The 72089-nt window shown below is 42.4% G+C and overlaps 2 protein-coding genes and 2 pseudogenes across 6 annotated transcripts in view; 1 reads left to right on the top strand and 3 right to left on the bottom strand.

Annotated features, from left to right (window-relative positions):
- LOC112081208 (zinc finger protein Xfin-like) overlaps positions 1-11906 on the bottom strand; it is a 76637-nt pseudogene extending 64731 nt beyond the window's left edge.
- A 6437-nt stretch (positions 11907-18343) lies between these two features.
- Positions 18344-22300, bottom strand: LOC111971730 (uncharacterized; annotated as a pseudogene).
- A 5119-nt stretch (positions 22301-27419) lies between these two features.
- Positions 27420-45610, bottom strand: LOC139028585 (uncharacterized). The gene is made up of 6 exons (XM_070446403.1): positions 45112-45610; positions 33284-33414; positions 32910-33083; positions 29317-29469; positions 28827-28938; positions 27420-28624 (listed from the first exon to the last, which is right to left on the bottom strand). The coding sequence occupies exons 1-6, from the start codon at positions 45392-45394 to the stop codon at positions 27669-27671; spliced, it is 1809 nt and encodes a 602-aa protein (XP_070302504.1). The 5' UTR covers positions 45395-45610; the 3' UTR covers positions 27420-27668.
- Positions 45611-67464: 21854 nt separating this feature from the next.
- Positions 67465-72089, top strand: part of LOC111971606 (phospholipid-transporting ATPase ABCA1) — a 39571-nt gene continuing 34946 nt past the window's right edge. For 3 of the 5 annotated variants that reach the window (XM_070446367.1, XM_070446365.1, XM_070446364.1), the window contains exons 1-2: positions 69388-69637; positions 70926-71019. In XM_070446367.1, the coding sequence (XP_070302468.1) occupies positions 69572-69637; positions 70926-71019 (160 nt within the window). In that variant the 5' untranslated portion in view covers positions 69388-69571. Of the gene's footprint in view, positions 67603-69387; positions 69638-70925; positions 71020-72089 lie in introns of those variants that run through there. The other 2 variants (XM_070446363.1, XM_070446362.1) reach the window with 2 other exon arrangements.

The following is a 72089-nucleotide window of genomic DNA, read 5'->3' as shown; positions in this document are numbered from 1 at the left end:
TGTACAAAACATTCAGAACTTTRTCAATGACATAGACTGACGAAATGAACCCAGGTGAAAGCTATGATCCTTTATTTTTGTCACTTGATAAATCCACATTATCCAGTGTAGATGAAGGAGAGGAGGCAGGTTAAAGAAGTCTTGAGACAACTGAGACATGGATTGTGTATGTGTGCCATTCAGAGGGTGAATGGGCAAGACAAAAGATTTAAGTGCCTTTGAACTGGGTCGTAGGTGCCAGGTGCACCGCTGCTGGGTTTTTCATGCTCAACAGTTTCCRGTGTACATCAGGAATGGTCCACCACTCAAAGGTACACCAGGCAACTTGACACAACTGTGGGAAGGTGTTCGTACTGTTTGGTATACTCAGTGTATATCACAATGTCTGGAGGCAATATTCTACTCAGGAATATTCAACAATGAAATATYTTACTCTCGTTATTCCAAATGCATCCGTGGATCTTTTCTGTTGACAATGTTTTTTTGTTTCTGTTCATTGTTTTTCTTTAACCCTTTACACTCRTACCCGGGTTGAAAATGGCAGATTTTGACACTGATAAGCACTTAAATTGGAACAAAGTGGCTGTACAGTAACATGCTATACATGACGTCAGAGCTCAGGGTCTCAGCGCTGGATGGGTTTTGACTGACAGACGTTCTGAACTTGAGCATCACATGACAAGAAGATGCCTCTGTCCCTCCTGCTAATTGGGCAACTTTTGCTAATGTTTTTATTGTCTGAGTGAGGGGAATGTAAATTGAGGGAAATGCTGAAAACTAAGAGGGCTGTGGTCATGAAATGTTGGCAGCCGGTTATTGTCATGCAAAAGACTTTAGGTCTCACCGTAACTGACCGTTAATGAACATAAACACGTTTAGCATGTCCAGGCCTCCGCCCATACAAGCTGCTGATGCGGGACTTTGGAACATCTACATAATAAAAAATAAAAAGTATAATAAATCAATTGAATATACAACTTCACAATAAATCTATTTATATTAACCAGGTCTAAATAAACATGATATGAATAACATTTATTTCAGGCCTACGCTATCTGGCTATGCTCCATGACATTGGCTGTATTCTTGTTCATTTGGCTGACAGTATATGTCCCGTGACATTTTATTTCATAGTAAGAATAATATAATTGAACTCAGCTGAATAAAATAGAAAGGATATTTTTCCCATTACTGAGCGACCGCGCAGATGAAGTGGCTATGTTGAGCGTAAAAGTTAGCATTTGAAACAGGTCCTATATGCTAGTTTGAGTTACTTGGCAACAAATACCTTATAAAGCAAAACATATATATGGGCTGCATGGTGGGACTATAGGATAGATGATTTGAGAAAGTAGCAACAACAAAAAAAGATTGTGCTCCTGTTGCCTCAGGCTGCACAGCTGTTATCTCATCAAGTGATCATATTTTCACTCATTAGACTATTCGGAAATTAATCTCATCTTTACTAATATGTAGAATGTCGATTTAGAATGGCCCATTATCAAACGGGCAGGAACAGCGGCAGAGAAAAAAATAATTCATCTTTAGGCACTCGAATAGCAAATGGAGGCCGCGCGCTTTCCCACGGGTCCGTTTTGTAGGCTACTTCGGGTCCGCTCCAACCGTGTTCCTGCAGCTAKCCAGCGCTTAATTTGGTAAACCAACTGAAATCCGTTCGGGATCAGCGATAGTAACATGTTTTCGCAATGCAACATATTTCACTAAACTGTTGACAGCCCGTCTGCGCGCTCGAAAAAARGAATAAAGGAGAGCGAGGACGAGATGGAAACGCGTGGCGGCGAGATATTCTGTATAGCTAAAAGATCATGTGTGACGCAATTATTTATAAAAAATAAATAAAAAATGTCCCTATTACTAGGCTATGCAAAATCAAATACACTATAAATGTAAGCTAACTTGTAAGCCTCACTGCACAATGAACCAACAGCATCGCCTAGGACTAAAACATTCTCTCCTCGACTCATGGATATACAAATAGGAGCGTAGCATAAGGTCACCAGTCCATCTATAATACAGTCCACACTCCGAGGCGATTACTCGAATTTGTTTAATTTTGGAGTATAGGCTAACTAGACCAATTATGTACCAACGACATCTTAAATCAGTTTTGTTTGATGTTTTTCTGCCATGCGTAATATGCGGTAGGACAAAGGCACAATCATAATTTTAATTCAGTTGTATTTATTTTTTTTGTGTGGGGGGGTTTAGGCGCATAAACTCTATGGTGTTTTGATTTAATCATCACCGTAGGAAGTGCTGTCCATGTCGTTGTGTTAGGATTTAAAACAACATCCACAACAACCATGTTTCACACTGCTTCAACCTGCTGTTGAACTTCTTTCTTCAATTTTGATTATCAGTCAGGTGAGTTTTAAACGTACTATAGACGTTCTGTTTTGATGATCAGTGTTTGACGTGATTTTCCGTTGCATTTGCATTGCTGTCAGAGTGGGTGAGGGACAATAGAGCCCSGAGTACCAGGTCATTAGGACCTGATGGTCATTAGCAAATTGGGTACTACCAAAGCATGTCCAGAGTGCATAAAAGGAGATTACCATGACAAGTGGCATTTTACTGCGGTCATGACTCATGACTGCTGGTGTGGCGGTAATATAGTCACTGCAACAGCCCTAGATACAAGATGGCATGGGGTTATACCCTGAGTTGTTATGAACAGAATGAGCCCGTTTGTTGTATTGTGATTTTTTTGGRCGCGGACCACGCATTTGAATTTACTTATGACTCCATTCTATGCGTACCAAAAGTATGATCTGCTTCTGTGAATTGCCTTGTGAAACCTAACACTCTGTAAGATCGTATTTTATAATTTAGCTTTTATAATTGATGTTGGCAATAGAGCAAGGTTTCAAATTATGAACACCTGGCCCAGATTGTGAGTTATAATGGACCTTTTTGGATTTCTTAAACAGTAATTGTGTAAAGGCGGGGATGCCAGGCTGTGTTCCAAACAAAACCACTACAGGTCCTGGTCAGTCCCTGGATGGGAGACCAGATGCTGCTGGAAGTAGTGTTGGAGGGCCAGTAGGATGCACTCTTTCCTCTGGTCTAAAAAATATCCCAATGCCCCAGGGCAGTGATTGGGAACACTGCCGTGTAGGGTGCTGTCTTTCGGATGGGACGTTAAACGGGTGTCCTGACTCCGAGGTCATTCAAGATCACATGGCACTTATCGTAAGAGTAGGGGGTGTTAACCCCGGTGTCCTGGCTAAATTCCCAATCTGGCCCGCAAACCATCACGGTCACCTAATAATCCCCAGTTTACGATTGGCTCATTCTCCCCTGTAACCATTCCCCAGGTCGTTGCTGTAAATGAGAACGTGTTCTCAGTCAACTTACCTGGTAAAATAACGGATAAATAAATAAATAAATAATAAACAAGTGTGATTGCTCTAGTTCCTCAACGGCACAGCTAGGAGAGCTAAAATAAATAAATAAATATCACCTTAAAGTTGAAGACACTTCCTTAAGTCATAAAAGTGCATTGAAATTACTTAATAACTGTGTACACTTTGGAGAGGTGTGTTGCCACTTGGAAACACCAGTTAGTCCTCTCACTCAAACCCTGGTCATTTTTTTGTCTTATGTTGCACCAACCCCACATTTTCCAGGAATATTCTTATTTTGTTACTGAAAGTATCCAGAGTATGTTCTGATTTTGTTTTGAACAAATGCGGCAAAGTACAGTAAATGTAAAATGTGCATAAAATCAACAGTGTAATGTTTGGATGCAGTGTTGTATCAGGAGAACTGTTGTGTCCCCACCCATAGTCTAATAATTTTCCCATAATCTCCAAACTGTTCCCTTTTGATTGCTACCATGGTTATGCAATCCCTAGTTCTTCTGTAAGAAACATTTCAATTTAGCCCTATCCATATTGGCCAATTGTCACAAGTGTAAGGGGTTAAAGTAGGGTTTTATCTAAACATCAGACGCTATCAAGTGGAATGGTTACGGTCTATGTTATAGAGTGGAATGGTTTTTCTGCTGGTGTATCCTGAGGTAGCTCTTCTCCGAGTACCTCTTCTCGCAGTGTGCACAGGCGAACGGCCTCTCTCCCGTGTGGACCTTCAGGTGCATCTTCAGATGGTGCTGGCGGGAGAACCTCTTCTCACACTGGGGGCAGCTGAAGGGTTTCTCCCCTGTGTGGACTCTATGGTGCCTCTTCAGGTCACCACCCTGGGCGAAGCACATGTGACACTGGGTGCAACTGAAGGGTTTRTCCCCTGTGTGGACCCTCTGGTGGATCTCCACTTTCTGGGGGCAGCTGAAGCCTTTGTTACAGAACATACAGAGGAACCGTTTCTCTTTYCTATTGCCTGATGTGGATCGCTCTCCCGGAGCCTGGGTTCTAACCCTGTCATTTGAGTTCAATACCTGATCGAAAAGGCAGCGTCCATGTGAATTGGAAGGCCCCATCGAAGTGGACACTGGCTTGTAATCTCCGAGTGTGTGTAAAGGAGAGTGGTTTGTGACATTTGGATTAGTCTCTAAGCTTTCCCTGTAATCTAAGAAATCACTGCCCTGTGAGAGTCCGTGTCCTAGGTGACTATCTGCATTCCATGTGGGAGGAGCTTCACTCTCCACTTTCACAGTCACTTCATCTACGACGAGACCCTCACCTTTCTTATCTAGGCACCCTTCAGAGTATACACTACTACTGTACCGGTTCCAGTCCCCTCTAGACAGATCGGTCTGTGTCTCTAAACCCAAGGATATGTTGCCAGGGTCSYTCTCTGTAGTAGAAGAACAAGACAAATCATTACCAGTCTCTAATGCATCCTGATGGGAAGGAACCGTCCTCGGGCTCGGGTTACTGTAAAGTAAATACTCTGAGCGGGGAGCAGGAAGACAGCCCAGTCTCTCTGGGTCTGATCTGTGGTCAGAGCCTGTGGGTAAAAGCCTTTGCGTTACAGTTAAAGTCTCTGTGTCTGTCTCTGACTTGTGTCTGTCTCTGACCTCCGTGATGCTGCGTTGGGTCCTGGGCTGCACTGTGGCGMGGTCCTCCCTGGCTACAGGGGGCACTCCAGCCGTTCCAGTCAGGATGTCTCTGCTGTGCCATGGGTCCTCCTCTCCATCAGACCTCTCCTGCTTAACCCCAGGACCTGCAGCATCTGCCGACTGACACAAGAAGAGGTTATTACGGGTGCATATAAGTTGAATTAGATAATGTCTCACAAGCTCCCCTATGGCAGATAAATGAGGATATATATGTAAGCAAGTGAATAGCTGCGGGGAGCCTTTCTGAAATAAACTGGCCACATTTGATGTACTGTAATTTTGATGTAATACTATTACACTAACCTCTATCACGATAACGTGCTGGGTTGAGGTTCCACTCCCCTCATCAACAGTGATTGGTTGGTCTTCTCTCCATGTATTGTGTCCCGCTGGCTTCACAAAGCTCCTGTGGCCTCCAATGAGATGTCCTTCACCTGAGAGTGTGATTGGGGGAAAAGAGGTGGTTAGGTTAGCTACTGTCAGTGCTGAACGGTATATTGTACCCTATTGACGCTGTATAATTGGCAATGATGTAAGGTAATACTTCAGATTACTTCTTGATATACAGTACTATTTATAAACTCAGCAAAAAAAGAAAACGTCCCTTTTTCAGGACCCTGTCTTTCAAAGATAATTCGTAAAAATCCAAATAACTTCACAGATCTTCATTGTAAAGGGTTTAAACACGGTTTCCCATGCTTGTTCAATGAACCATAAACAATTAATGAACATGCACCWGTGGAACAGTCGTTAAGACACTAACAGCTTAGGTAGGCAATTAAGGTCACAGTTATGAAAACTTAGGACACTAAAGATGCCTTTCTACTGACTCTGAAAAACACCAAAAGAAAGATGCCCAGGGTCCATGCTCATCTGCGTGAACGTGCCTTAGGCATACTGCAAGGAGGCATGAGGACTGCAGATGTGGCCAGGAAATAAATTGCAATGTCCGTACTGTGAGATGCCTAAGACAGCGCTACAGGGAGACAGGACGGACAGCTGATCGTCCTCGCAGTGCAGACCACGCATAACAACACCTGCACAGGATCGGTACATTCCGAACATCACACCTGCGGGACAGGTACAGGATGGCAACAACAACTGCCCGAGTTACACCAAGAACGCACAATCCCTCCATCAGTGCTCAGACTGTCCGCAATAGGCTGAGAGAGGCTGGACTGAGGGCTTGTAGGCCTGTTGTAAGGCAGGACCTCACCAGACATCACGGCAACAACGTCGCCTATGGGCACAAACCCACTGGCGCTGGACCAGACAGGACTGTCAAAAAGTGCTCTTCACTGACGAGTCCGGTTTTTGTCTCACCAGGGGTAATGGTCGGATTTGCGTTTATCGTCGAAGGAATGAGAGTTACCCCGAGGCCTGTACTCTGGAGCGGATCGATTTGGAGGTGGAGGGTCCGTCATGGTCTGGGGCGGTGTGTCACAGCATCATCGGACTGAGCTTGTTGTCATTGCAGGCAAACTCAACGCTGTGCGTTACAGGGAAGACATCCTCCTCCCTCATGTGGTACCCTTCCTGCAGGCTCATCTTGACATGACCCTCCAGTATGACAATGCCACTAGCCATACTGCTCGTTCTGTGCGTGATTTCCTGCAAGACAGGAATGTCAGTGTTCTGCCATGGCCAGCGAAGAGCCCGGATCTCAATCCCATTGAGCACGTCTGGGACCTGTTGGATCGGAGGGTGAGGGCTATGGCCAGTCCCCCCAGAAGTGTCTGGGAACTTGCAGGTGCCTTGGTGGAAGAGTTTGGTAACATCTCACAACAAGAACTGGCAAATCTGGTGCAGTCCATGAGGAGAGATGCATTGCAGTACTTAATGCAGCTGGTGGCCACACCAGATACTGACTGTTACTTTTGATTTTGACCCCCCCCCCTTGTTCAGGGACACATTATTCCATTTCTGTTAGCCACATGTCTGTGGAACTTGTTCAGTTTATGTCTCAGTTGTTGAATCTTGTTATGTTCATACAAATATTTACACATGTTAAGTTTGCTGAAAATAAACGCAGTTGACAGTGAGAGGACGTTTCTTTTTTTGCTGAGTTTAGATCGATATGTTCCATGCATCACATTGTTTTAATTGAATAAATAATAAGAAATGCAGTAAGTCATGAATCTGGTTAGAATATGATATTGTATCTTTGTTCAAGATAMWTAAGTAATCAGGGGAATTATTGCATACTATCCAAAAACTGACCAAGATCCATTTCTGGCTAAAGGGCAATTTCACTGCTGCTCTATATGTTCATTAATATGTTATTTACATAGCATGTCATAAAAATCGAGAGTTTCTGCATTTCACCGGTTAAAACGGGCCATCGACATTTCTTGGTTGTAAGCGAACCACAATATCCAGAATTCATAGCGATTTCAAGACGTAGTAGAGGTGGATACTCTCCTTGAGAAATATCTAAAAGTCAGTGTTTGTAGCCAGCACTTTCAGCCCGAGGATTTCGAAACAGACCTGAAGTCTCAACTGATGGGGTTGCCAGGTGTCACGCCTACCCCGCTCCCCCTCACCAATCCAAGCACCATCATTACGCACACCTGGACTTCATCACCATGATTACTCTCCATTTATTTAGCCCTCTGTAGCCAACATGCTGACCAGACCGGACACGTTGCGTGCGTCGCAAAATAAATGTAGAAATCCATGTTATTCAATTACTGCGTCTGCGTTACCACGGGCRAAAATAGAAGTCATTCCTATCTCTGACGCAGATTGTGCTGCAAGTCCTGCCTCTCCCATCTCCTCATTGGTTTATAGAAGCAGGTACCCARGTGCCATCTCCTCATTGGTTATACCCACTGTTTTGCCGGTAGTCGTGGTAATACTATGAAAGTTTAGATGCGATCACCATATAAATTAAACGATGAAAAAGCCTGGAATGAGGAGATATGACTAGAAACGATTCGGTTGACCGTTTTATGTGTGGATTAATTTGTCGGAGTAGAGGACCTTGTGCAGTTCAGGTAAAATAACAACTCAATGTTTATATCCCAGGACAAATTAGCTAGCAACAGCAAGCTAGCTAAATAGGACAYATTAGCTAGCAAGTGCAAGCTAACTAGCTAAATTGCCATACATGTTTAATGCTTTTCGACCTGTCCCCAAATTAATATCATTGGTTCATTGTTTGTTTTGATATTTTAACCTGCGTGTCGTGATCGCGCTTGGTTTGGGGGGACAAAATAAATGTATGCACGATAGTGCACGCGCGCAGCCGGTTTGGGTTATGTAGTGGTTTTGCTCACGTTCAGTACGCTTCTCCTGTTTTGTTCATGTTTATTAAACTCACCTTCTGCTTCCTGACTCCAAGCTCATTTGTTAGAACGGGTKATCGAACGTTGAAAAGTGACACAATTCCATCTCGTTCTCACTTCAGAGGAAGGCATCTGATCAGTGCAGCAGAAAAGAGGTCGAGCTGAGATAGCTAAGTTAACCCTACCTTCATGTACATATCACCTCAATTTAATGTTTACATACTGCTTTCATATGTATATACTGTATTCTATTCTACTGTATTTTAGTRAATGCCACTCCGACATTGCTCGTCCTAATATTTCTTAGTTCCATTCTTTTAGATGTGTGTATTGTTAGATCCTAGCTCCGACAGTGCAGTAGTAACACAAGCTTTTCACTACAACCGCAATAACATCTGCTAAATACGTGTAGATGACCATTAAATCATTTGATTTTAACTCTTTCACGGAGAAGTCTACACCTGTTCGTGTGTGACAAATAAAATATTTGATTTAGGTCACTAGCGAGCGAACTACATGTGTTTATGTAAACCAAAATCTAGCTAGACATTCCAAAGCAAATCAATGTAATTAGCCAGCTGGCAATGTGATTTGTAAACAGCTTGATTCTATGTTTAGAGGTGTAATGTGTATAAAGTGACTCAGTAACAAAACAGTGTACTGTATTCCCCCCCCCCCCATCTGTAAACAAAGCATATTTTCTTATGGTTACACACAGGGCTGTGGCAGTAATGACATTTTCTCAGCTGTTATTATCATGCATAAGACTGCCGGTAAGGGAGAAAAAAAAACAATGATGCACTTAGCTGTTCTACGAATGGTCTGAGGCAGTCGGTAAATAACAAGCGTTTAAGTTCKACTTGACTAACAATGGTTTTGGGATACAGCTCTGAGGTATGATGCTCCTACAAAGGTTCAAACTATTAACTTTACCTTTTGGGAAACCGAGCCCAGGGGTATTCAACTCTTACCCTACGAGGTCTGGGGCCTACTAGTTTAAATGTTCTACCTGATCATTAATTGCACCCACCTGGGCTGGGTTTCCCAAAACCATCATAGCACTGAGGTCATCTTAATTCCATTAACTAAATGGAGATAAGATTCTTAGTGCTACAATACTTGTGTGAAACCCAGCCCTGGTGTTCCAGGTCTAAATCASTCCCTGAGTAGAGGGGAACAATGAAAACACAGTGGAACTGGCTTAGAGGTCCATAGTTAAGTTTGAGGACACTAGACTGTCTACAAGTCATTGACTGAGTGTAACAACACAGACCAGTGTACTGTACCCTTTTTGTTTACAGATGAACATGGTTTGAGTTATTCACAATTTTTGATGAACAAATAAGGTTTTATATGTAAGATGGTTAAATAAAGAGAAATTGATTATTTGTGCCCTGGTCCTATAAGAGCTCTTTGTCACAACCTAGCTCGTGGGAAGTGACAAACTCATTCTTATGTTTAATAAATGTATCATTGTGTGTGGCAGGCTTACAATGATGGCAAAAACCATTTGAGTGCACTGACCCTGGTGTTAGAGGGGGTACGTAGCTGGAAGTTGAATGTTAAGGGGTACGGGACTGGTCTGGGGGGGTGTGACTCCAGCTCTGAGGACTCGAGTTGCCCATGCCCGATCTAGGAGGTTCTGAAGAGCCTGCCTTCGTGAGTGGGAACACAATTGGACAAGGAAGTAGGGCTCCTATCACGCTGTAGTCTTTACAAGGCCAGGGAAATTGAGTAAACCTAGCTGTCCTGGCAGATAGGAACACCGTTGAGACAAGTCCAATGCAGGGCTCGACATTCAGGGCTGCCCGTTGGCCCGACAACATCTGCTGAGCTCACCAGGCCAGTTAATCATGCTTTCTCATATGGCCTGCTCGGGCCAGTACATTTTCAAATTCGAAAACAAAGTAATTTATATTTAATCCTTTACAATCTTCCCGACGTCTGACGCTTCACAGGTATCAACCAGCATTCGGTTTCCAAGCTGAGGCAAGAATGTCACAATCACAGAATAAAAGTCCTCCATCAGACATCCTACACAGGGATACCATTATTAGCAAAGGAAGGTTAACGTAGGCCAAGGCATTCACTATGTAGCTGCTTGCTTGTTAAGACCAGTTATTTACACATCACTTGTTGGTTAAAAAATATGAACAAAATAAAACTGAATATTGTAATAATGCTATTCTGTAGTCTATATAATTGTTTAAAAAKCAGCTTAATTCCCAAAGCTGTTAATGAGCTGTCATTTATTTATCAGCGGAATATCAACTGTTGGGTGGCAAGAGGGCACAACTCCTCATACAGCTGATTGCTGCATGGAAAGAAATGTGTGCCAGTAAACCCAGTCACTGCGCAACACTCCTAAATGTAATCTCAGGCAAAGACAATTATTGAGAAGAGCGGGATCCCAGCTTTCCAGTGCTGCTTGAATTATTTCTGGTTTTCAGTTTTACACCGAGTGTCTGACATGACAATATATAAAGTAACCACGGGAAGCCTTTTCCAAACAATCAGTGTAAATATCAGATTGTATGGTTGGCTGTAATAGGCTATAAAAAGGTACTTGCGAAGACTGCAAATGAAACATGAAATCAGCCATGATTGAAATTCTGCGTGTACAACTTGCTTTCCTGTAATATTGGCTAGGAACAGTGATTTTCTCATTTGGGCCAGTAGGTTTCACATGGTACTGGCACATTTACCTGAATGTCAAGCCCTGCAATGGCTCTATTGAACAAGGACAATCCTATCTACTCCTGATCGTGCAATTCGCTAAACACAATTGTGCCACAATAATTGCTACAAAACATGACTCCGTTCATTTTTAGATCAGACAGCAGGCTCAATCAACTGATAGCGTCATCAGTGTAACTGTCCGGCACTAAAATTTAAAAACACCGCTATAGTGCATAATTATGTCTGAAACACCTCATCACTCAGAATTATGTAGGTTGAGTGGTTAAACACCCCAAATAGTGTCTGGTGGTGAAGTGTCCCTTTAAATGTATTAACCACTTATGGTTAAAGTCACATGCTCAGAGGGGAACCGGGCAACAGGCCTCCTGCAAAATGTACCTCTTGGCATTCCTCTGTGTAGGTCGAGGATCTTGACGCTACTGGGACGACTGGCGAAGACGCGGTCTTGCATTGTCCCTGCGCGCCCCCGTGCCACCTTCAGTTCCAGTAGCTGAAGTTTCCTCCGCAATYCCCTGTTTTCCTTCTGGCTTTGAGTTATTTCCAAACGAAACACTGCATAGTCGTCGTCTACGAGTTTACAGACCTCTGTCACTGCTGCATTCGCTAGTACCTCCATGATGGAGGCTATTTGCGTGTGAAAAACCATACAGTTAGCCATTGTTAGCTAACGTTAGTAGCTAGTGAGCGTTACCTAGATAACATCAACCAAGTCCGGTCACCAACGCGAATTAAAGACTACCTAGGACAAGTATGTGATGCTGTGCAGTTAAATGAGTCATATTTCTTTCCATGGCGTAAATAAATGTCTGAATAACAACAATAAAAACGCTAACTTGGAAATTATTATTGGGCAGTAAACTTCCGTTTACTACTACTTCTTCAAATGTATATTGGCAGATCACCATCAACTGAAAGGTACATACACCGCCACCTACTGTACTGGAGTGTGAGGTCGGTCACGGCCTCCACAAAGAGCAGGTTTTCCCAAACCCCTTCCTGGGGTCCCCCCTGGGTGCACGTTTTTTTTTTTTTTTTTACCATAGAACATCACAGCTGATTCAAATAGTCAAAGCATGATGATGAGTTGGTTATTTGAATCAGCTTTGTAGGGGCAGGATTTAGTTTGGGGAAACCCTGCCATAGAGCAGTAGTGGTGCATATGTAAAACAAAATATCACTGGGGAAGCCTAGCCCCGCCCCTTCTCCAAGCCTAGCCCCGCCCCCTCTGTTGTGATAATCGTGTTTGCTCTGTAACCTGGTAGTTCATATGCCTTGCAGCCGTGATATGTAGGCCTAAAGGCAGAGACAATAAGAAGGCACAGTGGCAGAATAAATTCAACCATACCTTTTGTTTTATCACAAAACCCGATAGCAACCTCTGTCCAGTGCAGTCCACAAAGCATATTGCATGTACAGTAACAGCCAGTTACATGACCTTGTTACAAGGTTAAGACAGTTAATGTTAACGACATTTTCAGACCACTAAACTACTATTGATTTAGAACCACAGAGTTACCACAAGTCGCAAAGAAAACAGGAGCTGCCTCCACTATTTCAGCAACATTTCAACTTCAACATCATCAAATCACCTATGCTTAGTCTAATATAGTGACAACTAAAAGATAACAAAAACAATTTAGTCCAATCAACGTAAGCTAAATATGATGTGGCTGTCAATGCTTCTGACTTCTGTGTGTGCGTTCATGCAAGTAGAAAAACATGTTGACTCACTCTACTTGTAGAGAAACACCAATGCCATCCTCCTCTCTTTCATGTTGACGAAACARTCTATCACTCTGTCATACAGTACACGCATTTATGCTTTGTTGCCCTAGACCACCTGGCTAAAATGCTTGCTCGCTAGCCGAACTTCCATTCATGGGCAAGCGGCAAACAACAATGGATCAGAATTGCAGTTATAATCAATGACCAGTAAGGAGAACTAAGTAAAACCACAAGTCCAAATCCATATCTCCATCCTTGGCTAATTTAGGGAAAGGGACAATTTTAGCTATCTGGCTAGCTAGCCACCGGAGGACAGCAACACAAAGAGATGCAACAATTCAAGTTTTTCTGTCGTTTTCAATGGGATTTGATAGGAGTGATGCCAAAATCCAACCGGGCTTCCCTTGACACTTTTTTTTTGGTGCACCAGGAACATTCACAGTTGCGCTCACTCAGTTTAGCTCAACGCTGATTGGCACAGGGAGGCAAGATGCTCGCTGGCTTCCCTTGCTTTCAATGCTACGGGCGGCAACAATGTCATACTCGTTTGGACCAGACAACATCAGATAGATGGCCTACACATAGAGAGACAGAGGGGTGCTGTTCGCTCGCTTGGATGCTTTCTCCTGTGAGATATATTCAGCCTCTTGCGAATTGAAGGAAAATTATGAAACACAGAGACAAAATACATTTCATTTTTTGGGGATGCCTGGCTTCCCTTGGCGTCCATTAAAACACGCCACTGCCATAGAGGACCATAGTATGAGTCATACCCATAAAACCTTGCAGTCAAACAAGGAAATGGTTCCAATTGTTTTTCCACCATTAATTTTTCCCTTAGAGGATTTTAGAAACACTTAAAATATGGTCTGTGTTTCGTGCAGGCTTACCCTGGCACGACATTTTGATAACTGTGTAAATCTCTCTAGGACAAGGTGACATATCAATATCTGCCTGTATTTACCCCCCCTAGAAACACTTAAAATATGGTCTGTGTTTCGTGCAGGCTTACCCTGGCACGACATTTTGATAACTGTGTAAATCTCTCTAGGACAAGGTGACATATCAATATCTGCCTGTWTTTKCCCCCCCCCCCCCCCCCCCCAAATGAAATGCTAATTAACTGCTAATGCGCCTATCAGAAAGAACTATAAATGCCATGATGATCTGGATGAGAGTGCCGAATTGAGGCAAAGAATCTCTGGGTTAACTATCTAATGTTAGCTAAATGTAGTAATGAATATATTGGAAACATTTCTTTAAATAGAAAATTCTGTGAACTGTCTTGAGCAAGTTTTAAATTGACACTACCTGTTAGCAAAGGTGTCAGCTAGAGATGATGTGCAGGAGCTTGCAGGGATTTATAGTTTTGCATATCTACTTTGATGCTAATTAACATGTTTGAATCAGAGTAAATGGAGCCGAATGTATTGACAAGTCACCTTGTTTCGAGAGAGATTTACATGGTTATCAAAACATCACGGCCGAGTAGGCCTACACGAAACACAGCCTTTATTGTAAGTGTTTCTAAAAACACCTATGGGGGGAAAAAATACGGTGGAAAAACTTTTGGAACCATTTCCCTGTTTGACCACTAGGTTATGACACCTCCATTGTGGGTGTCTATACTACTATATTCTCTTAACCCAGAATTTCAAATAAAATAAAAGAATTCCCTACAAACCTAATTCCAGTACCATGTTTCCCTATCAATTTCAAAATAAGAATTCAATCCCATATGCCCTAATCTCATCCCTTCTGTTCCAATTTCATTATATTATAGTACCTTACTTCCACCCCATTGCCTCTGCCAGTAATCTAACCCATTTTTCTTAATCATTGACCATGTTCACATGCACACCAATATCCTGTTTTTATTTTTGATATTAAAGTATTCTGCTTTTGCGTTGACCCATGAACATCATATCCCGTTTACAATAACCCGAAAAATCTTGTATCCCGGTTATGAGAAACCCGGATAAAATGCCTGGGTTATGCTAATCTAATCTCCCGTTTGTTGTTATTTTTCACGGTTTGCCTAGGCTCAGTTTCGCATATCATGAGTGTTGTGTGATGACGTTTTCAACGGATTGAAAAATGACTTGGAAAAAGTAGGCTACATGCGCAGTTCGATCCACCATAATTTATTTTGTTGGGCCGAGTGGTTAAGGCTACTTTCACTCCTAATTTAAATACATTTCTGCTTATCATTTCTGGCATTTGGTAGGCCTACATGCAGCTTCTCTTCAGTGAAATATTAAACATGAACAAAAGTCCACCTGTACTTTTTATTCCAGACTGACTGATCTCTTCAAACTGGGTCAGATTGTATGACTTGTTTATGAGGGTAATTAACCTGAGGCACCATCAGTCTCTCTGAATCACAACTATAGGAACAGGACGGAGCATCGCTAGCTTAATCTGTGTCTGTTCTCTTCCGCCGCATACTGACACCTACCCGTCCCCGCAGACCAAATCTACACCTCACCCTGGTCTCAGCCAGTCTGTTGTCATGGCGACTACATTTGGTTGTTGTTTTCTGTGCGACTGTCTGTTTCTGGTTGTGGTTAACAGTGTTGTTCCATAGCCCAGAGTTGAGGACTCTGTCCCATCCACTGACCTCCACTATGTCYTGTCTGGTCCTGGCCTGCTCACTGATGTCATCCCCCGGGCCCTTAAGATGGCTGCCCAGTCTCCTCTGTTTTCCTCCAACCAACCACCTGCAGGAAGAGGTAAGAAAATAGACTTTACAAACATGGCAGAAAAAACTACATATGAAGTTTGAGTCAATTACCTGGTCAAGTTCATACATTATGCAAACATAAGTTGTACTGGTTTCAGGAAAAACAGCCTGGCGCATCACTATTCCCATTGAAGATCTATTACTGTATGTAGGCTATATGTATTTCTCCCTTACCTTGCTCCCTCCCCCATCTTTAGTCCACTCAGCAGATAAATGCTCTCTGGTTCGTCTTCTATTGTCTCCTCTTTGACCAGCAGCAGATCAGGCTTCCCATCCTCCATGTCTACTGACTGTCAGAGATACAGAGTGAGAGGATGTAGGATCAAGACATCTGATAGGATGATTGGGCAATGAGGGYTTGCCATGAGGTTTATGTTAGTTGATTTGATAATATGCAAATGTATTCATTGATTTGGGGTTATTCCATTTGATTTCAATTACTTTTTGACCACATCCCTTTTGATTTGAACTAAACTTTCCATACATACTTGCCCATGGTAGAAGTGGTCAGAAAGTGACTTTTTTCAAAGTTGACCCAGTTTGCTTCCCCCACCATACCCTGAGACGTCCATGTCTTAATCACTGGAAAAGATAAACAGTTGAGTTTGATATCATTTAAAAGCTTACAAGCCAGGGTTGTCAAACAATTTTATTTGATAATTTCTTGTTTTTTGCTACTAATTTTTTACCCTTTAACGTCAATTTTCTAAACTCAAATTATTCAAAAACGTGTAAAGGACAAAAGTTMTAATTAGCTAAAATGCTTGATTTCAAAGTTGAGAGATTTGGTGTATGTAGCTAGTGAAATTAATTTATCCCTCAATTTCYCACATCTGTGTTAGGCATGGTAACATTCTATCGTATCCAACAGGCATCACATGCGATAACTAACATTGTAGTTGCCTACCTGCCATTTTGTTAGGCTACCCATCACAGCCCCCTCTGCTCTGCATGGCTACAGAAGTGACACCATGACCAGACAGACTCAACTATTCTAAGTGTCTTGTCATTGTCAAGCTCATAGAATTGAGGCGATACATTGATCCATGACAGGCAGACAATGTGACTTATTCACTAACTCCACCTTTGTGTCTGTTTCAGGAGTCCGACAATTCAGCCTCGCTGAAGTTTGTCTGAGAAAAATGCTGTGTACACATTAATTTGAGTATCTTATTGTGAAGGTAGGCCTATGTCACTCTAAATATCAGAACTCACACGCCCAGAAAACAGAGTGCATTCTCTCTCACACAAAATGCAAATCGGGTCACCGTTCATGATTGTCTAACCCTGCTAAAATCCCTCCARCACCTAGGTGAAATAGAGTCGAGTCAGGATAGGTAGAGTCGWGTTAGGACTACAACGAGGCTGTGCAATCATCGGTGGCTTGACCCGGGTGTTGATGTACACAGTTTGTAGGAACGCGACAGCACTGTCTTGACTGTATACAGAGAGAGATGCCTGARTCTAACTTCTCTGGGCTAAACTGAGAACAGCAAACTGGTCATGTATGGACCGGATCCATGACAGACATGACCATTAAACAACCTAACTATGTGTTTCATGGGTCTTACAGGACTGAGGACTCCCAGGCTGTGTGATGCAGACCAAGGACAGAGGCTGAGCAAGCAGCAATATTGTAATATTGACAGAKAGTGAGGATGCGGATGAAATTGTAAAAAAACAAATACATCACAATGGGTCCACGTTTTGTTCAGTTTATCAATCAATGACTGTTCTGATCATGTTTATATAACCAATTGCAAGATGAGCAAATAATGTAATGGAAAATAAATTACAATGTACAGAAAGCCCACATTCATTAGTCTACTCCTGCACTCAGCATCCTATCACACATTGACTACTGAGGGTTCCCAATGCTACAATGTTTGACAGAGGCCACATTGACATTTCCATTGTTACAGGGTTCCTCATGAGCACCACTGACATTAGAACCATGTCTGTGCTCTAACAAGCCGCCACTTCCTCCTCTCTTGGCTACAACCTTTAATACAGTATACACATTCTGGTACAGGAACACAGGTGTTATTGTTCGGAGAATACAAGCTAACTAGTCATGTTGTACTCCATAAACATCAACAGTGTAATATATAGATGAAGTAAATAACATGGAACATAGTAGAAGTACATGATATGTGTACATTGTAAGATGTGTATTGATAGTAGAGCTGGGCGATATGGRCTAAAACGCKTCTCTCAATTATTTTTTAATATTCTCTAAATAAGCTTTGTTGTACAATTTAAAAAAGGTCAAATACATTTAAAACAGTCAGCAATAATATAATGAATTCAGAGGTGTGAAATTATACKTTGGCTGAATATAAGCCTTCCACAACCATAAGACCCACTAATAATTAAATTATTTTATCAAAATAGTTTAACCTGCTGTTTTTTTGCAGTAATCACTGGCTTTCAGGTCTGTCTATAAAAATGTGATTTTGTTACAAATTTAACCAGACCCATGCATAATGCACATTCACTAATAATGTAGCAGGCATTATAGAAAATGAACACAGGTCTCAAACAATCTCTCAAGCACAAGCCCACGTGCTAGCGAGTAGCCAGCTAATATTTCTATTTCAAGTTTAGCCAACTTGGATCTAGGTATCACTTCACAAGCTCTGAATTCAGCTAACGAGGTAGAACAGTTGATTTGTTATGAACACACTCTTCTGTCCGTCTCCAACTGTTTGAACGGCATGCTAGTCTGTCCACCTTGTTCAGATGTTGAGGTCAAGTGGCCTACCTTATTTCTCAGAATGACGAGTTGCCAATTCCTTATAGAATTGTGTTATGCTTATTGCTCATGTATAAAACAGACTAAACWGCTAGTATAACAATCTTTATTTGACAAAAATGCTGCTAGCGGTACTTGGTACCGTAATATGTGCACGACAAACTGAGCATACATTTTCCAGAATGAATGTTCATTGGTACATCCGTTTTAGCAGTGCTTGCTCTGCTAAAAATGTGAGCAGCTGAAACATAAACAGGGTTCAAATGTTGCGATGTCCATATGACCGATTCTGTTGGACCAAATGCAAATAGCAAATTGAAACCGTTCGTCAGAGAGGAAGAAGTGACCTCTCATCTTTATTGTTGTGCTTGGTAGGGGAGGGGCTTGGGAGAAAGAGGCAAAGCGAGAGGTTTCACTATCGCCAAAATCTATCCAAAATAAGCCCAATGGGTTTCTATGCGCTTATTTGGAACCTAAGCTTGTCCCCCTGCATTCCCCCCTTTGGGACAAAGACTCCCATTGTTAGGGCGGAGACATGAGCATCTCYTCATTATATACAGATCATTGGTATAAATGGTAATGTGCACAGCACAGAAGGAGCGAACAAGACCAAAAAGACAACATGCGAACAAGCATACTAAAGAACCGCTCATAAAATCGGAAAATACAAAACTCGATTCTGCGATACAAGCATTTGTAATATCGCGCAAAAASATGAATTTGAATTAATCTAATTAWTTCGATATAAATCGCCCAGCCCTAATTGATAGGCAATCCATTTGGTACAGATTATGATTTGACCATATTCTAACCAGTTTATTAAAACAATGTGTAATAAATTAGGCTGTTGTATTAGTAGTTAGCTATAAAAGTATTGGTCTACATTATAACTAGTGTCCATCACTGATACAGGCAAGAGTTGCTTTCCATGGGTCCCTACAAAAGGCATTTTGCGGGACTCCCGGGTCACCCGGGCCTCCCGGGTGGCGCAGTGGTCCAAGGCACTGCATCGCAGTGCTAGCTGTGCCACCAGAGACTCTGGGTTCGAGCCCAGGCTCTGTCGCAGCCGGCCGCGACCGGGAGGTCCATGGGGCGACGCACAATTGGCCTAGCGTCGTCCGGGATAGGCCGGCAGGGATATCCTTGTCTCATCGCGCACTAGCGACTCCTGTGGTGGGCCGGGCACAGTGCACGCTGACCAGGTCGCTAGGTGTACGGTGTTTCCTCCGACACAWTGGTGCAGCGGGCTTCCGGGTTGGCTGCGCGCTGTGTTAAGAAGCAGTGCGGCTTGGTTGGGTTGTGTTTCGGAGGACGCATGGCTCTCGACCTTCGTCTCTCCCGAGCCAGTACGGGAGTTGTAGCGATGAGACAAGACAGTAACTACTAACAATTGGATACCTTTTTAAAAAGGAGAAATAAGAAGAGAAAAAAAAAGCTTTATATTGGTCGTCTAGTAGCCAGCTAGTGGGGATACATGTAAACTTTACAGCTAGCTAGATCGTTCCAGCTGTTGTTTACTTAGCTAGCCATCGAGTGGTTACTTTTATGTTATAGAGTGGAATGGTGTTTCTGCTGGTGTATCCTTAGGTATCTCCTCTCAGAGAACCTCTTCCCGCAGTGATTACAGGCGAATGGCCTCTCTCCCGTGTGGACCCTTTGGTGCCTCTTCAGGTCACCAGCCTGGGCGAAGCGCATACGACACTCGGTACAGCTGAAGGGTTTCACCCCTGTGTGGACCCTCTGGTGCCGCTTCAGGTTGCCAGCCTCAGCAAAGCGCATGTGACACTGGGTACAGCCGAAGGGTTTCTCCCCTGTGTGGACCCTCTGGTGCCTCTTCAGGTCACAAGCCTGGGCGAAGCACATATGACACTGGGTGCAGCTGAAGGGTTTCGCCCCTGTCTCTTATACACATCTAGATGTGTATAAGAGACAGGTGTGGACCCTCTGGTGCCTCTTCAGGTCACAAGCCTGGGCGAAGCGCATGTGACACTGGGTACAGCTGAAGGGTTTCTCCCCTGTGTGGACCCTCTGGTGGATCTCCACCTTCTGGGTGCAGCTGAAGCCTTTCTTACAGAACATGCAGAGGAACCGTTTCTCTTTACTATTGCCTGATGTAGCTCTTCCTCCCTGAGCCTGGGCTCTAGCCCTGTTGTTTGAGTTCAATACCTGATCGAAAAGGATGCAGCCATGTGAATCTGAAGGTCCCATCGACGTGGACACTGCGTTATGATCCTGGAGCTCGTTTAAAGGGGAGTGGGTCGCAACATTTGGATTAGTCTTTAAGCTTCCCCTGTAATCTAAGAAATCTCTGCCCTGTGAGTGTCCGTCTCCTAAGTGAATATCTGCATTCCATGTGGGAGGAATGTCGCCCTCCACTTTCACAGTCACCTCATCTAACACTAAACCCTCACCTTTCTTATTTAGGCACCCTTCAGAGTATACACTACTACTGTACCGGTTCCAGTCCCCTCTAGACAGATCAGTCTGTGTCTCTAAACCCAAGGGCATGTTGTCACGGTCCATCTCTGTAGTGTAAGAACAAGATGGATCATTGCCAGTCTCTAACACGTCACCTGCGTCTCGATGGGATTGAATTGTCCTCGGGCTTGGGTTACCYTAAAGTAAATACTCTGAGCCGAGAGCAGGACAGCCCAGTGGCCCCAGCCCCAGTCTCTCTGGGTCTGATCCTGTGTGTAAAAGCCTTTGTGTTACAGTTAAAGTCTCTGTGTCTGTCTCTGACTTGAGGACGCTGCTCAGCGTTCCACTGACTTCTGTGACGCTGCGTCTGGTCCTGGGCTGCGCTGGGGCGGAGTCCTCTGTGGCTACAGGGAGCGCTCCAGTCCCTCCAGTCTGGATGTCTCTGCTGTGCCGTAGGTCCTCCTCTCCTTCAGACCTCTCCTGCTTGACCCCAGGACCTGCAGCCTCTGCAGACTGACAAGGAGAGAGGAGGTTATTCCGGTACATTAGTTGTGTTGGATAACAATGTCATAGGAAAGTCTCACAAGCTCCCATATGGCAGATAAATGAATAGCTGAATAACTGAGGGGAGCCTTTCTGTAAATTTCATTTACAAAGTAACACATTTTTATGTAACACTATTACACTAACCTCTATCATGATAATGTGCTGGGTTGAGGTTCCACTCCCCTCAACAGTGATTGGTTGGTCATCTCTCCATGTATTGTGCTCCACTGGCTTCACAAAGCTCCTATGGCCTCCAGTGAGATGTCCTTCACCTGAGAGTGTTGGGGGAAAAGAGATGGTGAGGTAAGCTACTGTCAATGCTCAACGATATATGGTACACTATTGACGCTCTAGAATTGGCAAGGATGTAATGTAACACTTCTCATAACTTCTTGATATACTATTTATTGATTGATGTAGGCTGATTATGTTCCATTTGTCACATTGTTTTCAATGAGTAAATAATAAGAAATACAGTAAATCAAGGATCTGGTTACAATATGCTATTGTCTTTGGGCAAGGTAGCTAAGTAATCTGGGGAATCATTGCATTCTATCCAAACACTGACCAAGACGCAATCATGGGTAACACATCTTAACACTTGCAGGGCTGAACCGAGCGACAGGCCACGCAGCCTCTGCCTTTTTCCTGAAAAATGTACCTCTTGCCATTCCTCTGTATCGGTCGAGGATCTTGACACTACTGGGACGACTGGGGAGGACGCGCTCCCGTGCCACCTTCAGTTCCASTAGTTTCCTCCGTAAWGCCCTGTTTTCTTTCTGGCTTTGAGTTATTTCCAAACGAAACACTGCATAGTCGTCGTCTACGAGTTTACAGATCTCTGCCACGGCTGCATTCGCTAGRACCTCCATAATGGAGGCTATTTGAGTGTGAAAAACCACACAGTTAGCCATTGTTAGCAGCTAGCTAGTCTGCGTTACATACATAGATAACATCTATCAACCAAGTCCRGTCTCCAACGTGAATGAAACACTATATGGGTTAAGTATGTGACGCTGTGCAGGTAAATTAGTCATATTTTAACATTAAATAAAAACGCMAACGTGGAAATTGTTCTTTATTCACTTCCGTTTACTTCGTGTGAGTTTCCAGCAGAATAGCTTTGTTACGTATTGCTGCCTTTCACAGGTTGGAGTGTGAATTGCACATTGACAGGAAAAAGTGTTAAGGATTTAAAAAAAAATGTTTATCTCACCTCCATCTAACCCTGCACATATACACCACTATACCCCAAAAWCACACCAGCCCAACCAGATCCTACTCCAGCCTGGGAAGGATGGAGCCCCTTCTCTTAAAACCCCCTGTAGATCTTCAGAAAAAAAAAACTCTTACACCCCAACTTGTCTCTGCTGCTGTCACTACCACATATTTRTTTACAGGGATTTACGCCCCATCAGTGCAGTACAATTCAATAACCATAGCCATAAACGCAAGAAATCCTACCTTACTGAAACTCATCCTCTCTGGATTTCTCTCTCCAGGCCTATTCACTGGGAGGCTCCTAACTCTCAAACTCTAGGCGTCCTTCTCCCTACAGTTCTCAGCTGTTAGCTTCGCCCACGACTGGCTCATGTGCACTACAATCCCGACGCTTTGTTTTAACGTTTAGAAACGTCAATAATCATCGCTTGCAATACGGCGTTCGAAACAAAAACATACACTTACTGTAGCAGTTTTGCACAGATCCATGCAGCTATGGGTGCTTCCATCCGACGAAACTACATTTCCCGAGTTACGCTTACACACACGTGTTGGGAGCACGCTAGATTGCTAATTAGCACAGATGGTTGCCTCTGTCTTCTGGCTGTTTTCCCTAAACAAGCGCTGTAACGTGGCGATATGGCCGTGTGGGAACCCTAACACTATCAGGGTGTGTATCAATTTAACCTTTTGTTCTTTGAAAATGATTTCTTGCTGATATGAAAGATAAGGTCCTTATGCTTCCAAAACGGTACCGCAAGCGACGCGTGTTTATGTTCAGATCGAGCGTCGGGGCTTTTAACAAATCCCCCCCTTACAGAAGACGCCTTRGTCCAATGACTCTTATGTGTAATGGGAGTGAGAGTCATGATCAAGGMTTAGGGGGCTCCCAGTCGTATCACTCACCCTTGGCCTATACTCTACTCTCTTCACTGCCTCKGCATCAGAAACTTTCCTCCCCACTCAAACTCTGGCAATCTCAACCGTCTCTCTCACAGGGCTCTTTGAATCCCCAGCCGCATGGGCGCCCCCACAGTTGGCACAAAGTGCTTTCTCTATCCCAACTTTACACTCCCTCTGACTACATCCTCCTGTACATTTCTCACATTGTGGYATCTCCATTCTCCACACTGCTGCAACATGTCAGATTCCTTGGCYCCTAAAGCACCGTAGCYGGTTCGGAACATAGGCCCTCYCAGAATAGTAAATATAACCTAKCCTGATTTMATCAAGTAAGAAACTGTGTCAAAGCTCAACCAGACAGACAGGGTATTCTCAGTCTCACCATTGCCACCGGGTCTACAGTACGTCTCACCAAACGGCAGGCGTCACAAACACCAGGAATATTATTTTTCATTTCATCCACCTCTACACTCAACGCTGAGCAGCGCCCTACTCCGGAGCGCAAAGCATGACACAGGTTGATCCAAGTTGGAATAGATTCCGACCCTATGCTTGCTAACAGCTGCACTGGGGTCAGACAGGCTTCCCGATTTAGATGAAGACACAGCAGAACTGGTGAGAGAGATGGCTCGGGGAAAAAACGTACCTCAATCCAGGGATGAGAWATTGCATTGTAGTCAGAATTGTCCCATTATCTTAACTGTTARACCGYGAAGATTAAACAACTGCTCGTTTTTCCAGAGAGCAGCCCTTTTCGTCTTCATGCATTTTCCTGCTTTAAGGGCCCCTTGGTGTGAACAGTCTTGTGCTTCTCCACATAGTTCGCCTCAGCAAAGCACTTCCCACACATAGGGCAGGCATACGGCTTGTCTGCGTCCATCCAAATGCTCGGCCTCCCACTTTGAACCCAATGACACCAGAGGAGGCAGGAGCCACAACCCTCAGGTGGTTAGTCTTTGAGCTCCCTCCTTGACCTCAAGCCATTGTTTGAGTGTTGGGATTGTGAACGTCCATCTTGAACATGTCTGTGTTGGTGGAGTAACCTTGAGGTAACTGAGGAAGGCTTAATGTCATTCCCAGACACTTACYCCCAATGTGCGAAGAGTCTGGTGGACCAAAACGTCAAACTCAACCTGAGAATCTCRCGGTTCCAATAGTATTGGCTTAATCTGCATAATTTACCAACCAATCAMCTCCCTCAACACCTTCCACCTAACACTCCCCCGTATACTAGCACACCACAATCACAGAGTCACGCAGTCGTGTGATTCGCTAAAATTCAATGATGACAAATARTTTACCAAGTAGGTCACTCCCACTAAAACCAACTTTGAGTGGTTGATATCCCAGGCTTATATGCACTGTGCGCAATAGCCTGGGGAGAAGGTTAAGGAAGGCTAGGCCCAGACCTTCTATGAATGCTTTTACCAGACATTAGACAAGATCCTGAAGGAGAAGACAGACTTGCTGATAGACTACCACCAGAGGGGTCTCCCACCACTCTCTGTGAAGGCTGAATCCCAGGGTGACCTGCTCTGTTCATCATGGATACTGTGGTGMTTGTATAATAGGAACAGGAGGGTCTATCTCTATCAGCCCCAGGCCCTGCTTCATCCCTGCACTGAGTGTGAAGAGAAGGGTCTGGGCTGRAGACTGGAACKCTGACTGGAGCCTCTGGGAAGATCTTAATATCTTACTCCTCGGGCCCTCTCCTTATCTCCTTCTCAAAACCCATTGTAGGAGAAAGCCACCAGGTCTGAGGTTGTTCAGTCCTCCCGTTTGTCTCCACTGGTTGTGTTCTGTGTGGTGGTGGTGGAGTCTGGTCGTTGCGGATCGGTCCCATTCCCGCCTCTTAACACCGTGATTCAAGTACCAAACAATATGGACATACAAGATTTTTTTATAAAAAAAATAAAAAATGTCCATACAGTTGAAGTCGGAAGTTACATACACTTAGGTTGGAGTCATTAAAACTCATATTTTTCAACCACTCCACAACTTTCTTGTTAACAAACTATAGTTTTGGCAAGTCGGTTAGGACATCTACTTGTGCATGACAAGTCATTTTTCCAACAATTGTTTTACGACAGATTATTTCACTGATCACAATTCCAGGGGGTCAGAAGTTTACATACACTAAGTTGACTGTGCCTTTAACAGCTTGGAAAATCCAGAAAATGATGTCATGGCTTTAGAGCTTCTGATTGGCTAATTGACATAATTTGAGTCAATTGGAGGTGTATGTGGATTGTATTTCAAGGCCTACCTTCAACTCAGTACCTCTTTGCTTGACATCATTGGAATCAAAATAAATCAGCCAAGACCTCAGAAAAAATTGTAGACCTCACAAATCTGTCATCCTTGGGGAGCAATTTCCAAAAGCCTGAAGGTACCATGTCATCTGTACAAACAATAGTACACAAGTATAACATCATGGACCACGCAGCGTCATACCGCTCAGGAAGGAGACGCGTTCTGTCTCCTAGAGATTAACGTACTTTGGTGCGAAATGTGCACATCCCCAGAACAACAGCAAAGGACCTTGTGAGATGCTGGAGGAAACAGGTACAAAAGTATTTATATCCCAAGTAAAACGAGTCCTATATCGACATAACTTGAAGGCCGCTCAGCAGAGAAGCCATGCTCCAAACCACAATAAAAAGCCAGACTATGGTTTGCAACTGCACATGGGGACAAAGATCGTACTTTTTGGAGAAATGTCCTCTGGTCTGATGAAACAAATATAGAACTGTTTGACCATTAATGACCATTCGTTTGTTTGGAGGAAAAGGGGAGGCTTGCAAGCCGAAGAAACACATCCCACAATGAAGCATCATGTTGTGGGGTGCTTTGCTAAAGGAGGGACTGGTGCACTTCACAAAATGATGGCATCATGAGGCAGGAAATTATGTGGATATTTGAAGCAACATCTCAAGACATCAGTCAGGAAGTTAAAGCTTGGTCGCAAAATGGGTCTTCCAAATGACAATGACCCATACTTCAAAGTTGTGGCAAAATGGCTTAAGGACAACAAAGTCAAGGTATTGGAGTGGCCATCACAAAGCTCTGACCTCAATCCCATAGAAATTTGTAACGAAGGAGGCCTACAAACCTGACTCAGTTACACCAGCTCTGTCAGGAGGAATGGGCCAAAATTCCCCCGACTTATTGTGGGAAGCTTGTGGGAAGCGCTACTGAAATGTTTAACCCAAGTTAACAACATTTAAGGCAATGCTACCAAATACTAATTGAGTGTATGTAAACTTCTGACCCACTGGCAATGTGATGAAAGAAATAAAAGCTGAAATAAATAATTTTTCCTACTATATTCTGGCATTTCACATTATTAATAAAGTGGTGATCCTAACTGGATTATATGTCAGGAATAGTGAATACTGAGTTTAAATGAATTGGCTAAGGCCTATGATAACATTCTGACTTAAATGTATGTGTTGATACAATATTAAGTATAATAGGGCTCCCGGGTGTCGGCAGTGGTTATAGGCTGTGCACCAGAGACTCTGGGTTGAGCCCAGGCTCTGTCGCAGCCAGGCGCGCACCGGGAGGCCCATGGGCAGCGCACAATTGGCCTAGCGTCGTCCGGTTAGGGAGGTGTGTGGCCGGCAGGATTATCCTGCTCATCGCGCACTAGCAACTCCTGTGGCGCGGCCGGGCAAGTGCACGCTGCCCAGGTTGCTAGGTGTACGGTGTTTCCTCCGACACATTGGTGCGGGCTGGCTTCTGGGTTGGATGCGCGCTGTGTTAAAAGCATGCGGCTTGGTGGGGTTGTGTTTCGGAGGACGCTGCTCTCGACTTCACCTCTCCGAGTCCGTACGGAAGTTGTAGCGATGAGCACAGTAACTACTAACAATTGGATACCACGAAATTGGGGTAAAAAAATCTATATGCTATTATTTTTTAAATTAAGTATAATGTTTTGGTTGGACACGAGAAGAGAACTCCGTCCTTACAATGATAAAAATAACAAGTCAGTCAGTACAGAGTCATTTTGTATTCATTTAACAAAATGGTCATACTCACATAACGTTAAGTACAGTATTTTTTATTGCACACCAATTATACATGTCAAGAGTAAACATGAATTAAGGCATATAATTTCTTTATTATCAACAACGAGGACAAGGTTAAGGTTGTCACTCTTCATAAGTAAGCATTTTTTACAGACACCATCACACAACCATCACCATATCATTTACTCTGCCTCATCAACTCATTCTTTCCTCAGTTGACCTTATAACCAGTTCTCTATGACATCAAAACCAGCAGAATTAACTACAAACAAACTAGCTAGTACTACATAACATGTTACTATACATMGGCCATGTGCATTTTCTGCTGGTGTATCCTGAGGTAGCTCCTCTCTGAGAACCTCTTCCCGCAGTGCGTACAGGTGAATGGCCTCTCTCCCGTGTGGACCTTCAGGTGCGTCTTCAGATGGTGCTGGTGGGAGAACCTCTTCTCACACTGGGGGCAGCTGTAGGGTTTCTCCCCTGTGTGGACCCTCTGGTGCCTCTTCAGGTGGTGCTGGTGGGAGAACTTCTTCTCACACAGGTGGCAGCCAAACGGTTTCTCCCCCGTGTGCATCCTCTGATGGCTCTCCATCTGTTTGTGGAAACTGAAAACTTTCCAACAGAACGAACAAGGGAAGCACTTCTCTTTGCCACCAGATCTGCTGATAGAGTTACTACTACTGTCATTTGTCAATGGGCTTGTGTAGCCATTTAGTGTTGAGGCACTGGCATTGTCTGAGGTCTGGTTTAACATTAGGAGAGTGTGAGGAGGACGGCCAGGGAGTGTCTGTGTTGTTGCAGGGTCCATGTTCCAGTTGATAGATCCTAAAGAAGGCAGGCTGAAGGCAGCACCTGTTAGGGGGGTAACCTGAGGCGCCATCAGTCTCTCTGAATCACAACTATAGGAGCAGGACGGAGCATCACTAGCAGAGTCTGTGTCTGTTCTCTCCTGCCGCATACGGACACCTCCCCGTCCCCGCGGACCAAATCTAAACCTCGTCCTGGTCTCAGCCAGTCTGTTGTCATGGAGACTAAGTTCGGTTGTTGTTTTGTATTTGACAGTCTGTTTCTGGTTGTGGTTAACAGTGTTGATCCCCATCCCAGAGTTGAGGACACGGTCCCATCCACTGACCTCCACTATGTCYCCTCTSGTCCTGGCCTGCTCGGTGATGTCATCCTCTGGGCCCTTGGCGGCACCAGTCTGGGAATCCAAGATGGCCACCCAGTCTTCTCTGTTTGCCTCCAGCCAGCCACCTTCAGGCAAATGTTACAATCCAGACTTAGCAACAGAACAAAAATCATAGACATGGATTTTGTGCATGTTATTTGCCTGGCGATATCTATGACTGTTATGTTGATATACATCGTATTTCATTATTTCATACAAATTGTATTGATATTGTTTTAGAAATAAAGTACTCATACTGTACGTAGGCTATATGTATTTCTCCCTTACCTTGCTCCCCCATCTTTAGTCCACTCAGCAGGTCAATGCTCTCTTGTCTGTCCTCTATCGTCTCCTCTTTGACCAGCAGCAGATCAGGCTTCCCATCCTCCATGTCTACTGACTGTAAGAGATACAGAGTGAGAGGATGTTGGATCAAGAAATCTGATATGAGCACCCTGCTKTGGAGCATTTTCTGATTGGGAAATGAGGGATTGATATGAGTACTCTGCAAACATGTCAGTTGATTTGATCACCTGACACTTAAATGGTTGGATAATTCAAACGCAGGGTCCCACACTTTAACAAAACTAATCAACACCTGGGCCTGTATCCATAAAATCTCTGAGTAGGAGTGCTGATCTAGAATCTTTCCATATAATCATATTAATTATGACCAAAAAGGCTAAACTGATCCAAGAACAGCACTCCWACTCTGAGAGGCTTTGTGGATACAGGCCCTGAAATAATAACATTCAGACAGTAGTTCAGTGGGCTTCACCTCAGTGAGACTGTGTGTGGTCCTGTGCTGCTCAGTTGGTTCCTCTGTGGGTTCAGGAGGAGGTGTAGTCTGGTTGTCCTCCATGACCATGTTCCCCTCAGGGTTCCCCAGACCCTCCTCCTTCACCAGCAACACCTCTGGACCCTCCTCCTCCTGGAAGAGACAGGTGATACAGATTACCCAGACATACGCACACAGGTACGTACACACAGATAATAAACACACTTTCAACATGGAGTGTTTACCAATCCCCACTATGTTTGTATGTATTAAGGACCCCCATTAGCAGCTGCCAAGGGAGGACCTACACTTCCTGGGGTTCAGCACAATGAAAACATTACATTACCTTTCACAACACATTAGGTGTGTGTCCTCAGGCCACTACTCTACTATCACATATCTACAACACAAAATCCTTGTTATCGTGTGTGTGTGTACGTTCTACGTTTGAGTCCTATACTGTAATTACAGAATGACTTCATTGTTGTTAAGCCCATCATGGTGGACATAAATATCATGTTGCGGGTAAATATGAGTCAGCTATGACGTCATCATCAGACAAACCTGACTGAACTATTTTGACGTGTACWGTAGGTGTTTGTTAGTGTGTGGGGATGTGTAGGTATCATTAGTAAGTAGTCTGGTTATAATGCTCTGTCGGGCTATGTAGAATAGGGTGAAATCAGGGGTCTGTATCCACAAAGCCTCTCAGAGGAGTGCTGATCTAGGATCAGTTTTGCCTTTTTAGATCATAATGAATAAGACTATGTAGACAGGTGGGAACCTGATCCTCGATCAGCACTTTTACTCTGAGACTCTTTGTTGGGCCGTATCAACAAAAGCCTCTCAAAGTAGAAAATTGGTCGTAAGTGCTGAGAAGATAKATTTTACTCCTACTCTYATGAGTAGGAGTTTCTTTAGATTATTTAATTACCTACATCATGCTATTTCATGTTATCCCTTTGGAGTGCAACAAAAAAGCCTAAATCGGGCATGCCTGTGAGTTGGGCAACTGAAAGCATTTAGGGATTATTTTAACTTTGATTGTGTCCGATGAAAAACCTTTCAAACGTATGCAACATTATCGGCAAGTGATTTGATAAACGGGAGTTCAAAGTTGAAAAGTTGTTAAAGGGGAATTGGTCAAAAAAAATTGAAAGGTTATTCATGCCAACATATTAGGCGATAATTAAGAGTAGGCAAAGTGATCGTGTCAGGTGAATATTATATCAAACATTTTACCATTGCAACATTTGATGTAGAAGAGTGCTATGGAGTTCACAGCTTGTGATGCCTCATTGTGATTGGTTATTCCCTATCATTTGCAAACAACGTCAATGAGCGTCATCACTATCTTTCCTTTGCAGGATGTCGTGATTATCAGTTGAGAAACTTTTATGAGTTGATTTTACTCCTAGCTCAGAGTTTGTCTGGGCAGTGTCTCGACGTCATCCTAAAACCTACTCTGAGCTGGGAGTTATTTTAGTCTTAAAACAGATTTTAACTGCTGGGATCTATTCTGAGATGCTTTGTGGATACGGGTCCAGATGTGATTTATACTAAAGAGAATCTCAATGAAAGTCTTAGGATGAAAAGTCCCATTTTGTGTTTATTAAACATAAACAAGTTTTAAATACACCATATGAAAACCACACATACACACGTCTCAACTAAAAATCTGCATGAAGTTGATAAACTGCATTTATTTCTCATTAAACATGTCTTGGGGTGGGGGGGTGAAGTAGTTGATTGGAGGTAATGAAACAAGGCATTTGTGAACATCATATAGCCTACACAGTACAAACACAATATGTAACAGACTGTTTAGGCTTATGTGGCTTATACACTGAGTGTACAAAACATTAGGAACACGTTCCTGCTTTTTCCATGACATAGACTGACCAGGTGAATCCAGGTGAAAGCTATGATCCCTTATTGATGTCACTTGTTAAATGTACTTAGATCAGTGTAAATAAAGGGGAGGAGACAGGTTAAAGAAGGAGTTTTAAGCTTTGAGGCAATTGAGACATGGATTGTGTATGTGTGCCATTCAGAGGGTGAATGGGCAAGACMAAAATGCCTTTTAACGGGGTATGGTAGTCGGTTTGAGTGTGTCAATAACTGCAACACTGCTGGGTTTTTCACACTCAACTGTTTCCCGTGTGTATCAAGAATGGTCCACCACCCGAAGGACATCCAACCAATTTGACACAACTGTGGGAAGCATTAGAGRCAACATGGGCCAGCATCCCTGTGGAATGCTTTCGACACCTTGTAGAGTTCATGCTCTGACGAATTGAGACTGTTCTAAGGACAAAAGGGATGCAACTCAATTTTAAGAAGGTGTTCCTAATGTTTTGTACACTCAGTGCATATCATATCACACAATGTCTGGATGCAATATTCTACCAAGGAATATTCCAAATGCATCTGTGGGTCTTTTCTGCTGAAAACAATGAAAATGTGTCTTTAATGCAGGATTTGATCTAAACGTCAGAAGCTATRGAGTGGAATGATTACTTTCTATGTTATAGAGTGGAATGGTTTTTCTGCTGGTGCATCCTGAGGTAGCTCCTCTCTGAGAACCTCTTCTCACACTGGGGGCAGCTATAGGGTTTCTCCCCTGTGTGGACCCTCTGGTGCCTCTTCAGGTCACCAGCCTGGGCGAAGCGCATGTGACACTGGGTACAGCTGTAGGGTTTCTCCCCTGTGTGGACCCTCTGGTGCCTCTTCAGGTGGCCAGCCTGGGCGAAGCGCATGTCACACTGGGTACAGCTGAATGGTTTCTCCCCTGTGTGGACCCTCTGGTGCCTCTCCACCTTCTGGGAGCAACTGAAGCCTTTGTTACAGAACATGCAGAGGAACCGTTTCTCTTTACTATATCCTGATGTGGCTCCCCCTCCCTGAGCCTGGGCTCTAGCCCTGTTGTTTGAGTTCAACACCTGATCGAAAAAGACGTGGCCGTGTGAATCTGAAGGCCCCATCGACGTGGACACTGGGTCGTGATGCCTGAGCGCGTGTAAAGGGGAGTGGTCTGCTAAATGACTTAAATGTAAAAATGTAAATGAGTGGGTAGCAACATTTGTATTTGTTTCTAAGCTTTCACTGTAATCTAAGAAATCTCTTCCCTGTGAGATTCCATCTCCTAGGTGACTATCTGCATTCCATGTGGGAGAAACGTCGCCCTCCACTTTCACAGTCACTTCCTCTACAACCAGACCCTCTCCTTTCTTATCTWGGCACCCTTCAGAGTATACACTACTACTGTACTGGTTCCAGTCCRCTCMAGACAGATCAGTCTGTGTCTCTAAACCCAAGGGCATGTTGCTACGGTCCATCTCTTTAGTGTAAGAACAAGACGGATCATTGCCGGTCTCTAACGCGTCACCTGAGTCCCGATGGGATTGAACCGTCCTCGGGCTTAGGTTACCATAAAGTAAATACTCTGAGCCGAGAGCAGAAGGACAGCCCAGTGGCTCCAGTCTRTCTGGGTCTGATCTGTGGTCAGATCCTGTGGGTAAAAGCCTTTGTGTTACAGTTAAAGTCTCTGTGACTGTCTCTGACTTGAGGACGGCGTTCAGCGTTCCACTGACCTCCGTGATGCTGCGTCTGGTCCTGGGCTGTGCTGGTGAGGCGGTGGGATCCTCTGGAGCGGCAGGAGCTCCCCCTGTAGTTACAGACTGGATGTCTCTGCTGTGCCGTGGGTCCTCCTCTCCTTCAGACCTCTCCAGCTTGACCCCAGGACCTGCAGCCTCTATATCTGCAGACTGACACAAGAAGAGAGGAGGCTATTATCGGTACATGAGTTGAATTGGATAACAATGTCATGGGGAAGTCTCACAAGCTCCCCTATGGCAGATAAATAAGGATGTACATGTAAGRAAGTGAATAGCTGAGGGGAGCCTTTTTGAAATAAACTGGCCACATTTGATGTACTGTAATTTTGATGTAATACTATTACACTAACCTCTATCACGATAACGTGCTGGTTTGAGGTTCCACTCCCCTCATCAACAGTGATTGGTTGGTCATCTCTCCAAGTATTGTGTCCCGCTGGCTTCACAAAGCTCCTGTGGCCTCCAGTGAGATGTCCTTCACCTGAGAGAGTGATTGGGGGAAAGATGGGCTWAAGTTCGGTATTGTCAATGCTCAACYSTATATTGTACACTATTGACACTGTCTATAATTGGCCAGGGTGTAAGGTAARACTTCTCATAACTTCTTGATACACTATTTATTAATTGATGTATTATTTTCCATGCATCACATTGTTTTCATTGAGTAAATCATTTGAAATGCAGTAAAAAAAAAACATTTTACATTGAGTAATTTATCAGACTCTTATCCAGAACGACCTACAGGAGCGACTAGGGTTAAGTGCCTTGCGCAAGGGCACATCAACAGATTTTTCCCCTAGTCGGCTCAGAGATTCGAGCAAGCAACTTTTTGGTTACTGGTCCAACACTCTTATCCGGTAGGCTACCTGTAGCCCCAATCAAGAATCTGGTTAGAATATACTATTGTGTCTTTGCGGAAGATAGGGGAATTATTGCACACTATCCAAAAACTGACCAAGACCCAATTCTGGGTAACACATCTGGGCCCGGTTTCCCGATAGCGATGGAATTTCAATGGTTCATCTTTCCTACAACGGCCTAACATGTAACATATTTCCAAAACACCAAGCAGAGAAACTTTTACTTAAAGCCAATTTATGCTTGATCCAAAGGCTCTGTGGTGATGAATCAGAATTAGTGGGTAACATAGACAATTAAGATGTCTTATCTGCATAATATGCTTATGTGATATACTTGTTATTAGAATGTATCCCTTTGGACTCTGGTGTTGGCAGTTGCACTTCTTCCCTCAGCTGGGGCTCAGTCACCTGGGGCCCAGAGAGGAGGAGGTCAGGATGGAACATTGTCTTCGTATGTGAATGTGTCTTTACCTATTCTTAAACCATTGAAGGGATGGCGTGATTAATGGGGAACCAATTACTTGCCACAGACATTGTGGGACAAGTCTCCCTCCTTTGCATTGGGGAGGTGTATGGCAGTGTCTGGAACCATTGTATGTAATCTCTGATGTTGCACTTATCCTGGGATAGTGTATGACCTAGAGGCTCACTCCTCAGTGAGCTTGTCCAGGAGTGGGTCAAGAAGGGTTTACTTGAGATGGGAGTATCTAGAGTGACAATTGAGTTATGCCATTGGATGAGTTGTGTTTTTGTGCTATGAAGTACCAGGAACGAGATTAGAACCTTGTTTAGAGACCAAACTGAACGATAATTATAGATGAATGCTATCTGGCTACGGGATACTCCTTTCTCCTTTATAAAGTCTCACTTTGTGAACTGTTCCTAATATATGTGGTTTGTTATGTCGACTAGGGGGTGGATCTTTGCTATAAAAGATCTCAGTAGCCATTGTGTTGTCACTCTCAACYGATCATTAGAAATAGTGAATCGTTGAAAGTCATTGCCATTGCAAAGCTCTTATTATTAAAGATGTAGTTTAAGTATAACTCTGACTTGTGTGATAAGTGTGTCTCTCATTTGATAGTAAAGAAATTAACCACCACACTCCGTACGCAGGGTGTGACGCAATTGCGGAGCATTTCTGAGGCTTGTGGAGGCCAAATCGAGCTCCGTACAGCGATGCCATGCGCCTCTTATATTTTGTAACAACGTGGAGGGCTCCGAATAGCTCCACATTGACATGATTGTTTGCCGGTAGGTGGGGGTGGTAAATCCACTATAAACACAAACTCACTTCCTTGACAACTTCCTTGACAACCAATGAAAGGCTATCAACTTTGATGAAAGGCTATCAGAAGAAGTTCACAAATAAAAATAACTATTTATGATACCTCATGTAGGAATTTCAAAAGACACAAAAATGTGTTTGAACTCCTGGAAAGAGATCGGGAAGGTAATGGGGATAGACGTGGTAAAGAGGTCAATGGAATGCAGACCGTAGGGGATAGAAGGAAGTTGGATTGGCGCACATTCAACAAATCTGATCTAACAACGTGGATATTTGTCAAATCCATCATGATTGATATATTGTAACAGGCCCATAATGTGGTTACTCAAATCCAATTTGAATACGTTTGGCTCTTTTCGCTGCATAACATTTAGAGYTTGTCACTTTTCAGGTTTAGAAAAAAAGACTGCTAAARGCTAGCTCCCATTRGTATAAACTGGTAGCATAGCTAGCATACAGAAAGCGGTGGTGGTGGTCGTCAAAGTAGTTTTAACTGACAATGACATCGACATGTATTGGGGCTTGTCATCCACATAAGCATTATACTCAGATTTTTACCTCAACATAGRGTGAAATACACATATAAACAATAGCCTAAATACAGTGCTGTGTTTTCATGGACGCCAAGGGAAGCCAGGCTTCCCCAAACATTTGACCAATAAAAAAATMTAAATGTTAAAATAAGGTCTCTTTCATCTCTGTTTTTTCAAAATGRTCCATCTATTTGCAAGGGGCTGAATTTCACGGGAGAAATCATTCGAGCGAGGGAATCAGCGACCCTCTGTCTCAGTATGTGAAGCCCATGTATCTGATGCTGTCTGGAACAAAAGAGTATGACATGTTGRCGCCGGAGCATTTGATTGATTGATGCCAGCAAGCATTTGGCCTCCCTTGATAAACATTTTTATAAAATAATTAGCCAATCAGCATAAGTTGTCAGTAGGTTGTCCCAAGGGAGGCCAGTTTGGATTCGGCTTCACACCAATCAAATCACATCCTAAGCAAAACGTCATTATTGTTTCTGGTCTTCAGTAGCTAGCTCGCTAAACTGGCCATGGATGGAGATYGGGATTTTGACTTGTGGTTTTGACTTAATTCTCTGTACAGGCCAATGATTATGATGGCGATTCAGATCTAACCATAAATTAATGTTGTACCACTGGCCTGAGACGATTGAAGGTCAATATGTAGTCTAGATGTAGCCTAGAAGGCTCACGTTAACTAGCTAGCTAACTTAGCTGGTTCATTGTTGCCCATGTGAGGAAGTCAGGCTAGCAAGCGTTTTAGCTATGTAGCCTATGACAACAAAAACTAAAAGCGTGCTGTATGAGAGAGCCATAGACCGTTTTGCCAACATCAAAGAGAGGAGGATGGCATAGGCYTTTAACTAGTCTACAAGTATGATATTTAGCAACATTGATAGAACTAAATCATTTTTTTTMGTATTTTTAAGTTTGTTTTCAGTGTATTAAACTAAGCATATATAGTTTRGTTGATTTGATGATGTTTAAATGTTTAAGTTGAAATGGTGATGGAATAGCYGAGGCAGTGCTCCTGTTGTCTTTGTGCTGACTTGTGGTAACTCTGTGGTTCTAAATCAGTAGTTGTTTAGTAAACTGTCGAAAACATTAAATTGCTTCACCATACTGCAGGTGATATAACTGTTTGTTACATGCAATATTTGTTTTGTGGACTTCAGTGGATGGATGTTGCTCTCCGGTTTTGTGATGAAACAAACATATGTGTAGTTGAATTTATTCCACCACTGTGTGGTCTTTTTGTTGTCACGGCCTTATTGTACAGTACCAGTGAAAAGTTAGGCCACAGTTAATCATTCAAGGGTTTTTCTTTATTTTTTACTATTTTCTATATTGTAGAATAATAGTGAAGACATCAAAACTATGYAATAACACATGGAATCATCTAGTAACCAAAAAAGTGTTAAACAAATCTAAATATATTTTATATTTGAGATTCTTCAAAGTAGCCACCCTTTGCCTTGATGACAGCTTTGCACACTCTTGGCATTCTCTCAACCAGCTTCATGAGGTAGTCACCTGGAATGCATTTCAATTAACAGGTATGCCTTGTTAAAAGCTAATTGGTGGAATTTCTTTCCTTCTTAATGCGTATGAGCCAATCAGTTGCGTTGTGACAAGGTAGGGGTGGTATACAGAAGATAYTCCTATTTGGTAAAAGACCAAGTCCATTTTATGGCAAGAACAGCTCAAATAAGCAAAGAGAAACAGAAGTCCATCGTTACTTTAAGACATGAAGGTCAGTCAATATGGAAAATTTCAAGAACTTTGAAAGTTTCTTTAAGTGCAGTTGTAAAACCATCAAGCGCTATGATGAAACTGGCTCTCATGAGGACCGCCACAGGAAGGGAAGAACCAGAGTTACCTCTGCTGCAGAGGATAAGTTTATTAGAGATACCAGCATCAGAAATTGCAGCCCAAATAAAATACTTCAGAGTTCAAGTAACAGACACATTTCAACATCAACTGTACAGAGGAGACTGGGTGAATCAGGCCTTCATGGTCAAATTGCTGCAAATAAAACACTACTAAAGGACACCAATAAGAAGAAGACTGGCTTGGGCCAAGAAACACGAGTAATGGACATTAAACCGGTGGAAATCTGTCCTTTAGTCTGATGGGTCCAAAAAGTAAGTTTTTGGTTCCAACCGCCATGTCTTCGTGAGATGGAGAGTACTGTAGGTGAACAGATGATCTATGCATGTGTGGTTCACACTAGAGGTCGACCGATTATGATTTTTCAACGCCGATAACGATTATGATTATTGGAGGACCAAAAAAGCCGATACCGATTAATCGGCCGATTTTTTATTTATTTTGTAATAATGACAATTAAAAACAATACTGAATGAACACTTATTTTAACTTAATATAATACATCAATAAAATCAATTTAGCCTCAAATAAATAATGAAACATGTTCAATTTGGTTTAAATAATCGCAAAAACAAAGTGTTGGAGAAGAAAGTAAAAGTGCAATATGTGCCATGTAAGAAAGCTAACGTTAAAGTTCCTTGCTCAGAACATGAGAACATATGAAAGCTGGTGGTTCCTTTTAACATGAGTCTTCAATATTCCCAGGTAAGAAGTTTTAGTTATAGTTATTATAGGAATTATAGGACTATTTCTCTCTATACGATTTGTATTTCATATACCTTTGACTATTGGATATTCTTATAGGCACTTTAGTATTGCCAGTGTAACAGTATAGCTTCCGTCCCTCTCCTCGCTCCTACCTGGGCTCGAACCAGGAACACATCGACAACAGCCACCCTCGAAGCAGTGTTACCCATGCAGAGCAAGGGGAACAACTACTCCAAGTCTCAGACGAGTGACGTTTGAAACGCTATTAGCGCGCACCCCACTAACTAGCTAGCCATTTCACATCGTTACACCAGCCTAATCTCGGGAGTTGATATGCTTGAAGTCATAAACAGTGCTTGAAGCATTGCGAAGAGCTGCTGGCAAAACGCACAAAATTGCTGTTTGAATGAATGCTTACGAGCCTGCTGGTGCCTACCATCGCTCAGTCAGACTGATCTATCAAATCATAGACTTAATTTAACATAATAACACACAGAAATAAGAGCCGTAGGTCATTAATATGGTCGATCCGGAAACTATCATCTCGAAAACAAAACATTTATTCTTTCAGTGAAATACGGAACCGTTCCGTATTTTATCTAACGGGTGGCATCCATAAGTCTAAATATTCCTGTTACATTGCACAACCTTCAATGTTATGTCATAATTCTGGCAAATTAGTTCGCAAACGAGCCAGGCGGCCCAAACTGTTGCATATACCCTGACTCTGCGTGCAATGAACGCAAGAGAAGTGACACAATTTCACCTGGTTAATATTGCCTGCTAACCTGGATTTCTTTTAGCTAAATATGCAGGTTTAAAAATATATACTTCTGTGTATTGATTTTAAGAAAGGCATTGATGTTTTATGGTTAGGTACACGTTGGAGCAACGACAGTCTTTTTTCGCGAATGCGCACTGCATCGATTATATGCAACGGAGGACATGCTAGATAAACTAGTAAATCATCAACCCATGTGTAGTTTATAACTAGTGATTATGATTGATTGATTGTTTTTTATAAGATAAGTTTATTGCTAGCTAGCAACTTACCTTGGCTTCATACTGAATTCGCGTAACAGGCGGGCTCCTCATGAGGCAGGTGGTTAGAGCGTTGGACTAGTTAACCGTAAGGTTGCAAGATTGAATCCCTTAGCTGACAAGGTAAAAATCTGTCGTTCTGCCCCTGAACAAGGCAGTTAACCCACCGTTCCTAGGCCGTCATTGAAAATAAGAATGTGTTCTTAATGACTTGCCTAGTTAAATAAAGGTGTAAAAAAATATATACAGTGAGGGAAAAAAGTATTTGATCCCCTGCTGATTTTGTTCGTTTGCCCACTGACAATGAAATGATCAGTCTGTAATTTTAATGGTAGGTTTTATTTGAACAGTGAGAGACAGAATATCAACAAAAAAATCCAGAAAAACGCATGTCAAAAATGTTATAAATTGATTTGCATTTTAATGAGGGAAATAAGTATTTGACCCCTCTGCAAAACATGACTTAAGTACTGGTGGCAAAACCCTTGTTGGCAATCACAGAGGTCAGATGTTTCTTGTAGTTGGCCACCAGGTTTGCACACATCTCAGGAGGGATTTTGTCCCACTCCTCTTTGCAGATTTTCTTCAAGTCATTAAGGTTTCGAGGCTGACGTTTGCAACTCGAACCTTCAGCTCCTCCACAGATTTTCTATGGGATTAAGGTCTGGGGACTGGCTAGGCCACTCCAGGACCTTAATGTGCTTTTTCTTGAGCCACTCCTTTGTTGCCTTGGCGCCGTGTGTTTTGGGTCATTGTCATGCTGGAATACCCATCCACGACCCATTTTCAATACCCTGGCTGAGGAAAGGAGGTTTTCACCCAAGATTTGACGGTACATGGCCCGTCCATCGTCCCTTTGACCGCGGTGAAGTTGTCCTGTCCCCTTAGCAGAAAAACACCCCAAAGCATAATGTTTTCCAACCACCATGTTTGACGGTGGGGATGGTTTCTTGGGGTCATAGGCAGCATTCCTCCTCCTCCAAACACGGCAAGTTGAGTTGATGCCAAAGAACTCCATTTTGGTCTCATCTGACCACAACACGTTCACCCAGTTGTCCTCTGAATAATTCAGATGTTCATTGCAAACTTCAGACGGGCATGTATATGTGCTTTCTTGAGCAGGGGGACCTTGCGGGCGCTGCAGGATTTCAGTCCTTCACGGCGTAGTGTGTTACCAATTGTTTTCTTGGTGACTATGGTCCCAGCTGCCTTGAGATCATTGACAAGATCCTCCTGTGTAGTTCTGGGCTGATTCCTCACATTCTCATGATCATTGCAACTCCACGAGGTGAGATCTTACATGGAGCCCTAGGCCAAGGGAGTTTGACAGTTCTTTTGTGTTTCTTCCATTTGCGAATAATCGCACCAACTGTTGTCACCTTCTCAACAAGTGCTTGGCGATGGTTTGTAGCCCATTCCAGCCTTGTGTAGATCTACAATCTTGTCCCTGACATCCTTGGAGAGCTCTTTGGTCTTGGCCATGGTGGAGAGTTTGGAATCTGATTGATTGATTGCTTCTGTGGACAGGTGTCTTTTATACAGGTAAGAAACTGAGATTAGGAGCACTCCCTTTAAGAGTGTGCTCCTAATCTCAGCTCGTTACCTGTATGAAAGACACCTGGGAGCCAGAAATCTTTCTGATTGAGAGGGGGTCAAATACTTATTTCCCTCATTAAAATGCAAATCAATTTTATACATTTTTGACATGCGTTTTCTGGATATTTTTGTTGTTATTCTGTCTCTCACTGTTCAAATAAAACCTACCATTAAAATTATAGACTGATCATTTCTTGTGCAGTGGGCAAACGTACAAAATCAGCAGGGGATCAAATACTTTCTTCCCTCACTGTAATATATATATATATTTTTAAATCGGCTAAATCGGCGTCCAACAATACCGATTTCCGATTGTTATGAAAACTTGAAACCGGCCCTAATTAATCGGCCATTCCGATTAATCGGTCGACCTCTAGTTCCCACGGTGAAGCATGGAGGAGGTGTGATGGTGCTTTGCTGGTGACACTGTCAGTGATTTATTTGAATTCAAGGCACACTTAACCAGCATGGCTACCACAAGCATTCTGCAGCGAATAAGCCATCCATCTGGTTTGCACTTAGTCCCACTATCATTTGTTTTTCAACAGGACAATGACCCAACACACCTCCAGGTTGTGTAAGGGCTATTTGACCAAGAAGGAGAGTGATGGAGGGCTGCATCAGATGACCTGGCCTCTAAAATTACCCGACCTCAACCCAATTGAGAGGTTTGGGATGAGTTGGACCGAAGTGTGATGGAAAAGCATCCAACAAGTGATCAGCATATGTGGGAACTCCTTCAAGACTGTTGGATAAGCATTCCAGGTGAAGCTGGTTGAGAGAATGCCAAGTGTGCAAAGCTGTCATCAAGGCAAAGGGTGGCTACTTTGAAGAATCTCAAATATATTTTGATTTGTTTCAAACTTTTTTGGTTACTACATTATTCCAAATGTGTTATTTCATAGTTTTGATGTTGTCACTATTATTCTACATTGTAGAAAATAGTAAAAATACAGAAACCATGAGTAAGTGCATAAGTGTGTCTAAACATTTGACTGGTACTGTAGATCAAGGTGATATACAGTTGAAGTCAGAAGTTTACATACAACTTAGCAAAATACATTTAAACTCAAGTTTTTCACAATTCCTGACATTTAATCAGAGTAAAAATTCCCTGTCTTAGGTCAGTTAGGATCACCACTTTATTTTAAGAATGTGAAATGTCATAATATAACAGAGAGAATGATTTATTCAGCTTTTATTTCTTTCATCACATTCCCAGTGGGTCAGAAGTTTACATACACTCAATTAGTATTTGGTAGCATTGCCTTTAAATTGTTTAACTTGGGTCAAACGTTTCGGGTAGCCTTCTACAAGCTTCCCACAATAAGTTGGGGGAATTTTGGCCCATTCCTCCTGACAGAGCTGGTGTAACTTAGTCAGGTTTGTATGGCCTCCTTGCTCGCACACGCTTTTTCAGTTCTGCCCACAAATTTTCTATGGGATTAGGTCAGGGCTTTGTGATGGCCACTCCAATACCTTGACTTGTTGTCCTTAAGCCATTTTGCCACAACTTTGGAAGTATGCTTGGGGTCATTGTTCATTTGGAAGACCCATTTGCAACCAAGCTTTAACTTCCTGACTGATGTCTGGAGATGTTGCTTCAATAAATCCACATAATTTTCCTGCCTCATGATGCCATCTATTTTGTGAAGTGCACCAGTTCCTCCTGCAGCAAAGCACCCCCACAACATAATGCTGCCACCCCCGTGCTTCTCGGTTGGGATTGTGTTCTTCAGCTTGCAAGCATCCCCGTTTTTCCTCCAAACATAACGATGGTCATTACGGCCAAACAGTTCTATTTTGTTTCATCAAACCAGAGGACATTTTTCCAAAAAGTATGATCTTTGTCCCCATGTTGCAAACCGTAGTCTGGCTTTTTTATGTCGGTTTTGGGGCAGTGGCTTCTTCTTGCTGAGCGGCCATTCCGTTTATGTCGATATAGGACTTGTTTTACTGTGGATATACTTTTGTACCTGTTTCCTCCAGCATCTTCACAAGGTCCTTTGCTGTTGTTCTGGAATTGATTTGCACTTTTCGCACCAAAGTACGTTCATCTCTAGGAGACAGAACACGTCTCCTTCCTGAGCGGTATGATGGCTGCGCCTGGTGTTTATACTTGCGTACTATTGTTTGTACAGATGAACGTGGTACCTTCAGACATTTGGAAATTGCTCCAAGGATGAACCAAACTTGAGGTCTTTTTTTCTGGGGTCTTGGCTGATTTCTTTTGATTTTCCTATGATGTCAAGCAAAGAGGCACTGAGTTTGAAGGTAGGCCTTGAAATACATCCACAGGTACACCTCCAATTGACTCAAATTATGTAAATTAGCCTATCAGAAGCTTCTAAAGCCATGACATCATTTCTGAAATTTTCCAAGCTGTTTAAAGGCATAGTCAACTTAGTGTATGTAAACCTCTGACCCACTGGAATTGTGAAACATTGAATTATAAGTGAAATAATCTGTCTGTAAACAATTGTTGGACAAATTACTTGTATCATGCACAAAGTAGATGTTAAAACCGACTTGCCAAAACTATAGTTTGTTAACAAGAAATTTGTGGAGTGGTTGAAAAAGGAGTTTTAATGACTCCAACCTAAGTGTATGTAAACTTCCGACTTCAACTGTAGATACTGGTAGAATCGAAAGAAAGGCAGCGCTGCTCTCGGGTCAGTTTTCTCCATTCAAATCATACCTTAACATAAACATGATTCCACAATACAATCAAGATCATTGAGCACATTAGGCTACATTATATTAAATATATTGAGGCAAAAATTAAACAGTAGACAAATAAAACTCAATTGAGTGAACATGTATTTCAATATCATTGAAACATATAGGCCTAACATTGTAGGTAGGCTATATATTTTTAATGCAGTCATCTCAATTTTAATTTTTAAGCATATTTTATCCCTACAATTGCAAAGACATAGGCAACTTCGTTGTGAAGTTATCGGTGGTCACGGATAACATATATCTTCTGTGTATAAAGTGACGCTGGAGAGCAAAAAAGCATCTAACAACCCACTCAGCTGTTCTACGAGTTGGCTAAGGCAGGCGTTAAATTATGAGCGTTTAAGTGCAACATTAACTATGGTTTTGGGAAACAGCTTGGAGATTTAACAATGCTCCTACGAAGGTTTTAACGATATACTTAGCCTTACGATGCTTCTGGGAAACCGACTTAAGACAATTTATGCATGATCCGAAAATGTGGTCGGAGGATCCGTATGGACGGTGTGACGCAATCGCGGAGTCTCGGGAGGCATGCAAAGGCCAAATTGAGCTCAGTACTGCTCTGTATAGCTCCGCACTGACATGATTGGTTGACTATAGGTGGGGGCGAGAGGTCCTGTTTAAACACAAACTCACTTGCTTGACAACTTCCTTCAAAGTCTGTCGGTCCTGTTGTTTTTTGATAAAGAGCAACATATGCGTGTGAAGCTTGGTTATGTAAGATACGCTGTAAGAGCTTTAATCTCCAAACCATTGCAGTGTAAGAATTGTAAAGGATTTGGCCATGATTCAAGTGTGTGCAGARGGACAGAAGAACGATGTAGTTAAAGCGGCCAATCGAATCTCCTATGCAGAGGTGATTTAAAATAATTGAGAAAACAAGGGATGCTAGTGAAGATATGTTAGTGGACGCACCACAGCCTGTAGTAAATATTTGCTGCCAGTCAAAAGATACTGTGTTCAAAGGGTGGATTTTGTGGTAGTCATTGCCACAGTTATTAACTGTACGGCATAAGTCTCGTAGAAGACTAAGAAACTGGACATTATTGTGGCTGTGGCAGAAACGTTTTTGGGACTTAAAGATTTTACATCTGAAGACTTGCAAGGGGTACTGGCGCCGGAAGACCTGCCCTCCCAGTTTCCCTTGAGCCTGAGTAGGGATCAGATCGGTTAAATTTTTTKAACAGCAAAGTTGTTTGATTTAGTTTCGTTTTTTTATGGGTATTTTTATTCATTTATGGGAATCCTGTTTCCATCCCTCACAGTAGGTGGTGGGATGTACATTAAATTGTGCGATTGCCAATATACCATAGAATACAACTTCCTTCACAACAGCTCTGTGCTGCTCCGCGAAACGCAAGAGGTATGAATGCCCTGACTTCTGTAGCGGCCGTATCACCGTAAATGCATWAAAAATATATAGCCTACCTACAGTATAGGTCAGTATAGGCCTATACTGTAGAAATCAATTTCATGTTCATTCAATTTAGTTTTATTTAACTAATGCAGCGCATTTATGCAAAATGTACCTCTTGCCATTCCCCTGTATCGGTCCATGATCTTGACACTTCTGGGACGACTGGCAAGGACGCGCTCTCGCATTGTCCCCTCTGCGCGCTCCCGTGACACCTTAAGTTCCTGTAGCTGTAGTTTCCTTCGCAATGTCCTGATTTCTTTCTGGCTTTGASTTATTTCCAAACGAAACACTGCATAGTCGTCGTCTACGAGTTTACAGATCTCTGCCACGGCTGCATTCGCTAGCACCTCCATGATGGAGGCTATTTGAGTGTGAAAAACAATACAGTTGGCCATTGTTAGCTAACATTAGCAGCTAGCTAGCGTTATATAGATAACATGTATCAACCAAGTCCTGTCTCCAACGCGAATGAAAGACAACCTGGGGTAAGTATGTGATGTTGTGCAGTTAAATGAGTCAAATTTAGATGTCCATGGTGTTAATAAACGTCTAAATCAAYCCGCTAACGTGGAAATTGTTCTTCGTCACTGTTTACTTCCGTTCACAGTGACGAMAAATGTCAGTGTCTCGTCAGCAGCACGTAAAATACTTCCGGGTCACATTGTTTTAGACATTTTTCAAAATAAAGGTTCTTCAAGTAATAGTAGAAAACTGTCAATAACATGAATGTATTTACATTTGTTCATATTTAAGTGACATTTGCACCATGTTCCAAAGTCATATGAATGCCCCCAATGTGAATCACTGTTAATGGAATACATATTGGCTTATAGAGCGAAAACTATTTTGGGTGCCGCATTTCAATGGGGCTCTGTGTCATTTCAATGGGGCTCTGAATAATACAGAGTGTTGCTGGCCTTTTGCTCCASCCATTCCATTGGGACCAACCTCAGTCCCCCATGAAATAACACCATACATTCTACAGACCCTACTGAGTATTTCCAACCCCACTTTTACATTGGCACATAGAATATTTTTTCTCTCTAAGCCAATAATGTAATTTATAGGCCTACAGTGTATTGCATTGGGAGCAATGAAATGAGTGGAGTAGAAAGGGCTTGCTGGGTATCATRCAAGAAATAACACCATATATAGACTCTAGTACTAGATCAATAGGGTCTGTAGAATATTATGTTCTTTACATTCATTTATTCAAGTTCCAAGCATTTCTCAATGTSCACCACATTATAATATGATGTATCTTATATAAAGTAGTCATTCTCTTTTTAGTTTATTATTATTTTAACATTATGCACTATGCAAAGCTGCAAAAATGATTGATTTCGTATCATACACACAGCGTTTTACCGCAMTCTTTTATTTTGAAGGCAAAAACTGGAAGTCTTAATGTTGCTGCCGGGAAACTAGTGCTGCTGCCATGACGCTAATAAGAGAAATTGTGTTATTGGTTAGCGTCCGGTGTCTAAACACTTATGCCAGCATTCAAAACAACTAGGAATTCCAAGTCAGAAACTCGGGAATCTTTCTGGAGCTAGTTCAAATCCCCAAGTTGACCAGGTCAAAAATCTGTAAATGTGTTCTTGAGCAAGGCACTTAACCRCAATTGCTCTTGTAAGTTGCTCTGAATGACAAGTTGCTCAAGTCTCCTAAATGACAAAAAAAAAAACATGTAAATGTAAAATTACTCCTCCCAAGTCTATACCTCAGTCTTTAGAGTCATACATACTGAACAAAAATATAAACGCAACAATTTCAAAGATTTTACTGAGTTACAGTTCATATGAGGAAAAGAGTCAATTGAAATAAATTCATTAAGCCCTAATTTATGGATTTCACATGACTGGGAATACAGATATGCATCTGTTGGTCATAGATACCTTGAAAAAACAGGTAGGGGTCTGGATCAGAAAACCAGTCAGTATCTTGTGTGAGGTGATGGCTGGGGATGAATGGCACGACAATGGGCTTCAGGATCTCGTCACGGTATCTCTGTGCATTCAAATTGCCATCGATAAAATGCAATTGTGTTTGTTGTCCGTAGCTTATGCCTGTGCATAACCTAACCCCACCGCCACCATGGGGCACTCTGTTCACAACGTTTACATCAGCAAACCGCTCGCCCCCACGACACCATAGACGTGGTCTGCAGTTGTGAGGCATATGGTAGAGAAATTTACATTAAATTATCTGGAAACAGCTCTTGTGGACATTCCTGCAGTCAGCATGCCAATTGCACGCTCCCTCAACTTGAGACATCTGTGGCATTGTGTTGTGTGACACAACTGCGCATTTTAGTGTCCTTTTATTGTCCCCAGCACAAGGCACCTGTGTAATGACCATGCTGTTTAATCAGCGGCTTGATATGCCACACCTGTCAGGTGGATGGATTATCTTGGCAAAGGAGAAAGAGAGAGCGGGCGAGAGAGACCCTTCTACCACAAATACTTTCACCCTGCCACCATACAGCAAGTGAATGCAAGCATTTCGCGAGACTGTACCTCAAAACCTAATGTCTACCTAGCCCACAACTCCACCCTGGACTTGAACAGCCTCTACGACCAGGTCCACCTCTACATGGCAGCAATCCCAACTTTTTCCAGGACCCTGAAGGACATCACCCTCAATCGTAGCCCCAGCACCTCACACAGGAGCAACGGACAACCCGCCGAGACCAGCGAGACACCGTCCCAGACGTGCAAGACTCCCTCCCGAAGGAACTGCACTGAGAGAACCCACACCAAAAGGACCTACATCCAGACCACAGCATCACRAGCCACACCCCAACCAGCTAAGACCACCCCTAGCACTGGTTGCCCTCTAGGTTACAGAGAGCTGGTAGTCCCATCCACCAAATCACCAGGTGTGAAACAGGGAAGAGACTCAGGGGGTATGCTAATTTGGTACATTGCAGACCTAACCCACTCTATTAAATGAGTCAGGATCTTTTCACATTTGGCTTGAYATTAATAAGAGAAAAATGTCCTCGTGTGCTACCTATATGCCCCCCTAATAGAATCCTCATACTTTAACGATGACAGCTTCTCCATCCTAGAGGGGGAGATCAACAATTTCCAGGCCCAGGGACATGTACTAGTCTGTGGCGACCTCAATGCCAGAACTGGACAAGAACCTGACACCGTCAGCACACAGGGGACAAACACCTACCTGGACAGCATTCCCTCCCCCATATGCCCCCCTTGACACAACTAAGACGACATAAGCAACAAAAACGGGTCACAACTGCAGCTCTTTAGGACGCTGGGAATGTACATAGTCAATGGTAGGCTTTGATGGTCATCCTACGGTAGGTACACCTATAGCCCATCTCTTGGCAGTAGTACTGTAGACTARTTTATCACAGACCTCAACCCAGAGTCTCGTAGGGGTGTCAGTGGACTGACTGTGAATGCTCTATCAGATCACAGCAAAATCACAGTCTACTTGTACAGAGCTATGCTCAATCATGAAGCATCAAAGCCAAAGGAACTGAATAATATTAAGAAATGTTATAGKTTGAAGGAAAATAAATAAATAAATAATGCCACAACAAATTCAATCCCTTCTAGACAATTTCCTGGACAAAATATTTCAAGGTGTAAACTTGGCAGTAGAAAACCTAAACAGTATATTTGACCTCTCAGCTTCCCTATCAAATTTAAACATTTCAAGCAGACTTAAAATGGCGTCCACATCAACAACAAAATAACATGGTCCAAACACACCAAGACAGTCGTGAAGAGGGCACGACAAAGCCTATTCCCCCTCAGGAAACTAAAAAGATTTGGCATGGGTTCCCAAGATCCTCAAAAGGTTCTACAGCTGCAACATCGAGAGCATCCTGACTGGTTGCATCACTGCCCTGGTACGGCAATTGCTCGGCCTCTGAACGCAAGGCACTACAGAGGGTAGTGCGTACGGCCCAGTACATCACTGGGGCTAAGCTGCCTGCCATCCAGGACCTCTACACAAGGCGGTGTCAGAGGAAGGCCCTAAAAACGGTCAAAGACCCCAGCCACCCCAGTCATAAACTGTTCTCTCTACTACCGCATGGCAAGTGGTACCGGAGTGCCAAGTCTAGGACAAAAAGGCTTCTCAACAGTTTTTACCCCCAAGCCATAAGACTGCTGAACAGGTAATCAAACGGCTACCCAAACTATTTGCATTGTGTGCCCCCCCCCAACCCCTCTTTTACGCTACTGCTACTCTCTGTTTATCATATATGCATAGTCACTTTAACTATACATTCATGTACATACTACCTCAATTGGGCCGACCAACCAGTGCTCCCCCACATTGGCTAACCGGGCTATCTGCATTGTGTCCCGCCACCTTGTGTCTCGCCACAAACTATTTATGTTTATTTATTTTCCCTTTTGTACTTTAACTATTTGTACATCATTACAACACTGTGTGTGTGTATATATATATGTATATATATATAATTTCTTATCACATTCAATCTCTTAGTCATGATCAGTAACTTTCAAGCTCAGAGAATACCTTTATTTTATTTATTTTTTAGAAAGAAAAGTAATATTATGACTATTTCTACATCGCCTCAGTAAGGTAAATATTAATCTGTCCTTTATCTTGCCTAGGTTTACTGTCTCTCTAAAAACAGGTATTTGCAACCCCGTTTCAAATGACAAGTTAACAAATGGTTAATGAGGGGTATGTGGTAAATTACCCCCTTAAACAGACGTAAGCAGGTTATACACTCTGACCCAGTTTGTAGAGACCAGTCAGTCTGGAAGATGATGAAAAATATCTGATTTAAGGACAACTCCTACCTACTACCCAGTGCCATGGGAGGGTTATAGAGGAAATGACCACAGAAGGGGTTGTTTTTGGATCTCTTCCCCAATGAAAGCATGACCTCAAGGCCATGTCATCTCAGCAGAACTGGCTTCCCTCCAATGGTTGGTTTAGTTAACCCTTGTTTTAAATGTAGTCACAAACAATTCAGAGCAAAGGTCAAGGCTTCCTTTCTGGGAATTCCATGTTTTCTGTTTTCCAGCCCACGGTCACAAGATGGGAGGAACACTCACACAGAGAAAAAACAAGACCCTAGTCACCTTTAGAGCCCTGGGCTACTTATTGGACGTTCTAGGATACGTGGCATCCTAAAATGGTCACTTCAAATTAGTTGGTTTAAATGAATCACTTGACTTTTCTTATTTTAGGCCTAAGTCAATTTTCAAGTTGCCTAGTCATTGTTTCTCAACATTATTTATTATAATTTATTTATTTGACCACTTTTAATCACCAATTGGTAGTTAGTCTTGTCCCATTGCTGTAACTCCCCTACGGACTCGGGAGAGGCTAAGATCGAGAGCCAAGCGTCCTCCGAAACACGACCCTGCCGAGCAGCACTGTTTTTTGATACACTYCTTGCTTAACCTGGAAACCCTGTCCAGCTGGTGACTGAAGTCTGCTTGCAGCTTGCAGCCCGCCACAAGGAGTTGCTAGAGCGCAATGGGACAAGGAAATCCTGGCCGGCCAAACCCTCCCCTAACCCGGACGACGCTAGGCCAATTGTGCGCAGCCTAATGGGTTTCCCCGTCACGGCCGGCTGTGACACGGCCTGGGATCAAACCCAGGTCTGTAGTAACGCCTCAAGCGCTGCGATGCAGTAGCTCAGACCGCTGCACCACTCGGGAGGCCCTTTTCTCAATATTATAAAGTAATCCATTTGTACAGTGTACAATTATGTGGAAGTGATATAAATAAAGATATCAGTTTTCGATCTGTTTTTATCTGATGTGTTTTTAAATATCATTATGATAGTACAAGCAAGCAAAGTCTATGGATCCCTAGAGAACTCACAGTTTAAAAAAACGTCTTAATTGAAAAGAACATACTGAGCTGGGTTCAGTCTGGCTTTAGATCGGGGCACAGCTCCACAACTGCAGCTATGGCAGTGGCAAATTACAACATTAATGCACTTGATAAAAAGCAACATTGTGCTGCTCTGTTTGTGGATTTATTAAAGGCCTTTGATTCAGTTGACCATGAATTGTTGCAAGCTAGACTCAGAAACATTGGTCTCAGTGAAGGGGCAGTAAATTGGTTTAGGAATTATCTTTCTGACAGAACACAATGTGTATATACTGACAATCACACGTCTAGCTTTCTTGAGATTAATATAGGTGTGCTCCAATGTTGTTCTCAATTAGTATTAATGATTTGGGAAATGGGATGCAACCAGCAAAGTTACATCTATATGCAGATGATACAGTCATATATTCATGTGCTCCTTCTCTGGTTCAGGCTGTTGAAGAGCTCCAGACTGCTTTTCAGTCACTGCGGGCCTCCCTTTATGGTCTTGAATGTACAAAAAACGAAATCCATTTATCCCTATACTCCACTAGATGGTGCAATGYTCCAGGGTTTTTATTTGTATTCCTGTTGGGAAGCTAAATGAGTCACCGGAGATTCAGGAACATTGCAACTTCTCGGAACGCTTATGCATAGACAACTGTCTCCTCAGGAGCGATGAAACAGACACGAGAGACCAATACATTGAAATAAGGACAATGAATGAGAAAATCTTGACTCTTTTCCCAAACGTTCCCTTCCCCACGAAGGTGTCTGGCTCAAAATGAGAATCCTTTCCCTGCGTAAGAGTATGGGCTTGGAGGCTACATGTAAACATACGCATGCAGTGAAAAATATGTTGTAAAATGACGCGAGTAATCAATTTCAGGATGAATGTTTCAGTTTGTTAAGATCCCATACCACAGATGATAGATGGATCAGCTTGTGAGCTCTGGGGTTTTTCATAACAGAAACAGTTAAGAGGGACTTGACTTGAGCATGGTTTGGTCGTTGTTGCGTTGATGAACCGCCAGTCATTTGGCTGGTAACAGCTAATGGTCACAGTTAAAGACACGCTATGTACAGACCGCTTCCTGTTTTGTGAGCCCCACTTCCTTCTTCCACATCCTTCTCTTTTTTCTTCAATATTTGTTTTCATAATGACAACCTTTCACATGCACCCACTGAAGCAGCTGACAAGGGCATGTGTTTCGTTGCTCGATTGAGGGGCCCAGCCAGAAGTGACACTAAGATTTTTACATTTATTAGGCACATTTTTTGTTGTTGACAGATTTCGTTTTTACAGTATTGTATGTTAAGTACACTAGGCTACTATTATTAGGATCGTTTATATACCTACAGAATGCTTAATAATTGCTGGTGTGCTGGATAACATTTAGTAAGAGTGATGTAAAAAGTAATCTTTTAGTTTAATGGCATAAAATACTTATCTATGTCTGTGTGTTGTGTTGACTTGCATATGACTCTAGGTACGTATGTTTATTTCAAACAAACAGCCTTATTTCTTATTTTGGGATAGGCCTAATAACCCACATTTCTCAACATTGTAATGAAACCAATAGGCTTTTACTCTTTGTTTTAGATGGTTCTCTCTCTCTCTCTTTATATATTATATATATATTATATATATATATAATATATATATATACATACATGCACTATATATATATATATATATATATATATATATATATATATATATATATATATATAATATATATATATATAATATTATATATATATATATATATATATATATATATAGTGCATGTATGTATATATGGGTTGATGTTCAAAGGGGAGACATTGTTCTGAAAAGGAAGGGGTGGGTATTAGCACACTGGCTCCCCCTTCCTCTCCCTCACGTGTCTGCAGTGAGTGGAGTGTGTTGCTACTGCTCTCCAGTGGGATTGATCCGCCTGCTATCAGGCAGCTGTGGGTTTGAGGCGGTGCCTCGTCTCCTTCAAGTCATTATCACCATTGCTCAGCCCCCAAGGTCGAGGGGCTGAGAAAATGCTATTCAGTAGTGTCACAGTCAGTCACACTTACGCAAGCAGCGGAATTCCAATTATCATTGAAGAATGAGAGAATTCTAGAATGTGTCCTTGCATGCCTGCCTTTCCAAATCATGTTCAATCAATTGAATTCACCACAGGTGGACTCCAGTCAAGTTGTATAAACATCTGAAGGATGATCAATGGAAACATGATGCACCTGAGCTCAATTTCGAGTCTCATAGCAGAGGGTCTGAATATGTATGTAAATAAGGTATTTGTTTTTATATTTTTAATACATTTGCAAAAATGTCAAAACTTTTTTTGCTTTGTCATTCTCAGTGGTATTAAGTACTTAAGTAAAAATACTTTAAAGTACTACTTAAGTAGGTTTTTGGGGTGTCTGTACTTTACTATTTATATTTTTGACTACTTTTACTTCACTACATTCCTGAAGAAAACGATGTACCTTTTACTCCATACATTTTCCCCGGCACCCAAAAGTACTTGTTACATTCTGAATGCTTAGCAAGACAGAAAATGGTCCAATTCACTTATCAAGAGAACATCCCTGGTCATCTCTACTGCCTCTGATCAGGCAGTGTGACCCTCGCTATCCATAAATAAAAAATACAATTGTGCGATCTGGTTTGCTTAATATAAGGATTTTTGTATTATTCGTACTTTTTACTTTTGATAATTAAGTATATTTTAGAAACTACATTCACTTTTGATACTTAAGTCATTTTAGAATTAAAACCGAATACTTTTAGACTTTTACTCAAGTAGTATTTTACTGGGGCAATTTTACTTGAGTCATTTTCTATTAAGGTATCTTTACTTTTACTCAAGTATGATATTTGAGTATTTTTTCCACCACTGGTCATTATGGGGTATTGTGTGTAGATTGATGAGGATAAAAAAAAAAAAAWTTGAATAAAAATGTAACGTAACAAAATGTGGAGAAAGTTAAGGGGTCAGAATACTTTCCCGAATGCACCTGAGATTTATATTCAACCTATATTGAGGATTGGTCCATTGCCAGACTAATTTCATACTACGGATTGAATTACATACAGTCATACTTACGTAGCGAGGTGCTCTAAAAATAGGGCATAGTTTTTCCAGCATCTATAGGGATGCCCATGTTAATATTACAGTGGGCAAAGGGTTGTCCAGAGTAGCAASCAAGCTARCCCCAGCAATCTTGTAATTGAAACCCTYTTTGTAACTAAAATAGGTCTTTCATACATACATCGTCAGCCTCTGAATCTGACTACTTCAAAGGGCCTGCTTGACATAGACTGGGTGATCCCTTTGGGAACAGAATGAACGCTCAGTCTTTCAGTATTTATTTTATTTTATACAGTGCATTTCATATCTTTTTATGCAATAATTTTTTTTTAACAACTCTGCTAGGGACCAGGAGTTTTTCCTGAGCATTGTGACCCAACCAGGAAAACTCCTACGGTACAGCCTTTAACTATGCCCTAGAGCTTTTCCCGATCAGGTCACATGGTCAGATAAACTCCTGGCCCTAACTAACGGAGAAGTGAGTACATTCCAACCAGAGACCTCAGTGGTTCATAACCGGTTGTTTTTCATGATCTCAACACACAGTTAGTGAAGTGAAACATGCGGMTATCAGCAGTCAGCAGCGCAGTGAAAGTGTTGGTCAGGGGCCCATGTTGGGACAGCGGTAACCTACCCTCCAACACACTGGGGTAGAAGAAACAARAGCAACTGTCTGTTTAGACCAAACAGCAACTGAAAGAGAAAAGTACTCAAGGCCAAGCAGATATAGAGTCATGAGAAACCGAGGGGGCAACCACCACTCTGACCATGAAAGATGGAGAGAAAGAGAGAGAGCATAGTGTTGTAGCCAGCTGTTGGGATTGAATGGGCCTTTATGTGGCAGTGGGCTGCAGGTGGTTGGTTGGTCAGCAAGCACGAGACACAGACAGGCAGGCAGAACACATATGTAGGAGTGTATCAAATTTAAATGGGGAGGATAATGACATGTACACTACTGTTCAAAAGTGTGCGGTCACTTAGAAATGTCCTTGTTTTTGAAAGAAAAGGTAAAATACAGTGTAGACATTGTTAATGTTGTAAATGACTATTGTAGCTGMAAACGGCTGATTTTTAATGGAATATCTACATAGGCGTACAGAGGCCCATTTAATCAGCAACCATCACTCCTGTGCTCCAATGGCACATTGTGTTAGCTAATCCAAGTTTATCATTTTAAAAGGCTAAATGATCATTAGAAAACCCTTTTGCAATTATGTTAGCACAGCTGAAAACTGTTGTTCTGATTTAAAGAAATATGTTGTTGTCAGTTGTTTTTGGACTACTCGTGAAAATCCACATTCTCATGCAAAACGCTCATACTTTTACAGTTTTGTTTTCCATAATTAAAGTAACTAATATAGTGTCGTTCCATAAGCTTTTATTTGATAAGGTATATTAATTTCCTATAATATTCCCTTGTACATTAATTAATTCTACAAAGCTTTTTACCAGAAAGGATAAAAACATTTTTACACTAAGTATTAAACAGCTTCTATAATAGATTTAAATGCAGCTCATAGCTCCWAATCTTTTTTAGAAATGTCAGCCACATCAAGAGGAGGCTTGTACTGCACATTGTAAATTAGTCTTACAGTGCCATGTAACATACTACTTGGCGTAAACTATCAACATGTTGGACAACATAATACCTATAGGATTCCAAAACCGTACTAACGTCAAACACCCCCATGACAACTTTATCAATGCATAGGCMTACAGTGACTGCTGGGTGAGACAAACACATGTCAGTCATAGGAAGTACATTTTCCCCCAATAAAGCAGCTATTTGTATGAATGTTGGTGCGGGGGGATTAATCAAGATCATTCTAACGAGTGAGAAAGTAAAACATCATTTGTCAAGCATATTAACACACGTTTGAACACACCACCAAACGAGTAACTTTGTGTGCTGATGTAACATAGTGGAGGTGCTTAGTAAATACTGAGTCATTGGTTCTATAGACGTCAGCTCTCATGACACCGACCACAGAGCATGTGATGCTTAAGTCTCCAGATGATTCATGTTTTTCTGCTGAGGTAGAGGTTTTCCTTAGTGGATCCAGTTTTCCCTAGTGGATCCAGTTTTCCCTAGTGGATCCAGTTTTCCCTAGTGGATCCAGTTTTCCCTAGTGGATCCAGTTTTCCCTAGTGGATCCAGTTTCACTAGTGGAATCTGTTTTCACTAGTGGATCCAGTTTCACTAGTGGAATCTGTTTTCACTAGTGGATCCAGTTCTCCCTAGTGGAATCTGTTTTTCCTAGTGGATCCAGTTTCACTAGTGGAATCTGTTTTCCCTAGTGGATCCAGTTTTCGCTAGAATATCAACGTTTTTTTGTCATCCCTAGTAGACATTATTTTTCCCTTGAAGACCCTAGTTTTTCCATAGGAGATCCAGTTACTTTTTCCATATAGTTTTTCTCTAGTACAGGAAGCTTACCTTCTAAAAAAAATGCTGGGTTGTTTGGTTGACCCAACTTCTGGGTTGCAGGTGTTGGGTCACTTAGTTGGGTTGTTTTCTTTAGAAAATTCAGGGTTATTGATGCCYGGTTATTGAGATATTTTTATTTATTTATTTTACCGTTATTTTACCAGGTAAGTTGACTGAGAACACGTTCTCATTTGCAGCAACGACCTGGGGAATAGTTACAGGGGAGAGGAGGGGGATGAATGAGCCAATTGTAAACTGGGGATTATTAGGTGACCATGATGGTTTGAGGGCCAGATTTGGGATTTAGCAGGACACCGGGGTTAACACCCCTACTCTTACGATAAGTGCCATGGGATCTTTAATGACCTCAGAGAGTCAGGACACCGTTTAACGCCCATCCGAAAGACGCACCCTACCAGGCAGTGTTCCAATCACTGCCCTGGGGCATTGGATTTTTAGACCAGAGGAAAGAGTGCCTCCTACTGGCCCTCAACACCACTTCCAGCAGCATCTGGTCTCCCATCCAGGGCCTGACCAGACCAACCCTGCTTAGCTTCAGAAGCAAGCCAGTAGTGGTATGCAGGGTATATCACCAGCGGGTCAGCTCAGGAGGCTAGAGCCATGGTTTAGTTGGGGTGTGGCTTTCAGATGTTTATTTTTGGCCACCCATGAGAGTAAATGTTATTCCGGTTAATCTGTCTGTTATATTGTTATCACGTGTTAAAGTCAAACACTGACACTGGCCTTAAAGAGTCTTGCACAAGTGTATGGTTCCACAACAATCTATGCATATCGAAATGTTGGTATACAGTGCATTCGGAAAGTATTCAGACCCCTTGACTTTTTTTCACATTTTGTTACATTACAGCTTTATTCTAAAATGGATTAAATAATTTTGAGACTCGAAATTGACTCAGGTGCATCCTGTTTCCATTGATCATCCTTGAGATGTTTCTACAACTTGATTGGAGTACACCTGTGGTAAATTCAATTGATTGGACATGATTTGGAAAGGCACACACCTGTCTATATAATGTCCCACAGTGACAGTGCATGTCAGAGCAAAAACCAAGCCATGAGGTCGAAGGAATTGTCTGTCGAGCTCCGAGACAGGATTGTGTCGAGGCACAGATCTGGGGAAGGGTACCAATCAATGTCTGCAGCATTGAACTCCACAAGAACACAGTGGCCTACGTCATTCTTAAATGGGAGAAGTTTGGAACAACACAAGAGACTCTTTCCAGAGGCTGGGCGCCTGGCCAAACTGAGCAATCAGGGGAGAAGAGCCTTGGTCAGGGAGGTGACCAAGAGCCCAATGGCCACTCTGACAGTGCTCCAGAGTTCCTCTGTGGAGATGGGAGAAACTTCCAGAAGGACAACCATCTCTGCAGCACTCTACCAATCAGGCCTTTATGGTCTGGAGGAAACATGGCACCATCCCTATGCTGAAGGATGGTGGTGGCAGCATCATGCTGTGGGGATGTTTTTCAGCGGCAGGGACTGTGAGAKCAGTCAGGATCGAGGGAAAGATGAACGGAGCAAAGTACTGAAAGATCCTTGGTGAAAACCTGCTCCAGAGTGCTCAGGAATTCAGACTGGGGCAAAGGTTCACCTTCCAACAGGACAACGACTCTAAGTCGTTGGCTTCGGGACAAGTCGCTGAATGTCCTTGAGTGGTCCCGCCAGAGCCCGGACTTGAACCCGATCGAACATCTCCGGAGAGACCTGAAAATAGCTGTGCAGCAACAATCCCRATCCAACCTGACAGAGCTTGAGAGGATCTGTGGAGAAATCCCCAAATACAGGTGTGCCAAGCTTGTAGCGTAATACCCAAGAAGACTCGAGGCTGTAATCGCTGCCAAAGGTGCTTCAACAAAGTACTGAGTAAAGGGTCTGAATACTTATGTAAATGTGATTTTTTTTAAATAAATGTACAAAAATTTGGAGAAATAATTCACCTAATTTCAGTTTGTGACACAGCAAGTATAGTATAGATATTCATTGTACCATTTAAACCGCTGTGAAACACATTTTCAATAACCAAAAATATTGTATTTTCAGCTGTTTGAAGCTGGTATACAAAACCAAAAGTAAAATATGTAAAAACGAAACTTAGAATGGTCGAGTAGAAATAGCGCAACTAGAACAGATCTACCGCTTCTTATCTATAGCTCACATTTCTGTCAATTTGTTCGGGTTGCCCAAAAAGTAACATATTGCAGCATTCTGTGCAGTAAATCACACATGACCATGTTCTTATAAATATMACCCTAAAACCAAGTAGCCATCGTGATATTCTGCTGTTTCGAGCAATGATATTCTCCTCCACAGCCCAATGACATCATTCCCCTTTCACCGAGTTCCTGCCGGCTACGAAGCGAGGTTACTATCGGTCAAAGCTGCTTTTCATGCAAAGCGGATGTGGTCTCGACTTGAGTTGATGTTTCTCTTCTCTAGCGTTATCTTTTCGATAAGATGCAATGGTTTCTCAACATTCGAACATTTGTGTTTAGCTTCATTATGTTTTCGTCAARATTGTTATTTCATAGATTATATTTATATGGTTATAATTATCCGATAAACGATGTGTGATTCAGAGGAATTGTTCTGATCATTGATGGCTGGTTTTGTATGAAAAATATCAGACGGAGAGAAAGGAATGAGTGATGCYTATTTTGAGACAAGAAGGGACACTTTCACAGGTCCAGGAGGGAAATGTATAATTTAATAATTGCAGGGCACGGTACAGATATAAAAATGAATGATTTGCCGTTCTATATATAGCTAACTGATTATAAACCACGTAACCCCCTCCCTTTCTCACTCCGAGGTTACTATCGGACAAACCATCCTCCTCCGCTCATCAACTATGCTGTCTACGTTGCATACCGGCAGGCAGGCGTGCCTTTGTTTTCAACACAACTGTGTTTCTGTATTCTGTAACACGTCATTTTAGGATAATGGGGACGTACAGACAGGCAGTCTACTATATATAGGTTATGGCTTTGAGAAGTTGCCTAGGTATTTAGGCAATTGAGGAAGCACAATATTGTTTGTGTGGTGTTGCCAAATTTTGAAATGAATTGCAGATCGATGCAATGTCAATTGTACAAACCCCAAATAAAGACGACGCAAGTTATTCATTTCAATGGTCAACATTTTCTGTGGCTAATTTAATGAGCGAATGTTAATCATTCAAGATGATGGGCACTATGCTCATGTACATCGTGTGTTTTGATATTTTGAATAAGTCAGTAGCCTATCATATTTGTAAAGATAAAGCCAAAACAATTGAACAAATGTGTACTCTTCCAAAGGCACTCAGTGTGCAGCATCATTTCGACTGCGGTTTCCTCTGTGAATGTGGTTCTCTGCTCTAGACCAAGTAGCCCCCTCTATGGACCACCACATAACTGTTCGCTCTTAAAAGGGCAACGCCACTGTGTGCTCCTCCAATGAAAGATGGATGTTAATTCAATCAAACCCGCATTGTGGTAAATAGGCAGCATCTCTTCCTCCTACGAATAAATATGTTTTGGGGTTCTGTAATAATAGACTAGCCTACTATCAGTGATGTAGTGGGGGGGAAATCGTGTTGCGGTAAAAACATTTTTTTTAAAGATAAATACTTTCAATGCGTCTTTTCGTTAAAGGTGGGTAAACTGTCGTGCACAAAACACGTGGGTTAACTGCTTTTACTTGTTTACTCTCCACTACACCACTGGCTACTATAGCTTATATAAGAGTGTGTGTGCACAACACACTGCATAAGCATGCCCTTACAAAAAATAATTGCAGTCAGAGTGCAGTATAACTGCAGTATGCTGCAAATACTGCATCCAAAATAACATTTGTACAGTTCAACTGCAGTTATTCTCCAATTACTGCGTTCAAAATATCACAGTCAACTGCAATTACTGCAGTTTTACTGCAGATTTTTTTCAACTGAAATATTTGTTGTAAGTGTGGTTTCAATTGAATTCCAGCCTACGTCTAATTTTAAACACATGGAACAAACAATTAAGTCTATGGATCACTTGTATGAGCCAGAACAAAATAGTCAATGCTTTAACCTTGACAAGTTAGTTTCACTGTCAGCAAAGCCTATAGCATACTTTCTCTCTTTTTTTTAAATGCTTTGTATTCAAGTTGTTGCAGGTGTAGGTTTCCATAAGGTTACTGCTGTTTAACATAAAGACTAATCTCTCATGAACAGATATATTTAGTCGCTGACGTAGTTACAGGAGATTTTGGTTCTGGGTTGCTGAGATTACAGAAAGACAACCAGATCTCACAGCAAGGTTCTGCTTTGAGACAGTTGAATGATCAGGCACTCACAGATGGGCTTTTTACATCAAAAGAGGGTTAGCTAGCTACCCAACTTATTCAGCCATTCTCTTCCACCGCTAACACAATGTCTAGTCTAGCCCCACACTGTGCTAGCCACAACAGCTATTGTGTCCCATGCACTGGAAAATTAAAAGCACTTGGACCATGAGGTATTTATACACAGAAAATTCACCGGTGTTGAAACAACACTGTTACAATTTTAAAAATCAGCCAGTGTGTAWTGGCTCTAAACTTTTCAGTGTTAAATTAAGTGCTGACGCCATTACACTTTGTCAGTGTTAGGTAATTCAAACTTTTAGTGTTACGCAATAACATCTCATATAGTATATTTAACACAAGGAGGTGTATACAGCAGGGATCATCAAAAAGATTCAGCCGCGGGCCCATTTATTTTTCTTGAGCGGATGGTCAGGGGACCAGAACAGAATTACAAATCATTTCTCAACTGCAAATTGACCGCAAGAAGCCCAAAGGGATATAATATTTAACTAAAACAGAATCATTTAAAACCTTGCTTATATTTGAATAAGATAACATTCCATATGTGTTATTTCATAGTTTTGATGTCTTCACTATTATTCTACAATGTAGAAAATAGTAAAAATAAAGAAAGACCCTTGAAATGAGTAGGTGTGTCCAAACTTTTGACTGGTACTGTATATTTTATTTATATTTTTTTATTTCACCTTTATTTAACCAGGTAGGCTAGTTGAGAACAAGTTCTCATTGCAACTGCGACCTGGCCAAGATAAAGCATAGCAGTGTGAACAGACAACAACACAGAGTTACACATGGAGTAAACAATAAACAAGTCAATAACATGGTAGAAAAAAAAGAATCTATATACAATGTGTGCAAAAGGCATGAGGAGGTAGGCAATAAAGCAATAATTACAATTTAGCAGATTAACACTGGAGTGATAAAATCATCAGATGATCATGTGTAAGTAGAGATACTGGTGTGCAAAAGAGCAGAAAAGTAATAAATAAAAGCAGTATGGGGGGTGAGGTAGGTAAATTGGGTGGGCTATATACCGATGGACTATGTACAGCTGCAGCGATCGGTTAGCTGCTCGGATAGCAGATGTTTAAAGTTGTTGAGGGAGATAAAAGTCTCCAACTTCAGAGATTTTTGCAATTCGTTCCAGTCGCAGGCAGCAGAGAACGGAAGGAAAGGCGTCCAAATGAGGTTTTGGCTTTAGGGTGATGATCAGTGCGATACACCTGCTGGAGCGCGTGCTACGGGTGGGTGTAGCCATCGTGACCAGTGAACTGAGATAAGGCGGCACTTTACCTAGCATAGCCTTGTAGATGACCTGGAGCCAGTGGGTCTGACGACGAACATGTAGCGAGGGCCAGCCGACTAGAGCATACAGGTCGCAGTGGTGGGTCGTATAAGGTGCTTTAGTAACAAAACGGATGGCACTGTGATAAACTGCATCCAGTTTGCTGAGTAGAGTATTGGAAGCTATTTTGTAGATGACATTGCCGAAGTCGAGGATCGGTAGGATAGTCAGTTTTACTAGGTACGTTTGGCGGCGTGAGTGAAGGAGGCTTTGTTGCGAAATAGAAAGCCGACTCTAGATTTGATTTTGGATTGGAGATGTTTGATATGAGTCTGGAAGGAGAGTTTGCAGTCAGCCAGACACCTAGGTACTTATAGATGTCCACATATTCTAGGTCGGAACCGTCCAGGGTGGTGATGCTAGTCGGCGTGCGGTGCAGGCAGCGAACGGTTGAAAAGCATGCATTTGGTTTTACTAGCGTTTAAGAGCAGTTGGAGGCCACGGAAGGAGTGTTGTATGGCATTGAAGCTCGTTTGGAGGTTAGATAGCACAGTGGTCCAAGGAAGGGCCAGAAGTATACAGAATGGTGTCGTCTGCGTAGAGGTGGATCAGGGAATCGCCCGCAGCAAGAGCAACATCATTGATATATACAGAGAAAAGAGTCGGCCCGAGAATTGAACCCTGTGGTACCCCCATAGAGACTGCCAGAGACCGGACAACATGCCTCCGATTTGACACACTGAACTCTGTCTGCAAAGTAGTTGGTGAACCAGGCAAGGCAGTCATTAGAAAAACCGAGGCTACTGAGTCTGCCGATAAGAAATATGGTGATTGACAGAGTCGAAAGCCTTGGCCAGGTCGATGAAGACGGCTGCACAGTACTGTCTTTGATCGATGCCGGTTATGATATCGTTTAGTACCTTGAGCGTGGCTGAGGTGCACCCGTGACCTGCTCGGAAACCGGATTGCACAGCGGAGAAGGTACGGTGGGATTCGAAGTGGTCAGTGATCTGTTTGTTGACTTGGCTTTCGAAGACCTTAGATAGGCAGGGCAGGATGGATATAGGTCTGTACAAGTTTGGGTCCAGGGTGTCTCCCCCTTTGAAGAGGTGTATTTGGAGGGCAAGTTGGCCAGGATAATGTCTATTAGGGTGCCCATGTTTACGGATTTAGGGTTGTACCTGGTGGGTTCCTTGATGATTTGTGTGAGATTGAGGGCATCTAGTTAATTGTAGGACTGCCGGGTGTTAAGCATATCCAGTTTAGGTCACCTAACAGAACAAACTCTGAAGCTAGATGGGGAGCGATCATTCACAGATGGTGTCCAGGGCACAGCTGGGAGCTGAGGGGGGTCGGTAGCAGGCGGCAACAGTGAGAGACTTATTTCTGGAGAGATACATTTTTAAAATTAGAAGTTCGAACTGTTTGGGCATAGACCTGGAAAGTATGACAGAACTTTGCAGGCTATCTCTGCAGTAGATTGCAACTCCTCCCCCTTTGGTAGTTCTATCTTGACGGAAAGTGTTATAGTTGGGTATGGAAATCTCAGAATTTTTGGTGGCCTTCCTAAGCCAGGATTCAGACACGGCAAGGACATCAGGGTTGCAGAGTGTGCTAAAGCGGTGAGTAAGACAAACTTAGGGAGGAGGCTTTGATGTTGACATGCATGAGGCCAAGGCTTTTTCGATCACAGAAGTCAACAAATGAGGGTGCCTGGGGACATGCAGGGCCCGGGTTTACCTCCACATCACCCGAGGAACAGGGAGTAGTAGGATGAGGGTGCGGCTAAAGGCTATCACAAACTGGTCGCCTAGAGCGTTGGGGACAAGGAATAAAAGGAGCAGATTTATGGGCGTGGTAGAATAGATTCTGGGCATAATGTGCAGACAGGGGTATGGTGGGGCACGGGTACAGCGGAGGCAAGCCCAGGCACTGGGTGATGATAAGAGAGGTTGTATCTCTGGACATGCTGGTCTCAATGGGTGAGGTCACCGCATGTGTGGGAGGTGGGACAAAGGAGGTATCAGAGGTACGGAGAGTGGAACTACGGGGTCCATTGCAAACCAAAACAATGATAACTAGCCTGAACAACAGTATACAAGGCATATTGATATTTGAATATATATAGACAGTGCATTCGGAAAGTATTCAGACCCCTTGACTTTTTCCACATTTTGTTATGTTACAGCCTTATTCTAAAATGTATTAAACTGTTTTTTRCCCCTCGTCAATCAATACCCCATAATGAAAAAGCAAAACCAGCTTTTCAAATGTTTTTGCTAATTTATTACAAATAAAAAACATAAATATCACATTTACATAAGTATTCAGACCCTTTACTCAGTACTTTGTTGAAGCACCTTTGGCAGCGATTACAGCCTCGAGTCTTCTTGGGCATGACGCTACAAGCTTGGCACACCTGTATTTGGGCAGTTTCTCCCATTCTTCTCTGCAGATCCTCTCAAGCGCTGTCAGTTTGGATGGGGAGCGCTGCTGCACAGCTATTTTCAGGTCTCTCCAGAGACCTTTGATCGAGTTCAAGTCCGGGCTCTGGCTGGGCCACTCAAGGACATTCAGAGACTTGTCCCGAAGCCACTCCTGCGTTGTCTTGGCTGTGTGCTTAGGGTCGTTGTCCTGTGTGAAGGTGAACCTTCGCCCCAGTCATAGGTTCTGAGTGTTCTGGAGCAGGTTTTCATCAAGGATCTTTCTGTACTTTGCTCCGTTCATCTTTGCCTCAATCCTGACTAATCTCCCAGTCCCTGCCGCTGAAAAACATCCCCACAGCATGATGCTGCCAGCACGATGCTGCCAGCACCATGCTTCACCGTATGGATGGTGCCAGGTTTCCTCCAGACGTGACACTTGGCATTCAGGCAAAAGAGTTCAATCTTGGTTTCATCAGACCAGACAATCTTGTTTCTCATGGTTGAAGAGTCTTTAGGTGTCTTTTGGCAAACTCCAAGCGGGCTGTTATGGGCCTTTTACTGAGGAGTGGCTTCCATCTGGCCTCTTTACAATAAAGGCCTGATTGATGGAGTACTGCAGAGATGGTTGTCCTTCTGGAAGGTTCTCCCATCTCCACAGAGGAACTCTGGAACTCTGTCAGAGTGACCATCAGGTTCTTGGTCACCTCCCTGACCAAGGTCCTTCTCCCCCAATTGCTCAGTTTGGTTGGGCGGCTAGCTCTAGGAAGAGACTTGGTGGTTCCAAACTTCTTCCATTTAAGAATGATGGAGGCCACTTTGTTTTTGGGGACCTTCAATGCTGCAGAAATGTTTTGTTACTCTTCCCCAGATCTGTGCCTCGACAAAATCCTGTCTCGGAGCTCTACGGACAATTACGTTGTGTATCTTTGTGTAGCATGTGATTAATCAATCAATGAGCATGCAAAAACACAGATAATATAAACAATCCTAAAAAATCTACCTGCAGTAGAGCACGCTGGGAAATATGATAATGATGAGCGTGGTTTTGATGGGAATGTTTTACCCTCCACAGAGTAAAACTGACACAATCACACTCTCACATGCAACTCTGGTTATTAACACCAACACTGGGATTATTTTACACCATTTACCACTTATAAAGTGAATGTAACTTCTGAATCAACACTAGAAATGTTACACCGAAAAATCAACACGAGGTAACGCTGGCCAATTTGCTGTGTAAGTGATATTCATCAAGATTCAATCATCAGTCATTTAAATGCAAAACAATTACAAATATCACAGTGGGCCATCAACTTGAACCTCATCAAATTGAGCTTTGTGGGYGTAAATATTGAGCTGTTTTCAATACAGTTGTCTCTCTTAATCAGGATTCTCCTTCATCCTTATTGTTTGATCTAAGTGAATCATATTTCTTCATGGATTCTGTGTCTAATCTCTCCTAACTGCTGTKTAATTGAAACACGCTACTGTGTGGAAGTGTTCTACTACCCCTACTAGACAAAATAAATAKTTTTGTAAACTGTCTAAAATATACAGTAGATCAGTGGAGGCTACTGAGGGGAGGGAGGCCTATAATAATGGCCGGAACGGAGTGAATGGAATGGCATGTGTTTGATGTATTTGATACCATTCCACTCCAGCCATTACCACGAGCCCGTCCTCCTCAATGAAGGTGCCACCAACCTCCTGTGCAGTAAATGAGTATAGAAACAGTAATCTACACTTAAAAATATATTTWGCTATACATAAAGATACAGTAACGATTCACCATCTTACAGTAAAGATACAGTAAAGATTCACCATCTTACAGTAAAGATTCACCAACATACAGTAAAAATTCACCATCTTACAGTTAAGGTACAGTAATGATTCACCATCTTACAGTAAAGTTACAGTATAGATTCACCATCTTACAGTAAAGTTACAGTATAGATTCACCATCTTACAGTAAAGTTACAGTATAGATTCACCATCTTACAGTAAAGATTCACCATATTACAGTAAAGGTACAGTAAAGCTACAAAGATAGGCTACTGTAAGGAACAGCCTTTGTGTTGCCCTCTAAAGTCAACAAATGAAGACCTATAGGGTTCATGAACTCTATGGTCCATATTGTACATTGGATGTGAATACAAGAGTAGATGTATGTAAGACTGTAATACAGTAAGACTAAACCTAAGAGACTAGACAAGCTATTTAAAGATTGAACACCAGATGGTCGAGCCCTTGGCAGAGAGATGCGACCATGTCCTTGCACCCATCCTCTAAAGACAAAGACACAAACCAATTAGGATTACTCTACTCAACAATCTGTGATACGTCTTCAACATTCAACTTGTGCCCAGCCTCCGAGTGTATTTTCTCCTGTAGTCTAGTTGATGATACATTGATATTGGCCCTAGTCATCACGAATGCAGCATCGTTGGACAGCATTCTGTAGTTAGTTAACCAGTAAACCTGGTCGTCAAACTTGTGTGTCTAGTTATTGTTTAGTCAAAGTCACTGAGGTGGAATGGTCTTTGGGCCAATACATATCAATATGCTCTGACAGACTCTAAATGTAGGTTCAATCTGAAGTTCAAACACTTATAGAATTCTATTTCAAAAGGATAAAACACAATTCTATTTTTACAAAGTGTGTGAACTGATATGCCTTCAGATTGAACCTACATTTAGAGTCTGTCATAGAATGATGGTATTTATTGGACTCGATTATGTCCCCACTGGCCACTGACAAGACTGGGCACTTGTTTTCAACCCAAAATGTGGCTATTATACAGATATGACAATTACACAGTCATAAAATGATTGTATACATTGCATGGACGAATTCAATACCTAAATATATCCGTATAGGGCACCGTAGCCCTCTTAAGAGCAGTTTTTTGGCTCTACACGTGTGTCCCGTTTAAGGCGACAGCAACACAAACAGCCTCGTATCCTTTTGACCGCGAGTTACCTTTCCTCTTCTGAAAGCGMCTGCATTGGCTGCCACTATAAAAGCTTGGAAGAGAAAAAAGGCAGAACCAGAGACACAGAGCAGCGAAGACAATAACGGTCGTGAAAAAGCGAATAAAAAAGCGTAAATTTTACCTTTTCCAATTCAAGGAATTACAATTTATGAACATTGAAGAATTGGAATTTCGCAGCATTAGGGGAAAAGGTCGGTTGTTTTTATTTGTTCGTTTTTGTTGTTTCTTTGTTAAGTTGCTCTGTGGGTGATATGCATTGTGTCATGCAACATCCCAAAGGAACTGTTTTATTTGATATTTACAGAATGTATGTACATGGTTACGCATGTTTGATTCAGTTTGTAAATATTTTCAAAACAAAAGCGCATCTTTGCCTCCGCGCTTGTATAGTTCGCGACGTCGTTCACAACAATCAACACATGATTTCTAGTGTTTATCCTCCATCAAATGTATTGAATAACTTAGATGCATTTATGAGATTTTGGTCGGATGGGTAAGATGACAAAGTGTGGGTAGTGTATGTTATGTCCTTTATCGCATATGACCGTATTGTGTTTGATGAACACAGTGTATGGGCTACAGCATCTGCTGCGGTTTATTGTATGGAAGAGTCTGCGCTGCGCTGAATGACCGAGAGTAACCCCTTCCTCTTGAAACAATGAAACATCCAGCATGAAGTTCTGAAATGATTTCGATAATTATATTGCCCTGATATGGTTGACTTTCGATTACAATGAAAGAATGCAACGTCTTAGTTTGTGAAATTATGTTTGTATTGTTTTAATAAATGTTTGTTTCTGATTCATTGATGCAGGCTTGATGTTAGTGGTTGTCATATCGTTATTCATTCGTTTTTTTTCATAGCCTGTTTCATAAAAGCGTTGATTAATTTTGTTATTCATCTTTGTAAGATGTTCGCATTCTGAATGTTTTGAGACCGTAGTTGAAAAAATAACAGGCTAAGCTTCTATTGGGGGAAAAAGATGATCATAATATGGATCTGGAACGAGTGAAAAAGGCAATAACCACATTAAAACACTAGAGGAGCCCGCAGCAATTCTGCACCAGGCAACCGCATTGATTCATTTGGAGGGAGGCTGTTGTTTACAATTTGTACTGTAGTGGTTTGTTATGTTATGCGATGAAGCTGATGGAAAAAACAACGTAAAAACATGGTAACAACCTTAAATGTAACCAATATACGATCTGTTCATATGAACATCTCTTTTATTAGGCTGGGACCCGAGGTAAACTATCATTCAGATTTTGCCCAATGAATCTTTTGAATGTGTTTCGTAATGAATAGGCTATCCACCCACACGGAATAGGCTACATCACTGATGAAATGTTACATGCGTAGTCTGCCTGTCCTTCATTCGTCTCATACAGTTTTGGCTTGAGAAAAGGATTTACAATTGTTTGATTGAATAGAGCGTGCATACATTTTCATACTTTTTGTTGTTGTTGCATTCTGGTCCCCCGTGGGAATCGAACCCACAACCCTGGCGTTGCATGTGCCATGCTCTACCAACTGAGCCACACGGGACCCAGTTGTGTCATAAAAACTCTGTTGCATCTGGAAGTTTTTAACAATACAGCTGTTTGTATAAATAGATTGTAACAGCATTTGCCTTTTGCTATTTGATTGATTGCTAATTTCTGCATTGCAATAGCTGGATTGAATTGAAATGTCATGAGGACATCTGGTACTTTAGATATTAAAGTTTAAAAAAATTGCAATTGTGTGGGTGGCACACCTTCACTTGCCAAGTATCCAGTGACTGTTTGTAGATCCAAAAGTCCCAGTGTGTTTTTTTGTAACAGACACTGAATCTCCCAATCCTGGAAACTGCTCTGATTGGTTAATACAGTCCAGTATCCATTGGAGATCTGATGGTTATATTTGGTTAGACTTTGACCTATGAGTGGCGTGGTGTCCAGTGGACTCAAACAGCCTTCTTCTCTGGTCTCACTGTGCTGTGTGTCTGCAGATGCGGAGCTCAAGAGTTGTAGGAAAGGTCCCTGAGTCTCACTGTGTTGTCACTGTGCTCTGCAGTCGGGAGCTGGAGGGCTGTAGGAAAGGTCCCTGAGTCTCACTGTGTTGTCACTGTGCTCTGCAGTCGGGAGCTGGACGGCTGTAGGATAGGTCCCTGAGGCGAGATGGCCATCTCTACTCAACTGGGCTTACTGCTGTGGAAGAACTTCACCTACAGACGGAGACAGACAGTAAGTACCTACTACAAAATAAAAGTCCACCAACCCTACGTAGGTTCTGTGAGATAAGGGGAGCATGTCAAGGAAAGTTGCCGGGGAAAAGTGGAAAAAATAAGGGTTATTGGCTACGAGGTTTGGTAGCTATACAATGTGTTACTATTGTGGTTTGTGTGGCCAATGCACACAGAAAAATAGCATTGTCTATGTATTGGTAAAAAGGGTGAGATTGTAAAAAACAACAACACTTGAATGAACTTGATCCTTTGACTCATTGAGGATGTTCAGACCGTAGAGGACGTCAACGTAGCAGAGAGTCAATGTAGTGATGGCGACTCGTAGCGTGGAGGAGTCTTAAGTGCTCTCACGTTGTCCACACAAAGGGTTTTGATTCTGGAACATTTTAAACAACACCGTCACCTTGTCTTATCATGTCATCCAACTGTTAAACCTCGAAATCTCTCAGAAGAATCTAAGAACCAGGTACATTTATAGAACATATCCCCGGCCTCCATTTGACCAATCATCCTTTCGTCTCCCATCCCCCATCCCGATGCTCTGTGAGTCTGGGGCTGGGAGGACAGCAGCTGTTGTGAACATATGTCCACCCAACCAACACCTCTCCCTTCCCACTCCCAGCCCTAGCTAGGATAAAGATTAGAATATATTTGCCAACAACAGCTGATAAAGCCCTTAATGGCTGCCCGACACACCAATAAGGGTTTGTGGAATGACCCACTTCCATTGTATAGCTGGACCAGTCCATTCTAAAGGGGATCCTAGATTTTAAAATAATATTTTAGTAATTGATGAAATGTCTCATTTAGTATCAAAATGATCCATCCAACATAGTCAAGAAATTGGTAACCTGGATTGTAGACTAAAGTACATAAAGAAAGCTTAGAGGTGGGTTGTCTACTCCAGGACAGTGGTTCGCAACCTTTTTCAGTTATTGTACCACTAAGTACCAAGACTCTCATAAGTCTTCTCAAGTACCTATTCTAGTACCCCTGGTTGGGAACCACTGCTCTAAGACACTGAAACATTCAGTATTTTTTTTGCGCCAAATTGTTTTTACATCCATGGCCACCCTACTTTGCAAACAATTTCAGGTTCAAAGATTCCTCCTTATCTGTCATTTTGCCCCGAATAAACTCCACATGATTGTATGATTGAAATCTCTAAATGGGTTGTTCTGTAGGGAGACCAGACATCCTTACTATGGCATTGGTTTCACTGTTTGAATGCTGTTTGTCCTCACTGAGTTTCAGCCTCTCATCGACCTTCTGAATTTCCCTTTCAGCTCCAGCTAGTTATCGAGATAATATGGCCGCTCTTCATCTTCTTCATCCTCATATCTGTGAGGATGCATTACCCGCCCTACGAACAACATGAATGTAAGTAGCCCACACATACACAGAGTGCCTGAATTCACAGTGTACTAGCCTGTGAAAGACGATTTTCTGTGTTCTGTAAATTTGAAGGACAATAAAGCTTTTAGAATTTGAATTGAGCTCAAATCGACTCAAATCTAGCCTTGTCTATTCGCACAGTTATAATGAGGCAATTCAAGAATAATGTTAGTGTCTCGACTGGGTAAGCAGTGACGTACTAGAGACCTCATGACATTTGGTCCGAATACTGTTTCCCGTAATCATTTGTTCCCATTTCCCGTTCTTTGTAGTCAGATGAGTCAGAGATCACAAGATGGAGGACAACAGGATTCTAGACAGTTGTCCTCTATATCATCAGCCACTATTGTCTATTGAGTCCAAGACTCATAGGAAAGCAAAGCAATACAGACAAAAGATACTTCAGGGAAAGAGAGAGCTCATCATTTTTAAAGGACATTACTGTTCATATCAAAGACAGATAGTCACAACAAAACAGTGGAAGGCAGGACATTCCAACAAGAAATGTGTCTCAATGGATTTAGTTCTTCTAGAATCTAGAACAATGGATAAGGGGGGAAAAATTGTGGACTGAGTGAACACTTGTGGAAATGTTCCATAAGGCCTCCTGGAAAGCAATCTTTTTTTTTTTTATTGTCCAAGAAATGTCAATGCAGAGAAGAGTACGTTAATGGCCTTACCTGCCATTACTCATCCCAAGCCAATGTCCTCCCTCTATACTGTTTTCTTAAAAACATCCCACTCAGTTGGTCAATATCCCACTCAGTTGGTCAATATCCCACTCAGTTGGTCAATATCCCACTCAGTTGGTCAATATCCCACTCAGTTGGTCAATATTTGATATATTGACCCGCTGGCCTTTAAAACTCCTGTAGTACACAATAACAGCTCTGGGAACTTACTTACACAGGTAATATATTATCAATGCTGATGTACTTCATTTAAGTGTAATTCTATTTCCTTTGCATTCCACTTTGTGAAAGATCCATTGATCGTTAATTCAATGGAGTCGGTCAAGAAAAGCCTGTTTCCTGGAATGACCGGTGTACAACATT

The sequence above is a fragment of the Salvelinus sp. IW2-2015 genome, linkage group LG13 (genome assembly GCF_002910315.2).
Source record: "Salvelinus sp. IW2-2015 linkage group LG13, ASM291031v2, whole genome shotgun sequence".
NCBI classification, from domain to species: Eukaryota; Metazoa; Chordata; class Actinopteri; order Salmoniformes; family Salmonidae; genus Salvelinus; species Salvelinus sp. IW2-2015.
This window is presented reverse-complemented; position numbering and strand designations above follow the sequence as displayed.